This window comes from Phoca vitulina, unplaced genomic scaffold (genome assembly GCF_004348235.1).
Source record: "Phoca vitulina isolate PV1807 unplaced genomic scaffold, GSC_HSeal_1.0 scaffold19, whole genome shotgun sequence".
NCBI classification, from domain to species: domain Eukaryota; kingdom Metazoa; phylum Chordata; class Mammalia; order Carnivora; family Phocidae; genus Phoca; species Phoca vitulina.
In genome coordinates, this window is record NW_022589722.1 from 25,807,274 (window position 1) to 25,875,632 (window position 68,359).

Genomic DNA, 68,359 nt, shown 5'->3' on the forward strand with positions numbered 1-68,359 from the left:
TGGTATTGTCCTGGGGAAGGAACCCTCTGGGTATTTTCTAAGGGAAGTCTCAGAGATGGTGGGAGTGGGCACACTTTGAACTCTGCCTCTGTCCCCTGTGGGGTGGCTGGGCAGCCACCCCGTTAGATGGGGAGACCGAGGCTGGAGACAGGGAGGAGAGCCAGTGTTGGTGGCTATAGCAGGGGCTAATGTCCCCTGAGCACCCACATGCCTAACTCAGACACCTGGACTCTGGCCACACTCCCAAAGCGCAGGAAGGCACCTGCTGCAGGTGCTTGGGGTAGGTGGGGTGGGGAGTCAGGTCCAGGTCAGGCCTGAGCAGGTGGGCACATCCTTGCAGTGACTGCCCACGTGCACCTGGGCAGAAGAACCCAACCATTCAGTTGAGCCCGGATCGAAATATGGAACTGTCGGCAAATAATTTGCTGTTTTATCTATTAAATTTCAGGATGGTTTGTGTCGAAGCAATAAATATTTGATGGCAGGCTCCGTGGCCTTGGAGGGGATGCATATTCTCTCCAGTTTCAATCTCCTGTCTACAAAATTGGTCCATAGAAAGCTTTCAGAATTTAACATCCAGAGGATAACATAAAATACAGGGACATGCTCCGCAGCCTGGAAAGCCCCATCAGGTCGGGGAGACAAGGGCAGCAATCAGCGAGGCACTCGTGTGGTTGCTTTCCGGGTTGGGGCTTGAGCTGTGGGCAATTAAAACCCCCACATCCTCAAGGCCCGTCATCCTGGAGCCCACTGGAAGTCCCCACCCAGGCATCCCAAATCATGGAACGTCTACAAATCTCTGGTTACAGTTCAAAGCAGTGAAAAGCCTTGCCCGGGGCCAGCCCCCTGGTCAGCATCCTTGGCCCCTCATGTGCCCTTCTAGTGAATTCCCAGACGCTCAGTTACAGCAGGAAACTCACTCCTTTAAATTACAATAATTGTTCAAGTTTTATGTTTTAGTTTACTCTATCAAATATTTATTGCTTCAACACAAATCACCCTGAGACTTAATAGATAAAACAGCAAATTATTTGCCAACAGTTCCATATTTCGATCCGGGCTCAACTGAATGGTTGGATTCTTCTGCCCAGTTGCACGAGGGCAGTCGCTGCAAGGATGTGCCCGCCTGCTCAGGCCTGACCTGGATTACTGGTGACAAAGGAAGGGATAAGGCACAAAAGAACGAGGTGGTCAACCAGTCAATGACTGCGCACCAGACAAGGGGGACATTAACACACACAGGCCCCCCCTGGCCTCACAGACCCACTGAGGTGAGACTCTGAGAAGGACCTCACGTCACCTCTGAGGTCTCCCGCCAAAAAAAACATGACTTGAACCTAATCTCAAGGAAGCATCACACAAACTCAAGTTGAGGTACAATCTGCCCCCAAACCTGACCTCCCCTGTGCTCCTGATTTCCTGTAACCCTGTCCTTTGGCAGAAAAAGTCCAACCCCACATTGGTACCACAAACCACCTTTCAAACACCTATCCTAGGCTGCTGAAAGCTTCTAGAGACAAACCATCAACAGTGGCACCAGTCATTGCCACTGTGGCCTCGGCATGTGGTTTGGTGGTTCCCATCATCCCAGCCGACCACCACGGTGTGTGAGCCTAGCCAAGACCAGGAGAGCTTCCTGGCCGAGTTCAGCCTAAACATTAATCCAGTCTTGTGAGCTCAATTGCTTTGGCCACTGGGGTGGTTTGTTACACAGCCTAATTGTGGCCATAAGATGACTGACACAGTTTGCTTTCGGTTAATGACAGAAAAGCCAACCCAAATGAGTAAAGCAGAGAAGAAATTTATCGGCTTGCTAACAGGTTACTTTAGTCACAGCAAAGGCTTCAGGTACAGCTTGAGGTGGAGCTCACTGTCACATTGTCATCCGGCTCTCTCTGTGGCTCAGCTCAGCTCCACTTCCTATCTCGTGTTGTCCCCATTCCCAGACAGCCTTAATCCTCATGCCTGCAAGATGGCTGCAGCAGCTCCAGGCCTCACAGCATCTCATCTTGTGAACTTAGCACAGAAGAAACAGAGCTCCTCTCCCTAAAAGTCCTGGGCCTGTGTCTCAGTGACTTAGAGAAATAAAGTCATGTGATCATCCCTGGGCCAATTGGTGAGACTGGAGGGGGGGATGGGTAGAATATGCTGATCAGCTTAGATCTTCCAGAGGAAGGAGGATGCCCCAAAGAAATGTGGGTTGCAGAGGTCACCACCCGCACAACCTAAGCTGCCTCCATCAGGTCTTTCACCAGCCCTTGGCCAAGTCCTTCTCCAGCATGCTCATCTGCAAAATGAAGATCTTCATGGGACAGGCCTCCGGAGTGGTTGTGAGTGTGCTCAGAACTTGGAACAGAGCCCAGAGCATCGGGAGAGCCTCAAAAATGTGAGCCATCACCATCATGACCACAGCCTCACCCTCCATTCCCTCATGTGGTGTGTCTGACGCAGGGTCACGCTTCCCATCTCCGCACTCCCTCCCTCAGCCTCTGTGACTTCCTCCTCCTCCTTCCTGATGTTCCTTCCTGGGATCCTTTTATTCCATGTACCCCTTCAATAAGGGGGCTCCCCAGGACTTAATCCTGGACCCACTGCTCTGCCTACTCTTCTTGATTCTTGCCCAGGTGGTGCTGGATCAGTCTCTCCAGGGAGTCCTCCCTCCTGGGCATCCAGCCCGTGGATCCAACAGCTTGTTGGATTAGTCCTCAAGGTCAAGGTCGCCTCAAACACCATGCGACCAAATGAACTCAGCTTCCCCCCAACCCCTGCCCAGGGCTGTTCTCTCTGTTCTGTATTCTCCATCCCATTGATGACCCCTCATCTACCCATGCAACAGCTGGAAATCTGGGAGTCATCCTTGAATTCTTCCTAACAGTAGCTACCATTTATTTAGTGTCTACTGTGTGCTGGAGACTGTGTTAGATGACCACCCGGGGTCCAAATCCCAGGTCCCCACTGGCTAATCACCTGACCCTGGATGTGTTCCTCAGACTTAAGCCCTCATTTCAGCATTTGTAAAGTGGAGATGATGACTCCCACCTCAAAGCATCGAGGGGCTTAAAGGATGCATGAAAAGCAGCTAGCACAGAGCTGGGCATGCAGTAGGCACTCAGTAAATGCTGGCTATAGTGGACATTTGCAGTCGCTCTTCTCAGGATCTCTTCCTACCAGAACTTCTTAATCGTGCATTTGGGTGAGATTGACGCACACACACAAATGTGCACACTCACACATGCACACACCCAGCTCTTGGGGTAGCCCTGAATGGCTACACCAGTTGGTACACCCACTGCCTGGTCAGGGCGATTACTTTAGGGATGGACAATCCAGGTTAGTGATACAGAAGAAAAAATTGCTGGAAGCTCCTGGCAAAGAAGTTCTTCAAGAATGATGGGAAAAGAGCCCCCACCACCAGAAATAAGAGGGAGGAGTATATAGCTTCTAGCATCGGCTGCGGGTAGAGCCTCACCCAAAACCCGCAGTTAGGACTTCTCAATTATGTGAGCCCATAAATTCCCTTTGTGAGAGACACTTTGAGCTGGGTTTTCTGCTACTTATAACCAAAAGCCTTCTCACTCCTCTAAAGAAAACCTTCCTGAGTTCATGCACACTATTCTCTTGGCCCAGAACCTTCTGCCGCCATTTTGTACCTAAGTCTTACTCACTCTTTCAGGCTCCACTCGTGTGTCAGGTTCTCCAGGAGGCCTTGCTGGGAAGGCCCCCACCTCTGCCTCCCCACGCCCAGGGTAGGTGCTGATCCTCTGAGCTCCCGTTATGTCTCGAATGTCTCCAGTACGGCCCTTTCCACATGGTTTTAGGATGGTCTGCTTTTGTGTTTGTCTCCCACACTTGGGAGCAAACAGTTCCTGGCACAACTCAACAGCTATTTATGGAATGGATGCTGCTAGTAAGTAGAGGCACTGAGATTTGAACCCAGGACCGTCTCCTATGCTGTCCAATAACCCCCACTTCCCAGATACCCTGCTCCCTGAATGTCCCACTCTGCCTGGCTTCTATCGCATACAACCTACCTGCCCACCTGAGGACAGTAGGTATTCTATGACCCAAACTTCCTCTTCTGTAGGGCCTTGCCCACAGGATTAGCTGCCCTCCCACCCCAGCTCAGTTACTGGCCCAGCCTGGCCAAGACTTGCCACTTCTGTCGAGTATCACACTGCATCAGTGCCCATGGTATAATGAGAACCTTTGGTGTGTCCTGCTGGGCAGCCTTTCTGAAGACCCAGCATGCCTCACACCAGGCCTGTTTGGATGCTCTGCCTTCTAGAAGTTCATGTGGGACAAGGCCAGGCCCTCGTCCACGTGACTGTCCATCACATAGTCAAAAATAACTCTCCATTCCCTGTTCTGCTCTGCCAGTCGGTCCACTGCTATCCAGTAATGGGACTTGTAGACTGTTTACCATTTGGTTCTACAAATAGTGGCCAGGGTCTGGGGTGCAGGTTGGTGGTGGGAAGAACACACAACATTCTTGAGATTTGTAGGAGGCAGAGAACTTCCTGACTCAGCCAGTCCAGCCCATTGTGACGTCTTGGGGCAGGGGCTCCGAAGGGGGGCACTCAGTTCTTCTATAAAGCTCTCGAAGGGTCCCCTTGATCACCAGCATTTAAAGCAATCTGATGAGGATGCTTAGAAGCAATTTTGTTTTTGCAAATTAAATTCATCTCTCAGGAAGCCCCCAGGCTAATGCAGTTAGGCGTTTGACCCCACCCTATGAATTAGTCTTTTTTGTCTGACACCCTCAGTCCCCCCCCCCCCCCCGGCCCCGTATCCATGCCACTTCTTGTCACTACTCACTTTTCAGCTCAACCCCGCACTCACTCACTCACTGCACACCGTGATGGGCCTCAGGGAAGGTACAGAAATGAAGACACATTTTCTGCCCTCTAGGAGCTCAAAATCGATTGTGAGTAACTGATTGCGGGTTTCTCGACCTCAGCACTAGTGACAACGTGGCCAGATAATTCTGCGTTGGGGGGCTGTCCTGTGCATTGCAGGGTGTTAGCAGCATCCCTGACCCCTACTCATTAGATGAATCCCCTCCCCCAAGCGTGACAACCAAACATGTCCCCAGATATTGTTAAATGTCCCCCCGGGGGGAAAAAATCACTCTTGTGGTTAAGGACCACTACAGTAGGAGTATACAACTATTGAGCACCTACTGTATACATGCCAGGCACTTTGCATACATTACTTCATGTAATATAAATGGTATTTGGGGGGGATTCTTCCCCCTTACCAGCCTGCAAGATTGTGGGGGTGGGGAGGCTAGGATTTGGGGAGATTAAGGATATAAGTAAATTGCTCAAAGGCAGACAGCTTCCGGTGGGAGTTGGGACCAGGGCCTCCGCCACCCCTTCTCACGGTGCTGTGCTGCCTCCTAGTGGGAGAGCCAGGAACGGCCACAACCAGCAGTGCAGGCCTGCCTTCTCTTCTTCCCTCTCCTCCAACTGGACGTCAGGTGGGATTTGAGGCAGCGTGTCCAAGTACACCCCACAAAAATGGAAAGATGTATATAGCTAATTAGACTCACAGAAAATTACAAAGAAAAAAGAAAACCAAGACTAGGAAAAATGCAAAATGATGAAGGCAATGCTAGGGGAACGTGCAAGTGTTGAAGGCGTGCAGGGCAAAGGGGTACGTGTTCTTCTTCTCCCCTTTTGCAGTCGAGGAGCTCTGAAGGTTCCAGAGCTCACACAGGAGGTGGCGGAGCTTGGAGGATGAACACCTCTGGAACATCTGCTGCCTACACAGCCGGGCTGGGCATGTCTTCCTCACCTGTGTGTCCCCAGCACTCTCTGCCCAGGCCCGGCAGCTCTCACCAAATCCGCTGAACTGTCCCAACACGGTGTGCACGTAACAACTCACCCTTCCTCGGAGCTGCTGTCTCCCAGACCCCACTCGCACTAATAGATGTTGATATCCACCCCCTGGCACATCCCCAGTGGGGCCCCAAAGACCCCTGCACTCTGCCACCTTCCTTAGGGTTCATCTGTCCCCCTTCCGAGTCACTGAGCATGGAGGCCCACTGCTCTGCATCAACGCGAGGCTTTGCCAGCCGGTGTCATCAACACCCTTAGAAGTTACCAAGCACAGCCCAGGATGGTGCCGGGTTTTGCCTCAGTGATCTGGTAAGAGGGGCCTCAGGTCTGCTTGTGGCTGCCTGCCCTTCCAGCTGGGTAGATGTTTCCTCCCCTGCCCATCTGATATGAGAAGGTGGTGAGAATGGCTTTCCCATTAGGGAGCCATGTCTAGAGAGGATTCCTCCATTCTCTAGTCTGTGCCGGGCTGTGGGATTGCAGAGACGCCTGGGGGAGGAGAGGCTCTTCTGCCGATCAGTGAGCACGAGGACATCGGGGGGTCAAGTTCTAAGACTCAAAGGACCAAGAGCATGCACAAACATTACAACTCATCCTCTAAACTGCACTCAGGGTCATCCCAAGCTCTGTGCATCCTCTGGAATGTATCTTGTCTTAATTACTGTGTTGCCATACACCCCAGACTCTGACCTGGAAATGCAGACGTGCCTTGCTCTCCCTCTTCTCCCTTTCCCTGGCCAATCCATCCTTTAAGGTAGGGTCACTGCCAGCCCATGCAGGCTTCTGTGCAAATTGAGAAAGGCATCCCTTCGCCCAAGACGTTTTATTTCCACCTATTGGAAAATTGCCGTAATGTACTGATTTCATTAGAACAAGACAATTCACTGTCTTCTGCCAAAGAAATGTCATAGGAAACATACAACTCCACAAGGTCTATGATGTGAAAGGTGCCCCTTGGATGTGGTGCCCTTGTGCAGTGTGTAACATGAACCACCACACCCAGCAGCCCTGCCTGTACCTTATAGATCTGATCCAAACACCACCTGCTCCCAGCTTTAAAATAGTCTATGGTTCCCCATCACCTACAGTAGCAAGTCAAAGTTCTTGATGTAGCTCCAGGGAGTCTTGCTATCTTTTCATCTTCCTCGTCCCACCTCCTTGGACTGGGGTAGAAAACTTACTGAAATTCACCTACAGACTCAGCAGCACTATTCATGACATGGCTTGGTTTGAAGAGGTGAGCTGGGCCAATCAGAGGAAGCAGGTTGGAAAGGGGGCAAATGACACAGGTGCAGAGAGAAGCAGCCATGAGATCAGCCTCCAGTACCTGGCTCTGGTCATCCTTAGGACAAACCCAACCTGAGTTGGTTTCAGTGGAGCTCTCACCCCCCAACAACTCAAAGAAGCCCTATCAGAGCTGTGACTTGGAAGAGGTCACACTGACCCAGGAGTCAGCAAATTTGAAGTATCATGAAAATGGGGTCCTTAAATACACACAGGAATTTAGTATATGAAATAGATGACACCGGGGGAAGGAAAGATTATTTCATAAATATCTGACAGCCATTGAGAAGAAAGACTACAATCCCTACCTCACTCCTTACACCAGAGTGAATTCCAGATGAATACACCAAAGTTATAAATGTTTTAGGAAGTATGATTTGGCCAGTGTCTTCTCTCTCTGGGTGTCTGTACGGGTGTGTGTGTGTGTGTGTGTGTGTGTGTGTGTGTGTATGCGCACATGTGTGCATGCACCCTGGGACCAGCACGGAGGGGCTGAACTGGATAAACTCTCAAGTGTCTAACAGCTGTGACCCTCACGAGGCCTCAGGTCTTAGCAGACTCAGCAGACCACAGGAGCCCAATGGGTAATGTAATGTAAATGAGGGAGCACCAGTGGATGAGACAATAGGGCATGGTGGGGATTGGGGTGAACTGGGGAGCTCAAACTCTGTCCAAAGGTGGTGGCTGCTCCTTAGTGTAAGTGGGGAACCCAGTGCTGCCAGATCATTGAATATTTGAGCAAACCTGGAAAGCTGTCTTTTATAATTTTCTGGGTCTTGCAAAGCTCTTTGTGGAGTGAAGAGAACAGTTCTTGGTCCAGTCCAGCATGGAGGCCTCCAGTTTACCCCTAGAGGAGGTGGAGGCTATAATCAGCCTGAGTGGAGCTGCCTCATCTGTAAAGTGGGTCCCCTGCTATCCAGCCCTCGCAGGACCGTAGTAGGGATCAGTGGGTATAAATAAAGGACGGAAAGGGACATTGACGGACATTCACTGAGTGACTGCTCTGGGCAGGGCACTGTACTCACAGAGGGGGCACACGTGGGCAGAGGTAGAGCCCCTGCTCATCTGCCAGCCCTGAGCCCCGCTCCTGCACCTGCCAGAGGGAGGGTATTCAGTGAATGAGCTCACATTCCCTGTGCCCTGTTCGGCACCACCTGGCACAACGTGGGCAGCAAGCGTTCACAGGCTAATGGGGGAACCTCACTCCTGTCCAGGGATATCAGGTTTTAGTCTGGTGAATACAGGATCGATGACCTCAGATGACAGCATACTCCATTAGGAGGGAGGTGCTCACTCTGAGAGTGATTTCCAGGTACCTGGCCAGCTCACATCCCGGAGCTTTGCTGATCCGGTTACAGCCAACTCCTCCATTACTCCATCAGCCCAGGTAAAAGGGTCTCAATTTTATAAGGCATCCTGCTGGGCAGAGTAAAGGGCATGAGACTCGTCAGACTCTGGTCGCAGGGACTCACCTTCTCTGCCTTTTGTCGGGAAGCCTGGGGATTTCCCTCCCCCTGCCCCCTGGGTGAGCAGCATCTGTGACTTCGCTCCAGTGAAGTGACTTCGCTCACTGTCTCTGGGGCTTTTAACTCCTCTGCCTGGACTGGCTCCTCTCCTCCCCTCCTCAGGCTGGAACACGTACCAGCCCACCGCCACCCCACCCTGCCCACTTTTCCTCCCTCCAACTGGCCTCTCCTTTCACCCTTTCTCCTCCCAGCAAAGTCACTGTCTCCCTTTCCACCTTCCCATGTACTCTTTCACCCCTGGGCTCTCACTGAAGTGAGAGAGTCTGGGACCAGCCCCTAACTGGGCAAGGCTGGTCTCAGACTGGCTGGAGCACCGGCCTCTGTGGCCACACCCTCCTCTCCCCAAGCCTCCAGGACACCCTGTCTTCTGCAGTGTCTTCTGCTTCCTCGGCCTTAGACATCAGTGTCCCCAGATCTCCCCTTCTGTGTCCTCTTCTCCACCCTTGCCCCGAGTGACTTCATCTATCCCAGGGGACCCTTCAATCCCCAGAGCGGAGTTCAGATCCTAGTCCTGCCGCTTATGGCTCTTCGAGGTCCTGCCTCCTTGGATGGATGTAACAGGGGCAGTGACAGTCTTATCCCCACATGGCTGTGATGAGGGTCAGGCGACTGTATGTGCAAGTGTCAACACACAAAGAGCCATGCTCACTCCTACTGTCTGCTGATGGCTTTCAAGGGGCGCCACAGTGGCCTGGGGACCGATCTCCTGCAGGTCTCAGCCCATCAGTCTAGTCCCTGTAAAGGGACCAAGAATCTCTTTCCCAGACGAAGTCTGAGCCTAGCTCGAACTTCCCTCTTGCTGTTGGCTCAGGGTCAGAGTCCTGGCTGTGGCCTGCTAGGCCCTGCCTTCCTCCCCAGTCTCATCTCGGGCCTCTCCTTCCTGAGTTCTCCGGCTTTCATTCTTTGAACTCTGCAATGGGCAGAGACCCCATCCTCTGCTGGGACCACTCCTGCCCCCGTACCATCACCTGAACTCCCTAAGGCCTCAGCCATAGTTTTATTTCTCATTACAGATATACCCTTAATACATACACCGATATACACTGCTTCACTCTCCCTCTATCTTAGTTAGCATGAGTGGATTTCAAGGTCAGATTGCTTAGGTACTTTAATTAATCCCCATTTAAACCAAGACTCAGAGCTGTTCAGAAACTTGCTGAAGGTCCCCCAGCTGTCAGATAGCAGAGCTGGGATTCAAACCCGTGACTGACTGCAGACTAAGGGCACCAGCATAACAGCCCAGAGCACACCTTGTGGACTATCACCTCGTCCCCGGGAAACCTTGGCATGCTCGCCATCCAGCTTTGGGTCTCATCCCTTCGCCTCCCTATCCAGCTGGTGCCCACGCAACCCTGCTTCTGCACTGGCGAAGGCTCCTCTCCGAGCGACTGTCTGTGCACCTGTCTGCCCCCCTCTCGACCCTGGCTCTCTCGAGGACAGGAACTGTGTGTTTTCCTCTACATTCCCCACTCTAGTCCTGGCTCACGCTAGGTGCTCACTACATGCTGAACGACAGACTGCTTGGGAGCAACAGTGTTAATCCTCATGGCTCATTATTTTTGTTCATTTCGTTCCAGTATCCTGCCTTCACCCTCTGGGGCCCAGACCCCTGACCACTGAGGCTTTCCAGGGCCAGAAGGCCATAGCTTGAGACTTCCCCGAGTTCCTGCCCTGGAACTGGTGTCCTGCGTTTTCAAAGTCTGTTTGTGAGCCAATATTCCCATGTCCCTATCCACACACGAGAAAGAGAGAGAGAGAGAGAGACCTCATAATAACACAAGTCTCTGCTTACTGTGCGTTCACCAGGTGTCAGGCTCCCGATGACCCCTTGCATGCCCTCTCACATTTAATCCTCAACAGCCCAAGGAGGCAGTTCCTTTAACTCCATCTCCAGCTCACAGATGAGGAAACCAAGGCACGTGAAGCTTAAATCACTTGCCCCATGCCCACCACCATCCCACTGCCTCTTTCAATTCAACTGGATTTGACTGGCCTGACTCAGGGAAATGGTCCCACTCTTCCAGGCCCTGTCTTTCTGGAAAATATTCATTCATTCATTCATTCATTCATTTGTTCACTCATTCCATAATTAAATATTTACTACTGGTGTGAGTCACCGCTCTGGTGAACAAGGGCTTCCCACTCACCCTCTATCCATGACCCCGGAAGATGCCATTGCCAACGTCCAGATTATGTCAAAGCTGCAGTATCTGAGAGATCCCAGAGGGCCCCTTGTCTCATCAACCCGGCCGGGCCCTGATATTTGGGTCAGTGCTCCTTGCCAGGGGTCTCGGGCCTACAAAGGCACCATGGATACACGTGGGTCCCAGATGCCTGCCTCACTGCCCTCCCCCATTGTCATGGGAGACTGAGAGCAGGAATGAGTGCTGTGAGTCTGGAAGTAAAGAGAAGACCCAGAAGAGTCTAGGGGGAGCTGATCTGAAAGGCAGGCCCGCAGGGAGCCTCTCCCCTCCTAAAAATAATATTTTATAGAGCAGGAGGGTCAGGAGGGCTATGAAAGTTCACCTGGTCTTCCAGCTGGAAATGTTACCAATTAGATTTATTTGGGTCACAAACATTTCTTTATCAAGCAAAGTAGGGCAACCCAGAAGGGTGGAAAGAACACACGTTTTGGGGTAAGACAGACATGAGTTCTACTGGGAGCTTCTCAGTTGCCTAGTTCAGTGTCAGAGAAATGGGCAAACCTCTCTCAGTCTTGGATTTCCGATCTATAAAATGGGGATAAAGATGCCTACCAAGCAGGACCGCTGGGATTAGACATAATACAATGTTTGTAAAGCATTCAGTCCCGATGTCTGACACACAAGAAGTGCTTCATAAAGGCGGCTGTAAGTGCCCAGTGCTCCCACACTGTGAGTGTGAGGGGAGAGAATTGCTGAATCTCATCCTGGTCTCCCCATGCCAAGCTGGCCCCGGGGAATCCTAGCCTAAGAGCCCCGACTCCACACCATCATCGCTCCTAAGTCTTAAGCCTCCCTCCTTGAGGCCCCCAACTGGGCCCTCCCTTTCCCGGAAGCCCTAGGGGTTCACTGCCTCTCCAGTGCTGCCAGGCTCCCTACAACACAGGGAAGTCGCCCCTTATCTAAGCGGAGACCTGAGGCCCCTGGAAAACAGCCTTCTGCTAGCAATTTGGAACACTTGGAATATGCTCCTAACTAAGCTGGTGGAGGGAGGCAGCAGGGCAGTTGCTCAGGTGGAACCCCAAAGCCACGGTGACCCTTCTCTCTCACACCCCACACAAGCAGTGGCTTTCCCTCCAAAGACTTCCAGGATCTGACCACTCCTTCCCTCCGCTGCCGTCTCCCTGGTTTGAGCCCCTGTCCTGTCCCCCCCAGGATTCTGCCACAGCTTTCTGACCAGTCTCCCTGCTTTAGCCCTTGGTGCATTCAGTCCTCCTCCAGCCAGACTGATCCTCTGGCAATGCAACTCGGGGACCCTTTGCACGAAGATGGAGCTGAAAGTGAAGACAGCTCCTGGTTCTCCTAAAGTGGAAGCCATAGCAAAGGCTTTGAAGGTCAAGAAGGCAGCACTGAATGGTGTCCACGGCCACAAGAAAAAGGGAAGATCCACATGTCACCCACGCCATGTAGGACAGCCACCCCCTCCGCCCCACCACACTCCCCTCACCCCATCCTGTCACCCAGCGGCGGTCCTCCTAGCTGGTCTCACCTCCTGTGTCAGCCCTGGCTAGAAGACAGGACCCCATCATTCCTTGCCCCGCAATAACTGAGGCGGTGCCTGGCCCATTAGAGACCCCTGATAAGGATTTGCTGCAGGAATCAATAAAGTGGCTGGGCAATTGCTCCCTAAGTGCCCACCTGCTCCTCTAGATACTTTTTAATTCTCAGAGTCCCCGGCTGAGGTTAGGGAACTTGGCGGAGGGCAGTCCTTAAGCAGTGGAGCTGGAACTGGGAGCCCCCCGGGGCCGGACTCCAAACCTTGCTTGCCTGGCCTCCCTGGGCACCACGGAGATGCGGTGGGGAGGGGACTTAAGGATTCCGTAAGACATGGGTCCTGCCCTCGAATCTAGTGAGAGATAGAAAAGCAAATGGATAAATTAAGTAACAGTGTCCGGCAAATAACTGGTGCCAATAAATACATTTTGTCATCGCAAGGCTTAGGAGCCCCAACGGCAGCGTGCAGACATTTCTGCGCGGCCCTAAGGAGGCTCCCTTGTCGGACACCTGATGACTTCCGGAGGGAACATTTTAGGTGGACCTTCAAGGGTAGGAGTCTGTCAGGAGCCAAAGGGCCTGGGGAGCAGGAAGAGCACGGAGGGATGAAAAAAGAAAGCGAGCTGAGAAAGCGATCTGGATTTGGAGGAGCTGTGAAAGCCAAGACGGAGGATATTATTAGTGTCAGAATCCCCCAGGTACCCCCACGGCCCCAGCCCGAGCTCGGCAGTCGGTGCTGCGGTCTCGCCTGACCCCCCGACAGACCACGAGGCCGGCAGAAGGTGGAGGCCTACCCCGCACAGCGGGCTCGCGGGACTGAGCGGCCAACCCGGGCCCTCCGACCCTCCGTCCGCTCCCGCCCACCGCACCGCGGCTCTCGGGTCGAGCAGGGCCCGAACGGCCTCCGCGGGCCGGTCCTTGGTGACGTCACGCACGGAGGCGGGACGGACTCCGCCTGAGGGGGCGCGGCCCGATGAAGCTCCAGGCCCCGCCCCGAGAGAGGTCGCGGCAGGGAAGAACGGAAGTCCTCCCGCCTCCGCCCGCCCACACGCTCCCTTCAGTCCCTCCCCTCAACTCCGTGCGCAAGGTCGTGTCCCGGAAGTGAAGGGGCCATGTTGGTGGGTGACCCCGGGAGAGGTACCGGGCGAGAGGCGAATCCCGAGGAGTGGTAGCGCGCGCAGTCCGCGGGTGAGTGAGGGGAGGAGCGGGGCCAGGGGCCCGGGGCTCGCCGAGCCTCCGCTCAGGGCCGCGGCCGGCGCCCCCCAACCTGGCCACCGGGGGTCTCGCCCCAGACCGCTCTGGTTTTCCCCTGGAATGCCGCTCTGTGGCCCCGCCCCAGCCTCCGGAGGCTTCCCGGGGCCCCCGAGCCGGCCTCACCCAGCCCGGGGTCTCCCCATCCCGCCTCGGCCTCGTCCCGCAGAGTCGAGGCAGGAACTGGGAACCGACCAGGGCTCAGTCGCTCAATTGCCGAGCGACCTTGTAGTAACAGCCTTCGCGTGACAGTCGCCTCAAACCTCATAAAGCACTTTTCCTGTTGATTTCTGGATTCATCTCTCCCCACTCCGGGGGGCCCTTGGGGCCGAGAGGAGCCCCTCTGTAGTTGAGGGAAAAAGGACAGGGACGGTGGCTTGCTCAGGCTCGCGCAGGAAGTTAGGCCAGACGCTGATGGCTAACTGACTTTGGGCCCAAAGTTCAGATCTTTTTACCAAAGACCTCCCCCATTCAGTCTCATTTTTTTATATCTGAAATAGAGGTGATCATTGCTTCCACATAGGGACGTTGTTTCTTTCCTCCAGCGTATTTTGGGGGGCCCTTACATGTGCTGGGAAAGTTTGTGGAGCACCCATGCTCTACGCGGTAAGGCCCGAGCAAATGGTAACTATCCTTAGAGAGGCAGGCAGAGTCGGGGTCAGGAATGCAGCCCCCCTCCTTTCCAGCTGTGTGCCCGTGGGCAAGTTACTTCCCTCTGGGAGCTTCAATTTCCTCCGCTTAAAATGGGGATAATGACACTGGGTTTGTTGATAGAGTGAGATGGGACATTCTGTGGGATGTGCTTGGAACTTGAATGGTATATAGTATACACTCAGTCAGTGTTCATTGTCATTGTTCGGACCCCTGACCACCTCATGGGTTCCTTAATTTAAATGTGGTAATGGATGACAAAGCGTTTTATAAAGGACACTCTGTACCTGTGTAAAGGTTCATTGTTACTGAAAGGAGATGGTGGCGGCTTATGTGTAACTAAATCTAGTATTTATTGAGTACTTACAAACCAGGCTAGGCCCCACTAGAAATGGCTAACCCTGATCGAGTGCTTAGTATGTACCAAGTACTATTCTGAACACATTTACATACATTAACTTATTTAATTTTCATACCAACCATGTGGGCAGAATATAGTCTTAATCCTCATTTTACAGATGGAGAACTGAGGTAAGCACAGAGGTTAAGAAACTTGCCCAAGGTAATCATCATGAGTGGTGGTGCCAGGATTCAAGTATGGCTGAGAGTCCTTGCCTTCAACCACTCTAGACCACCCCTTGTGGTGAAGTTCTATTACAGATGCTTTACATGGGTTATCTCACGCAGTTCTCAAAATAACCGTAAGCGGTAGGTAGGTACTCTAACATAATACCATCTCCATTTTACAACTGAGGAAGCTGGTGCTCAGAAGGGTTAAGTACTTTGCCCAAAGTCATATGGCTGGTAAATGGCAGAGCCAAGATTGAAACCCTGGCCGGTCAACATAACCTGTATTTTCCCAGAAGAGGGGATTGAGAGGCTGGGGTCTACTCCTAGACCTGCCGCTAAGTCATAGTGTGACCTTGGTGGGTCTCTGAGACCCAGATTAAGAACTCCTGAATTTTAGATAGTCTCTATAGCCCCTTCCATCATTAATTCTGATTCTAGGCTTCTGTTTTTTCCCTTCTGCTTATAGCTTGACGCCCAGCCCCTGCCTGTCCCCCATGGCCCCATGGAGCCGAGAGGCGGTGCTCAGTCTCTACCGGGCCCTGCTGCGCCAGGGTCGAGAGCTTCGCTACACTGACCGAGACTTCTACCTTGCCTCCATACGCCGTGAGTTCCGGAAAAATCAGAAGCTAGAGGATCCTGAGGCCCGGGAGAGGCAGCTGGAAAAGGGCCTGGTCTTCCTCCACAGCAAATTGGGGGGAATTATTTAGGATCCCCTCCTTTCCCTTCTCATCCTAATTCCAAGGGAAAGAGAACAAAAGTGTCTTCCGTAGACACTCCTGCTCTTTCCCATCCCTACCTCACAGATGCAGTAAGAAACCTCAGGTAGGTAGACAATCCTATAGGTTTCTTTTTTTTTTGGATGTAGGGGACCAGGAGAGGGGAACCATAGTCACTAGAAATCAATGGAGGAAATACAGACGTTAACAGAAGTAGGTTTCCTTATTGAGAAAAAATAGGCCCTGAGTTTCAAGCCCCACCAGAACAGAATTATTATCACCATCTTATTTCATGGAACATTTTACATACGAAAATGTTAGAAAAGATAATGGTTAAAACTATTAGAGCTCAGTTCTAGGCTGGCTCATTCTCCAGTGGATTCAGTTACCTTGTGGGTCAGATCATATTCTCCAGACATAACTAGATTCTGTTACAGCAGTCTATAAAGCAAGCATAGTGTGTAGGCTGCAAAGGACCGTGTCTGGGTTCAAATCCCAGCACTGCTGCTAATAGCTGTGGGATTTAGGGCAAATCACTAGACTTTTCCAGGCCTCCATTTCCTCATTTGTAAAGTGGAGAGAACGGTACCTTCTTTGTCCAGTTATTTTGAAAATTAAATGAGACCGTGCACACACAGCATTTGGAATGGTGCTTAGTAGGTGGTGTGTTAGCTCTGTTTACTCCTGATAGCAGTGTTCTCAAGAAGTCCCGCTCTAACCTAATGAGTATATCTATTTCAGCAACTTTTCCAGAGGGCCTTCTATGGCCCTGGCATTCTGGCAGGCCTTGGGATAAAGGTGAATGATATGGTCCATCAGGGGAGAGAGTCTAATGTGGAGATCAACAGGAAGTAATCCCAGTGAAAGCAGCTCCGTACTAGAGGGCCGTATAAAGACCCTTGGAGATGGGGATGAGGACAGGATTCTGCCTGAAGTTGGGTGGTGGTAGGGGAATCATGGGTGGCTGTAGAAAAGGGGATGTTTGAGGACTGCCTCAAGTGAGAAAAGCTTGCCAGGCAGATGGGCAAGAATAAGCAAATACGGTGGTGGAAACTGTATTTGGTAGTCTGCTGTGGCTAGAATGGCAGACCTGTACAGCAAGGGCCGGAGTTGAGGCTAGGCCAAGTTGGCAAGGACACTGACTCCCCTATTGAAGAGATGGTGACATCTGAGAGGAGGGGGACAGGCACAGAAGAGGGATTGTGGCAGTGGCAGCATGGAGAAGTTGGTGAGAGATCTTAGAGGCAGCAGATCTGGCCAGACAACACGGAGCGATGGAGGGGGTAGGGTGGCTGCCCGTAAATACAGTGTGCGCCGCAGTGGGGCTTGGTGACCAGTTGGCTGAGGCTGGAGGAGGAGAAAGGAAAATGAAGACTAACTGAGGCTTGCCAGCTGGGTGAGGATGCTGTTTTTGATCGAGAGGGAAAGTGGGTGGGGGGAGCGGGGAGCCTTGTGTAATGGCTTTTGGTTCGCCTCAGCCACTTAGGTTGACTGGCAGACTGGCCTTCAGCGGTGGGGGCCCAAGGGAGGGCTGATGCCCATGGGAGCCTGCCTGCACAGGGAAGGGTAGTGGATCTAGAAGGGAACTAGTGAGTTACTGAGTCTTTGCGTTCTTAATCTAGTTTGACTCTGAGTTGGGTTATAAATCGCCATCACCATCTCCTCAAAAAACCAAAAATAACCCCATAGGGTTAATAGCTCATTTGTGCAATGAACACGTACTAAGTGTCAAACACTGCTGGCCCTGGGGACATGGCAGTGAGTGTGCCGGAATGCCTCCAAGAAGTGTATGGTCTCCTGGTTAATAGAGAGGAGATGTGAGCAGGTGGGGTTGCAAGCCAATTGGGACTCCTTAAACTACTTCTCCCCAGCAGCAGGAGCTCCAGGTTCCAATCTTGGAGCTTACTGACCCCATAACCTTGGGCCATTACTTCCCCTCTGCCTCCGTTTCATCATCTGTAAGTTGGAGAGAGCACTACGACTGACCTCGTGGTGGTGGTGGTGGTGGTGGTGGTGGTGGTGGTGGTGTGAGGAGATGTGTCAGGTGCCCAGCACGTGGTGCACACTCGGTCCACGTTCGCTGGCCTCACGTGTACTCAAGCCAGACAAGCTTAAGTCCTAGGACTTTCTCAAGTAAAATAAGTTGGAATTTTCATAGTTCTGTGCTGTCATCCTGGGAAGCTACTGGACCACCATGACTCATCATCCCTACTACATCAGGGTAATGAGTATTTCTATTCCCATTTTTGTATCTGGGTAGACAGGTTAAAAATTTGCCTAAAAAGTTGGTGGTGCTGAGACTCTCCATCCCCAGCCCTGCCTGCCATGTTGGTGTTCCTTCTCCTCCTACTTTGTCATCTTTTTTAAAAAAATATTTTAACCATTTTTTAGTGTGCAGTTCAGTAGTGTTAGGACTATTCATATTGTTGTGTCACAGAGCTCCAGAACTTTTTCATCTTGCAAGACTGAAACTCTGTACCCATTAAACAACAGTGCTTCTCCTTGCTTGCACTGAGGAGCCAGGCTCCCCCTCCTTGCAGGGTGGATTTCTGTCTCCTAATAGGCAAGCTAGTGCAGCAGAACCTGAGTGGACAATGTGCAGTGGATAAGCAGGTTCAACTGGAACAAATTAGTTTTAGAACAAGAACTTTTAGGGGCACCTGGGTGGCTCAGTCGGTTAAGCGTCTGCCTTGGACTCAGGTCATGATCCCAGGGTCCTGGAGTCGAGTTCTGCATCAGGCTCCTTGCTCAGTGGGGAGCCTGCTTCTCCCTCTCCCTGCCACTCCCCCTGCTTGTGCTCTCACTCTCTCTCTCTCTCTGACAAATAAATAAGTAAAGTCTTCAAAAAAAAAAAAAAAAAAGAACAAGAACTTTTATCTCCTTGTTGAAGCTCGTGGAAGCACTCTCCTCTCCCAGGTCACCAAGTCTTGACATCATCTGGTCCTTGGATGGGGGAGCACATTGCTCTAGAGGAGGAAAGGCCTTCTCTCAGGCCTACCCAACTTAATCGTTTTGGTCTCAAGCCAGAATAGCATCAATGTGCATTTTAGAGGTCATTCTTAACTCCATCTCAGAAGGAGAAATGTAACTCAGGATAGTCTGGATTGCTGACTGCCTTCTGGAAGTTGACCTTTTGTCCTGTTGATGGAAATCATAAAAGACTTAATGATAGCCAGTATTCGTGGAGTACTTTTACAGTTTATAAGGTGTTCACGTGTAGTATTTTTGTGGATGTTCTTTCCTCGCTACAACCTTATGATTCAGGCCATGCAGGCATAATTATCCCCTTTTCATAGCTGAGAGGTGAAGTAACTTGGTGGAAGTCACCCGGCTAATAAGTCAGGGCTCAAAGACAAATACTCATCCTCAGGATTTCCGGCTCAAAAACTCAGGCTCTTTTCTATTATGCCACGTCACTGCCTCGTTCTTACCAGTCATCACATGGGCCCAGGGAGGCTTCTTCTGGTTTTTGCTTGGGGGAGGATATCTCCTGGTCCTGCTGCATCACATGCAGGAAGTGCCTATATCCAGGGGTTCTCTTGTATCAGTAAAGGTTCTTTGGTGGTTTTTAAAAAATAAAACAGTGGTCATTGTTAGGTGTGGGGAGCTGTGTAAAGTTCTCCTTTGTCCTGATTGGATTGCTCTGCCTTGGCCGAGTTTGATCTTTCTCTGTGGCCACTGGAGGGAGGGCAGTAGCGTTCTCGCCTGACCTCACCTGTAACATAGTTGAACTCTTCTCCCTGGCCTTGCTTGCTCTTTGCATATTATGAAGTGGGAACTTATTTCAGTTGGCCAAGTAGTCTCCCATTATGTCCCTAAACCTAAAGCTTCTGACTGTAAGAGCCACCAAGGTTGTGAACTCTAGTTAGGGATAAATATTTTTGGACGCGACAGTGAGTCTTCCTTAATAACTCAATTGTTGGAATAAATAGAGTCAGAAATCTCTTTCTTTCTTTCTTGGGGAGGGGGAGGATAGAGGCAAGGGGATGTGAAGCCAGCAATATCCAGTTGCAGTGGTATTAGAAAGAAGGTTACTTACACTGGAAAATGCACCCAGGAATCCTATCTGTCTCTCCTCCCATTCTGGGTGTGTTGGGACCCTGGCTGGCATACAGCTGGTTTTCCCCGTGTAACTCCTGGTGAACTGGACACGGGAGGCAGGGAGGGTAGCAGTGGTGGGAGCAGTACTCAGATCTGAACCACTTTGCCATCCTTTATCTGTGTGGGGCCCAGGGTTCTAACTTGCTGGGAATTGGGCTTATTTGGGGAACTTCAGTCGGGATGACTCCATTGTTGTTGGGGAGTACATGTGCACTCCCCTTGCTTGAGCGCTGGACGAGAGGCCAGCCTCTTTGGTGTGGAGCCCATGAACTCCCTTTTAGGTGACCACATTTTTAGTTCATTTTCCAAGTGCATTTGGGCAGATGGAGTTTTTTTGTTTTTTCCCCCCGGTTAACAGCCAAGATTACAGTGTCTTTGGCATTTATTCTCTGTCACGGGGCCAGCCTTACCTGAGCTTCTTGTAGCCCCCCTGAACACCTTCCCCAAGAAGCAAAGTATCTGTCAAGTGGGAGTGTCCACAGAGAGTTATTTTTCCCTTCGGACCTTTCTCATGTATGGACCTGAGGTTATGTCTCCGTGTGCAGTGGTCTGGTCCGTGTTATCTTGTGGGGGTTGTTTTGTTTTGTCTTGTTTTTTGCAGAAAGTAGAATAGGAAAGTTTGCTGTGGGTAATTGTAATAAACATGATGTGGTAGGAAAAGCATCATACTGGGAGCTGGGAGTCCTGAGTTCTGGAGGTGGCTCTGCCATTCCTTGTCGCTGGGACCTCTGGCAAGGGAGGGAGTCACCTCCCTATGTGTGAAGCGACAGGACTGGATGAGCATCTTCTATCCTAATCTAGTAGATGAGACCTTCTCAAATCTCACCTTATAGGAAGTAGTAGCCAAAGGATCAAAACACGATCTACATTATACTGACCGGGAGGGAGAGGGAGAGGGTTGAATTGCATGGGCGGGTCCTTCACACTAATATAAGAAAGGATTGACAGTGAGCTGAGGCTTTCTAGTTCTATAATCTCAGTAGACTGGTGGAGAGGTTTTTTTCACAGTTAGCGTGAGCCACTCTTCCCCCTCGCATGCAGATACGCCATGGAGCCTGGTGTCTCTGTCTTGACCCGAGAGCCTGCACTGCTAGAGGCAGGAGGATTTGGGTCTCTGGCATTCACAGAACACCCTGTGCTTGCTGGGGGCTGGCCTCGCAGGGGAGAGGTGGGGGATGGCTCTCGAAGTCCCAGGTGGTGATGGCTGTGTTGTGCCTTTGTCCTCAGGTGAACGATGGCAGGCTCTGGTGAGCGCAAGGGCAAGAAGGATGACAATGGCATCGGCACGGCCATTGATTTTGTGCTCTCCAACGCCCGGCTGGTGCTGGGGGTGGGCGGGGCGGCCGTGCTGGGCATCGCCACACTGGCGGTTAAGCGGGTAAGTGCGTGTGGCCGGGGCGGGGGCCGGGGCAGGGCTGGGAGAGGGGCTGAGGCTGCCCCTGCACAGTGCAGCTGACCTGGAACGGGACTCTGATGCTGATGGGCTGGTCATGCATGTGGCATTATAAGATGAGCCTTGAGGAGAATTCACTAAGTCCACTTCTAGGACTCTGCCCTAAAGAAATCGTTGGAGATACAAATAGATTGCAAATAACCAAAACATTCTTCCTTAATTACCTTATTTAAAATAGCAACACTCCACCACATATACACTTCCTACTTCCGTTTCCTACTGTATTTATCTTAACATTTATCTCTGTCTGCATACTTCACATTTAACTTGTTAATTATGTATTACCTGTATCCGTCCCCTGGCCTGGAAACTCCATGAGGGCAGGGTTGGGTCTCTTTGGTTTCCTGCTTTATTCTGTGCGCCTAGAACAATGCCTGGCACACAGTGTCCACTCAGTGTCTGTGAAGTAAGTGAATCCGTGTTTAACGTTACGGTACATTCGTAAGGTGCAATGTAGTATAGTCAGAAAAGGTGCTGTAATGTTGAACGCTGGTTCATTTTTAGTCGCATGGGGAAATGATAAAAGTGATCAGTGAAAAAATCCAGTTCCAAAAGTATATATAGAGTCAGATCCTAATTATATAAATATATATTTCCAGAAAGAACTAGACCAGTATATTAAGTGGTCTCTGTGTTGTGACATTATGGTAGATTGGTTTCTTATTTGTATCATTTAGTATTTCCTGAGATTTTCCACGTGAAGCAAAGTATTCCATAATCTAAAATAAAACGAAGTTACTGCAAAATAGTAGTTGAACTCCTGAGGGCAGAGCTGCTGGGAAGAAGGGCAACGGGCAGGAAGCTACCTATGCCGGTCCTCTGCTGTTTCAGATGTACGATCGGGCCATCAGTGCCCCTACCAGCCCCACCCGCCTGAGCCATTCAGGGAAAAGGAGCTGGGAAGAACCGAACTGGATGGGCTCCCCCCGGTTGCTGAATAAGGACATGAAGACAGGCCTGAGCCGGTCCCTGCAGACCCTTCCCACAGACTCCTCAGCCTTTGACACGGGTGAGGAAAAGGCTGTCACCCCTCTGGGACTCCTCTCTGGGCTCTCAGTACTACATCTGCCTTCAGCAAATGTTTCTTGAGCACGTGTGTGCAGGCACTGTGCAAGCACTTGTCTTTTGTGCCAGGCCCTTCTTTCCGGGGCCGAGGCAGCTATGGACTAAGCAAGCATGGGAAGAGCTCACGTGCCTCTCTCTCTTGCCTTGGCAGATACATTCTGCCCGCCCCGGCCCAAGCCATTGGCCAGGAAGGGCCAGGTAGACTTGAAGAAGTCACGACTCCGCATGTCCCTGCAGGAGAAACTTCTCACTTACTACCGGAACCGGGCGGCCATCCCTGCTGGCGAGCAGGCTCGGGCCAAGCAAGCTGCGGTGGACATATGTGCCGAGCTCCGGAGCTTCCTGCGGGCCAAGTTGCCTGACATGCCACTTCGGGACATGTACCTGAGTGGCAGCCTCTATGATGACCTGCAGGTAACAAGGCGGTTCCCACGAAGGGTAGGGTTGGGTGCTGACCGGGATGCTTCTCAGGAGTGTTGTTGGTACCAAAGATCAGCGTCCCAGGCTTGCCAGAAAGACCAAGGGCTTCCTGCTTCTGGATTCTGCCCACTGGGGTAGCACTTACTGGGTCTTCTTAACCCTTTCTTGTTCTGACAGACATGGTTTTTTTTTTTTTTTTTAAGATAATTTATTCATTTAACAGAGAGATTGAGCACAAGTAGGCAGAGCACAGGCAGAGGGAGAGGGAGAAGCAGGCTCCCCACTGAGCAGAGAGCCCGATGTGGGGCTCAATCCCAGGACCCCGGGATCATGACCTGAGCCGAAGGCAGACGCTTAACCAACTGAGCCACTCAGGTGCCCCTGACAGACGTGGGTTTAAATCGTCACTCTATTTGAATTGGTAATGGTGACATGAATGAATTCCTAGTTTCCTTTATTGTTGGGGGGAAAATGAGATGGTGGGACCTGTGTTTGGGAATGCTTGTCTCTTGAGCAGATTAAGTTCCTCAAAAGCTTTTTAATTCTGCCCCAACAGGTGGTGACAGCGGACCACATCCAACTCATCGTGCCCCTCGTGCTGGAGCAGAACCTGTGGTCATGTATCCCTGGTGAGGACACCATCATGAACATCCCTGGCTTCTACCTGGTTCGTCGTGAGAATCCAGAGTATTTTCCTCGGGGTAGCAGTTACTGGGACCGCTGTGTAGTAGGGGGCTACCTCTCCCCAAAGACAGTGGCAGACACGTTTGAGAAGGTGGTGGCTGGCTCCATCAATTGGCCAGCCATAGGGTCCCTCTTGGACTATGTGATCCGACCAGCACCACCCCCAGAAGCCCTGACTTTGGAAGTGCAGTATGAGTGTGACAAGCATCTTGTCATTGACTTCCTGCCATCAGTGACCCTTGGCGACACCGTCTTGGTAGCCAGACCACACCGGCTGGCACAGTATGACAACCTATGGCGGCTGAGCCTGCGTCCCGCAGAGACGGCCCGCCTGCGGGCTTTGGACCAGGCCGACTCGGGCTGCCGATCTCTGTGCCTCAAGATCCTCAAGGCCGTATGCAAGTCCACTCCGGCTCTGGGCCACCTCACTGCCAGCCAGCTCACTAACGTCATCCTCCACTTGGCCCAGGAGGAGGCTGACTGGTCTCCAGATATGCTGGCAGACCGATTCTTACAGGCCCTGAGGGGACTCATCAGCTACTTGGAGGCCGGAGTCCTGCCCAGTGCCCTAAACCCCAAGGTGAACTTATTTGCAGAGCTCACTCCTGAGGAAATAGATGAACTGGGCTATACTCTCTATTGCTCGCTGTCTGAGCCGGAGGTGCTGCTGCACACGTAGGGCGGGTGAAGGCGGTCACACCCTGGCTGCTCCGTTAGCAACACGGGGCTGCGTAGTTGGTGCCTCACGGGGTCCCTAGGTGCCTCCTATCTTGCTGGTCATCGCCCCGGTCACTTCATGCTCATCAGAATGCCATCTCCTTGTCTCCTGTTTTCTCACCCAGCCCTTTCTGTTTATGTTACCAAACACTGTGCTCCTACTCCTCCCCTCCCCCTTGCTCCAGGCTAATTTTTCTGGAATGAATTGAGAAGGTGGAGCACTGGCCTGAGCTGGTGTTTTGCACTGTGGCCCAGGTTTTCTGTCCCTGTCTGCCCTGCCCTTTTGCCTGTTTCTTTTCAGTGTCTTCTCTGTCTTTTCCTGTTGTTCACGCCTTCTGTTTTGCTCTTTCCCCTGGAGCGTATCTGCCTAGTCAAGATGTTGCCTTTTCCTTGAATGTCACTGGAGAGTTATGATTGCACGTTTCCAAGCTGAGCTCTGCAGAGTGAGTGCTCAGACAGTATTTAGAGTTTCTGGGAGTAAAGCTGGTGGAAGAGCTGGCCTTTGACCCAGGTTCCTGGAGAAGAAGCCCATTTCCCCTGCCTCCTGACCAGCTCCAATTCCTAAGTGCTGAGAAGGTCTCATGGGAACACTGTTATTGACCCACACAGGAGGGAGGCTCAATATAAACTGGATGCCAGGTTGCTTGGAGATTGTGTTCTTTGGTGGCCACCAGAGACACTGCAGTGGGGGAGCCGGCGGTGGTGAAGAGGGCCTAGGGAAGGGTGTGTGTGCCCGATGGCTGAGCCTCACCCTTGGCTGGTCCAGATCAGCGCTGCTGTGTGAGCAGCTGGGGGAAGACGGGGAGGGAGGAGGCTGTTGTTCAGCCCCTTCCTTGCCTTATTGCCAATTAGGACGAAGCCTTCAAGGACACAGTGTTTGTGGTAGAGGTTGAAGGGAGGTTGACAGGCAGCAAACACCAGCTGAAAAATCCAGTCACCGGTTGAGGCTTGGCGACCGTGTTTCTTCCCCATGAGGCCCTGCCTTTCCAGGACGTTGCCTGAGCGCAGGAACAGGCCCACAGCCAGCCTTTCATTCCCCAGTGTCTGCCATAGGAACATGAGGGGGCATTTGCTGAACTCTCCAGGCCCTGCCAGAGGCCAGAGGGCAAGCAGACCTGCGCTGACCTCTTTCCCATCCTGTCTCACCCCGCACCTGGGGAGACTGGTGCTACCCAGGAAGAGCGCGCATGGATAAGACACATAGCAGAGGGATGCGGGGCTTCCTACCCTCCCTCTGGTTTCCTGCTGCTAAAACTGCCCTGCGTGTTGCAACGACAAAGGTATCCTGGCGGTGGGGAGGAGGGTCTCACACACGTCAGTGCAGCTGCTTGTTTTGTGCTTTCTTCCTGTTCGTGGCAAGAAGCCAATAATAATTCTGTTTCTGATCTGCCAGTATTTTGTTCTCCCATCAAGTTTTATTTTTTCTCTTACTACCTCTCCATCAGTGAGATTCTGGTGAAGCTCCCCGCAGCTGTCTCATTCCTTCCCAATGACAGCAGCATGAAATGACTCTTTAAATAGCATTGAAACCTCAGCTGTCCTTTGAATTTAGGGTAGAGATTCCTGTACCCTTTTTGTCATGGATTAGGAGGTTGTGAACTAGGGTTAACCTTGGCTATATTTGGAAAATTTTCCTGCTCCTCTCAGATCTGCAAAGGTTCCTTAAAGTGGTTCAGTTGCCATTTGTATGAAGCCATTGAGAGAGAATGAAAAATATAAAGCCCAGAACCCCGAGAGAGATCCCCATCCTGGCTGTTCATCAGAATCGAATTAGAGTTTAAAGAAATTCTCTGTGCCTGAGTGCTACCCAGGTGACTGGCAGAGAGGGTACGGGGCAGGACCTGGCATCGAACGTTCCCGTGCACCTGTCTGGTATCCATTAGAGGGAAGGAAGAGGGGAGGTTGCAAAAGCATGGGTTAGGCTTCATTGAGATAAAGGATTTGGTTTTCTTAATGTATTAGAGGACCTAGTTTTCCCAAGCTGGCATCTCTGACCAAATTCCATATTAAAACATTGGAAGGAGAGCTGAAAAAAACAAGCGGTTTTTTTTGTTTTTTTTTTTGTGAGTAAAGCGAGAAGTTTATTTAAAGTGAAGATACAGAGAAAGCTCTCAAGAGTGAAAGGGGTCCCGACAGGGTTGCCCAACAAGCGGTTTTAAAGATGAAGTCCCCAATTATCAAAGCCAGGTGTAATTGTGATTTGATTTTATGTCCTTTCTTAAAAGAGCATTTTTCTAAGGGCATCTCTGTCTCTTAACTATGTTTCACAAAACCAGAAACCGTAACTTTCCCATTTCACAAGCAAGAACCACCCGGAAGTCCTCAGAACTAGAAGCAGTGGGAGTTCTTGGCCCTGGTCCTGGTGGGTTTGCTGACTGAGGCTGGGCCAGCCTTGTAAAACATGGAAGATAGTCTAGTGCTTGGAGGTTCTTGGATGGAAGAGGGCAACGCTCTGCCCCAACCCCCACCCCCCGCTCCGCCCCCCCTCCGTCCAATTTTTTTAATCTTTGGGGAAGGATGTTTTGCCTCTCCCTGCCATTCTGCCTTTCTACTCAGTAACTCCCACCTTTGCCTGAAGTTTTTCGCACCGTCTAGGTTAGCAAACCATGAGTTAGCCTAATGCTTAAAAAATATACTCATTACCTTGAAAGCCTAATCAATTCCAAAGCGTATTTTGGTTTTTTTCCTGTTGGCCCGTCCTAAAAAATGAGTTCAGGATAACAGTATTTTATATGCTTGGTTGTGACTTTTTTTTCCCTCAAATAAATAATCAAAAACTAATGTCTGGAAAAACTGTTGAGGCCTACAGTCTTTCCTCCTTGGTCTCAGCCCCTGGTGGTCACCCTGTTCACACTCCAGATTAGCTGGTTTTGCTCCCTTGTACTCCACTCAAGTTGAGAACTCTCATTTTTTTTTTTTTTTTTAAGATTTTATTTATTTGAAAGAGAGCACAAGCAAGGGGAAGAGCAGAAGCAGAGGGAGGGGGACAAGGAGATTCCCTGCTGAGCGGGGAGCCAGATGCAGGGCTCAATCCCAGGACCCTGAGATCATGACCAAAAGCTTTTTTTTTTTTTTTTTTTTTTTTTTAAGTAGGCTCCACGCCCAGCATGGAGCTCAATGCAGGGCTTGAACTCAGGACCCTGAGATCAAGAGCCAGACGTTGAACCAACTGAGCCACCTAGGCACCCCTTGAGAACTCACATGTTTTGACAAGGAATCAGCTTCAGGATCACAAGGTCCTGGAGAGGCACCAGGAGGAGTTCTGCAAGTAGGGAACCCCGCATGTGTCTTGGTCCTCTGCCGTGGTACATCTTCCTTGACACTGTGACCCTGGCTGAAAACTGCTCACAGGGTTGGTTAGCACTCTGCCCGTCCTGTTAAAGCTCAAGGCCAAAGAGAATGGTAAAGACTCCTGGGACTAGAGCTGTCAGGCTGTGGCCCTTTTACACACTGCTCATTCTAAGTGGCCAAAACACCAGATGTGGGTTCTGAGGCTGTGTCCAGCGTGTTTACCTTTTCATTCGGATCACCTTGTAGTCTTTAAATTCTTGCTCCCTGAGGCCAAGGACACAACTTGCCTTCTAGTCACTTGCCTGCCCTTCAGTAGCAGTGGTTGCATTCAGCTGGTAGATCTGGAATCCGTCACTGGTCTTTCTGTCCCACCTTGGCTAGGTCCACATAGAAGCAGCTTAGCCCTGAGACCCAGAGAACTCTATCTTTTTTCTCCTTGAGGGAGGAAATAAAGCTGGGGAACATGAGGACCTTCCACAGCATGGAAAGAAAAAAATAAAAGTCTCCTTTCCAATAGCTTTGACTTCTGTGTGTGGTATGAAACATTTTCCTACAGGAGTGATCCTCCTCCATTTTCAGCCAGGAGAACCTTTTAAGTGCTTGATCTGGGTCTTCATGATAGAATGGATGGGACAAGCTGCCACTGGAGTCATTCATCTGTGACCTCCTGCAGTGTCAAAACTGGGGCAATATTACTTTAATTCTCAACCTCCTGCATGGTCGTCTGTAAGGAGGCACTGGCAGGTCTCCTGATACAGCAAAAGGAGGACGTGCCCCATGGGTCCTTAGTTACACCTTGGAAGACTTGTGTAATGGCTCAGAGATACTTACTGCCTTTGTACTGAAAGACCAGACAACTTCGTTACATCTTGACATTTGTGATTCTCCAAGGCAGTAGAAAAACCATTCTTGTCCCAGTATGCAATGTACTTTGCATGTACCAGTTGTTGCTGGTTTCATCTCAGTCAAGAAGAGGAGGCCTCTGAGGAAGCAGGATGATGTAAGGAAGATGTGGAGTGGGGAGTGCAGGATCAGAAGACCTGAGTTCTAATAATGGTAATAATAGGCAACCGTTTATTGAGCACTTACCAGCACTTTGCTCAGTGCTTTCCATATATGATCTTCATTCTAAGGAGAAGGATACTCATCATTAGCCTCATTTTACGGATGAGGAAACTGGCTCAGCAAGGATAAACTGCTTAACCAAAACGTCTTAGTACTAAAAAGAAGAGCCAGGATTCTTGGGTTTGCCTCAAAAATTTGTCTTCTAAGGCCTGCCCCATACCGCCTCCACTGGCAACTGTGTGACTTTGGGCCACACACCCCGCCCCATTAGTTGTTTGGCCTAAAGAAATTGTTGGGCTAGCTAGACTGAATCAAAGCAATGAATGGTTTGTAGTTATCAAAGACAGTGTTTCCCCAATTTTCTGACCTCACCGCCCTCCTACAGATACTTGAATGGCCCACTGAAATGGAGGCAGAAAAAAGGTTTCTGCCCCTACAGGCCCCGACCGACTGTGAAGGACACGGGAGGATGATGGAGACCTTTCTTGGCACTCTTCACAGCTCCCCAGTAGAGAGCAAGTTGCAGGCCTTGAGCTGGACTGCTGCTTCCAAACACGATGCTCCGCGAGAAGCCTCAAGCTTCTCCCGCCACATCAGCGCCATTAGGCGGACGTGCTGGGAAGTGGTTCGGCTGGATACACCGGGCAGTTGCAGACTTGGGAGAGAGACAGATACCAGTTTAACAAAATCTCGTCGGGGAACTGCATCTGCATAAACCAAAAGAAGTTGCCCTGTGATAGACTGAATACTCTCTAATAAAACAGCAAACATTTTAGCAGGCTGCGTATGTAAAAATACCCTAAGTTGGGCTAGAGATTATGTATCTTCCCGACTGGCCTTGAGAGTTCACGGTAAGGATGCAGAGTTGGCCCTTGATCGTAGGTGCGCGCGGAGCGTTTGAGATCCCGAGTGAGGTCCTCAGTCTCCCCTTTCAGCTATTTAAGGGCTTGCGTGACACGAAATGCCACTTCCTTTTGCCTAGTTTCGGCCTGAACTTGGTCGCTAATTCGGAGCTTGACGGAGGGCGACAGGAAGGGACCTGACGCGACCGTTTGGGACTACCCAGGTTAAAGCAGCCCGGAGAAGGAGCCAGGACAGTCACGGACGGCTACGCGTGTGCCGAGCTGAGGAGGCCAGTGCAGGACAGGGAACCGCACTGGCTGCTCCCCTCCTTCCCGCTCTGACCGGGCGTCCCTCACCGAGCAGCCCGCCCATCTCGGGGTCTGAGCCAATAGAAAATCGAGATATATATGACTCACCGTGACTAGCCAATCAGCTCGACGCTCGCTCTCCGGCAGTATCTCGCGCGATAACCAGGTGGCCTCGGACTTCACAATAAAAACCTTCCTTGGGCTGAAAGACTTCTCTCCCCGCCCACCAAGCTAACACCGGAAACGAGGTACGTCTGAAGAATCCCTCCGCGCCATCCGGCGGCGGAGGGAAGAGTGACACTTTGATCTTAGTAGCCTTGCAAAGTAGTAGTGCGCCTTTTTCCTTTCTTGAGGCCTTGAAAATAACTCCTATTCTCTTCACAGCTACGCCCTGGGCATGAAAGTCGTGGGTTGGACACGGTGGGGCATCGGATAGGAGAAAACGAGCGGGTGGGAGGCGCGGGTCACGTGACCGCGGCGGAAGGATGTGCAGTGTGATGCGTCCTCATAGAGGCAAAGTCTATAAAGGACCCTCGGGCGGCGCCCCGCCGCCATTTCTCTTCCTCCCGCCTATAAATGTAGATTCTTCCCGCAAGTGCGCGCATTCCCTCCAATCCCCGCACGGTCCGCGGCCGCCATGGCGTATTAGAGGCAGCAGTGCCTGCGGCAGCATTGGCCTTTGCAGCGGCGGCAGCAGCACCAGGCTCTGCAGCGGCACCCTCCAGCGGCTTAAGCCATGGCGTAAGTACCGGGCCGCCCCGGCCGTGCTCCCCTGAGTCGGCAAGGGCAGTCAGCTCGCTTGGGCGCGGCCTGCGGCCGGGCGGCGTCGCGGAAGGGGAAGCGGTTTTACGAGCGCCCGGGACGCGTGACCCCTGTTTGGGTGTCCTCTAGACGCCGACGCTTCTGGGTGGGGAGGCCGCGGCCCGGCGGGAGTGGGGGTAGAAGCTCTCGGCGGCCCCGGCCCCTGAACCCGGCGGCGTCCCGCGAAACGTGGCAGGGGCCAAGATGGCGGCGGGGCAAGGCGGCAGCAGCGCGGCGTGAGTCCCGGGCGGGCGTGGGCGGGGCCGGGCGGCCCGGGCCGTATTTGGACATGAGCAGGGCGCGCCTTCTTCTGGCGGCGGCGAGGGGAGGAGCGGCCCGGCCCCGAGGGCGTCCATCTTGAGCGGGCCGCGGGGAAGGTGGACGCCATGGCTCTGGGGCCGCCTGTGCCGGATCCTCTGCTCCCGAGTGGGGTTCTAGTTTGGCCATCCTCCCTCCGGGACGGAGAGATGAACTTCTCGGGTCGGCCGATGTCTGAGGGGACTTGGTTTCTGATTGCTTCTCAGGCTTCTCACGGCATCCAGCAGCAGCGTTGCTGTAACCGACAAAGACACCTTCGAATTAAGCACATTCCTCGATTCCAGTAAAGTACCGCGACATGGCCGAGATGAGTTTCCTGAGCAGCGAGGTGTTGGTGGGGGACTTGATGTCCCCCTTCGACCAGTCGGGTTTGGGGGCTGAGGAAAGCCTAGGTCTCTTAGACGACTACCTGGAGGTGGCCAAGCACTTCAAACCTCATGGGTTCTCCAGCGACAAGGCTAAGGCGGGCTCCTCCGAATGGCTGGCTGTGGATGGGTTGGTCAGTGCCTCAGACAACGGCAAGGGTGAGTGAGTCGTTTGCCCCTGGGGCCTGGTCTAGGGCTTTGCTGCGGCATGTGCGTCTGACTTCACTGGTTCTCTTTTGCAGAGGATGCCTTCTCCGGGACAGATTGGATGGTGGAGAAAATGGATCTGAAGGAGTTTGATTTTGATTCTCTGTTCAGTATAGATGACCTGGAAACCATGCCAGATGAGCTTTTGGCCACGTTGGATGACACGTGTGATCTCTTTGACCCTGTAGTCCAGGAGACTAATAAGGAGCCCCCCCAGACTGTGAACCCAATTGGCCATCTTCCAGAAAGTTTACAAAAAACAGACCAGATTGCCCCCTTTACCTTCCTCCAACCACTTCCGCTCTCCCCAGGGGCCCTGTCCTCCACTCCAGATCATTCCTTTAGTTTAGAGCTAGGCAGTGAAGTGGATATTTCTGAAGGAGATAGAAAGTCAGACTCTGCCACTTACGGTAACGTGATCCCTCAGTGCATCAAGGAGGAGGATGCCCCCTCAGATAATGATAGTGGCATCTGTATGAGTCCTGAGTCCTATCTGGGGTCCCCCCAGCATAGCCCCTCTACCTCCAGGGGCTCTCCAAATAGGAGCCTGCTGTCTCCAAGTTCCCTCTGTGGCTCTGCCCGCCCCAAACCCTATGACCCTCCTGGAGAGAAGACAGAAGCAAAAGTAAAGGTTGAGAAACTAGATAAGAAGCTGAAAAAAATGGAGCAGAACAAGACAGCAGCCACTCGGTACCGCCAGAAGAAGAGGGCTGAGCAGGAGGCCCTCACTGGCGAGTGTAAAGAGCTGGAAAAGCAGAATGAGGCTCTGAAAGAGAGGGCAGATTCTTTAGCCAAGGAGATCCAGTATTTGAAAGATTTGATAGAAGAGGTCCGAAAGGCGAGGGAGAAGAAAAGGGTCCCCTAGTCGGGGTAGTCAGGAGTGTGTGCGCTTGTACATAGGCTTGCGCTAAAGCTGTGTATTGTAATAAATTATTTTGTAGTGAAAGTACTTGAATTGCCGTGTGCCTGCTTTCTGGTTTCAATCCACCTTGGCCTGGCTGTTGCAAGGCGAGTGGGGTTGGTTCAGCCCTGTTGGGCCATAGGTAAGGACCACTGTGGATTCTGTTGGACTCCCAGGCTGGAGGGAGTTGGGCTTTGGGCCCCCATAGGTGGCTGGGTGGGGCGGGGGAGCTTTACCCTTGAGGGAGTTGGGTGATCAGGAGCCACAGGCCCCACCTGGGCACTAAGTGATTAAATTCCACTTTCTTTACTGTTCTGTAGAGCGCTCCCCCAGAACTCTAGAGAAAAGTAGGTCTTCGGTTTTTGCTGGAATAAACTACGAGTTGGGGGTTAAAGACATAGCTTGCAGAAGTTCCTGGCCAGAGCTGGGCTCAAAGGCTGGCAGATCTGTCCGCAGGTGATGTCAGGATAGCACCAGGAAGCCTTGATGTTCATCTGAATGGCAATGTGGACCCCCCAGAGTGTGGCACCAGGCAGTGTTGTAAGCACTCTACTCCGTGCATTCTCCCAGTTCCTGTGGTAACCCAGTGGGGCCTTTCCCCTGTGGGAAATAGGTGCAGGAGGAAGCATCGGGCTCTTGACCCATTTGCCTTTGGAAGAACTTGAGAACAAGGGGGGAGAGGGCCCACGTTTCCCTGACCTACTTCCCAATGCTGGGCATTGAGAGAGCCAGCCTGCTGTTGGAATACAACCAGCTGTGACCCGGATGGGAACATTTCCTCAGACATCTGCCAGAGGGAGTGGAGGTCTATCCCTGAGGTGGTAGCATTCCTCACAAGGCCATGGGCCTCCATCTTACTCAGCAGGGACCACCCATCTAGGTAGTAAAATTATCACAGACAAGATCTCTCACCTCTAAGCAGCTGAACTGTTAGCAGCTAAGTATGTGGGGATTTACTGGTTGGAAAAACAGCATCTACTCAGCTACATGCACTGATGTTGTGAAAGTTCTATTCACAATACCTTTTTTTAAAAAAAATTATTTTTTAATAATCACAAGGTGGGACTCAAAACAACTCTTAAGATCAAAGAGTCTAGCAGGTGCCCCCAAAATGCTTTTTTCATAAGGATCACCTCATCTGCATTTTACAGATGAGGGAACTAAAGCTTGGAGCAGTTGTGTAACCTGCCCAGCTGCCAGGTGGATTCAAACCCAGGCAGTCTGACTTCAGAGTGCACTTAGTGTGGCTCCAGATTTCCTTACAGGCAGGATTAGAGGGGGACCCTGGATACTCATCAAAGCTGGGGGTTCAGAGAAAGCACGTGTGGGTGCTAATGTGTGTTACAGATCAGTACAAATGTGCAGGCTTAAGATCACATCAGTTCTCCACATGACTCGTGGGGCGAGGAGCTGGAGGAGAGTGGGGAGCCTAAGGCCACTGCCAAAGGCCCACACATGAGCACGACTGCCATCTGCAATCCCTGCTCTATTCCTCACTTCTGTGTTGTGACCTTAGAGTTTTTTATCCAAGATAGGAAATAAAAATCTACAACCACAAACACTGCTTCTTTCTGTCCACCCCCGACAGTGTCTTAGGCTTTGCACAACGGGCAGCTGCCCAAGCCTGGGGCATGTGGGGTGGGGGCAGGAGGAGGACATGGAGAGTTGAGGCGAGAGAGACCGAGGCCCTGGAAGTGACCCAGCCACCTTGCCGCATCCAGTGCCAGTGGGACCCTCTGCCCTTGGAGCAGGCCCTCGGAGACAGTGGCCCACTTCTCCATTTGACAGATGGGAAACCTTTCCCTGGGGTGCCCTGAGGGGTGGTGCTGGCTGGAGGCCGAAGGCCAGGACACTGAGCTATGCCCCTTCCCAGGCCCCTGTGGCTAAGGACTCCCCAAACCCAAAAGGCAGGGATGGGATGGGTAGCAAGTTCCCTGTAGAGCTACGTGTAGGCTCAGACCACACTCAGCCTTTACCCTCCTTCACTCTTCACTGTGCTCCAGCCACTATGACCTTCCTGCAGTTCTCTGCTAAGCTCATTCCTGCCTCAGGGCCTTTGCACTTGTTCCCTCTGCCTGCAAGATTTTTCCAGGGCTCCTTTCCCCTCTCATGTAGGCCTCATGTCACCCCAAACGACTTCCAAGATGACTCTGCTAATGTCCCAGCCCCTCTGCTTTGCCGTTTTATTTTTTACATAACCTTATCTCTAGTTGAACCTATTTGCATACATGTTTATTTTCTATTTCCCATTCCCCAATGACAATGTAATTAAGCTCTTTGATGGCAGAGATCTTGCTGTCTTGTTCATTCCCATATTTCCAGGACCTACAACAGTGCCTGGCAAGTGATAATGATTCTGACTAACAATTTTTATTTAAGAGTTCTGAGGCACGGTTCTGAGTGCTTTCCGGTTATTAGCTCATAATCCGCATTAGGAGTGGTAAGGAGGATCTTACGATTGCACCTTTTTTAACGAGGCAAGCCTGCAGGTGGACGCTGGCCCAGGGCCAGCCGGTATAGACCGTGACAGAGGCCTTGCTCAGCACGTGCGGTCTCAGTGTTTGAGAGCCCCCCACAGAGGGAGTGGGAATGAGACGAAGTCCAGCTCCACTGCTGTGGGGCCCTGCTGGGCCTTGGTCAGCCCCGGGGCTGGGCTCTCCCCCTGCTGCGGTGGGGGACAGGGTGCTCCTGGTTCAGCGCCAAGCCCTCTGCGGCCTGCACCTAGAGGCTGGAGCCGCGCAGCTCTCCCCACTGCACGCCTGTTTTGACTCCTAGGATGAGGCTGTGGGTCCTGGAGATCAGAAACAGGCCTTGTTTCTCTACAACTATTCACGAGCACCCACCGCAGGCTAGACATCGTTCTGGGTGCTGAGCATTCAGTGGTGAGGAAAACAGACACAAATCTCCGCTCTCGTTCTGGCAAGGGAGGCCGCCAATAAGGCATCTAACGTGCCACGGCAGTGGGCATGCTGAGCGCTGGGGCGGGGCTGGATTTGCCCATTCAGGATGGGTGTTCAGGGAGGCCCTCTCTGGGAGGTGAGGGAGTGAGTAAGCCCGCAGTGCCTGTAGCGGGGGCCGGCACACGTGGTCCAGGGCCTTGTCACCGTGATGGGACTTGAGAGTCTCCACGTGACTTGGGGAGTCTCCGGAGTAGGAGTGATACAGCAGTTGCTATTTGAAGAGGGCTCCTCAGACAGCCTGTGAATGGCGGGGGGGGGGGGGGGCAGGGAAAGAGGACCAGGCTGGGGTCAGCACAGGTGAGCCAGGAGAGCTGGTCAGGGCCTGCATAGATCCTCAAGGTCAAGCAAGTCAGGCTCCGATGGCGGATGTGTGAGAAGGGACAGAATGGTGGCTGAGCAACTGGAAGGACGGAGTTTCCATTTCTTGAGATGGAGAAAATGAGGTGAGGAGCAGGGACTCTTCATTTCCACTCTTGGATGCTGGCCGAGGGTGTGTCTGGTCTTGGCAGATCTCTTCGGCAAGCAGGTGGGGACGGAGCGGGCAGCGGACTTAGGCCGGAGACCAGGAGAAGGTCCAGCTGGAGACACAAAGCCCCCGTAGGGGCACCTGAGTGCCGCACACCTGTGCCGGGGACCACGTGCTGAGGGGAAGGCAGCTCAGGGTCCGGTGGGAGGGCAGTAGGTAGATGCTCACACCAAGTGGAAAGTGACAGCTCCGGGAGTCAGGACTGTGAAGCTGGGTGACCCCAGTGGAAGGAGCAGGGACTCTTGGGTGGGAGGTCACAGCAGGCTGCCTGGAGGAAAGGGTGCCTGTTCTGGGCTTCAAAGGATTCGGAAGCTGTGAATGTAGAGAATGGGGAGGCATCCCCACGAAAGCTGGCCCAGAAAACTCACGAAGGGGCACGTGCTGCGAGTGCCACAGTCCCACCTACCTGTCCAAGAGGGCTCCCCACCCCAGCTCTGCGACAGGAAGTCACCTGATGGGGACCCACCCAGCTCCTGCAGGAACTCAGGCCTCTGTCCGCACAAACTCTGCGCAGGCCCGGTGGGCAGGCCTGTGGTTGTGCCCTAGCCGGGTCCCACGGGCAGGCCTGCCCCACTCTTGCCCCGCGCCCCGGCCAACCCGTCCGGTCACAAAGGACCAGGAAGTGTGGATGCCTCAAACAGCCCACCCCGCTGGGAAGTCACAGGGAGCCTTGGCTGGGCCCTCCCACCGGTCACCACGTGCGTTCCTCCAGCTTTGCTCATGGCGGTCCACATCGGCCAGCTGCCCCAAACCACAGGGGACGCAAATGCTTCCAGGCGCTCCGTGTCACTCGCGATGTCTCGACTGAGGAGGGCCTCCTCCTCCTGGGTCTTTTTAGACCCAGCATGAAGGTGGCAACTCAGTGTCCTCTTATTTGAGCCCCGTCCCTTCCTTTCCCAGCTGGTCTGTCAGTCGCCAGGTTTTGGAGCACATGGTCAGCAAGCCCCATCTTTGACTTCTGCACACACGCCTCCCCTAACGGTGGCACATCCTCCATCCTCCGGCGCCTCTCCCAGGCCCTCTGCCGCCTTCTAAGCCCTAGCACCAGAACTGTCTGGGGTGACTGTTTTTTCTTTTTTTTAAGATTTTATTTGTTAGAGAGAGAGAGAGAGAGAGAGTGAGCACAAGGTGGGGGAGAGAGAGGGAGAAGCACACTCCCCACTGAGCAGGGAGCCTGATCCTGGGACCCGGAGATCACGACCTGAGCCGAAGCCAGACCCTTAACCGCCTGAGCCACGCAGGCGCCTCTGTCCAGGGTGACCGTTACAAGCACGTCCCAGAGTCCTACAACGACCTCCTGGACCAGAATCTCAGCAGTGAGCACTAACTTTGGTCACTCAAAGGGAGCACGGACACCGTCACTGGTGCTACGTGGAACGAATGGAACGTACCCACCAGCAGAGAAGTGGCAGACCCCGCTCTCACACCTGCCAACTCCCTGCCCCGGAGCCGGGCCCGTCACTCTACGCCTGGGAAGGGACAACCGTAGGTGATTAGGGCACAGTGGGCGTGTCCTTGTCAGAAAGGGGCCTGGAGCTCGAGGGCCGGTGAGGTGAGCAAGAGGGCGCCCGCACAGCGGAGATGAAGGGAAGGAGTCTCCGGGGATATCCAAGTTTGCCTCTCTCCCCGCAGGGGTTACGAAAGCTCAGCAGGCAGGAGCGAGAATGTGAGAGATACCAGCCTTTCCCTTCTTTGGAACAAGCCCATGCGAGGAAGGTGGGTCCGTAAGGGTTTGGAGTCACAGCTCCCTCCTCTCCGGCCCCCTTGGCCTCCTGGATGGATGGTCTGCTTCCTGCTGCTGGGACGGAGGCCACCTGCAGGCAGGACGGGCTCCCCCTCTGCCTCAGCCAGGTCCGCGGTCCCCTGCTGTCCCCACTTAGGATGCAAAGCTAGTTAACCACCAGGAGCAGACCCCCCGGGGCAGCGTGGGGGGTGCGGCACCCTCTCCCCTCTGGCCAGAAGGACCCACTGTGGGGTGGGCAGACTGTGGCCCCCCAGCCGGCCCAGCCACAGGAGGGCCCCTCCGCAAGTCCTCTGCCAGACGAGGCCCTGACCTAAGGAGCCCGGGACACGGGGGAGCAGAGAGTTGGACGGAGCTGCCCAAAGGCAAGCTGGGCCCTCTGCACGGGGAAGAAGGGGCTCCTGGACTTCCAGAACTTGTCGTCTCCTCCACAGCGAAGACCCAGCCGGCCAGCACACCCGCTCACTCAGGCACTGGCTCTCCACATACCCGTCCCTGGCACGTGCCTGCTGGGAAGGGGCCACCCGCCCTCTCCTGCTGGTGCAGCCCGACCCCAGCCCCGGCTTCCTGCCCGGGCACACGCCTGAGCGTGACGCCGTTTGAGGTCACCTCCTGAGCTGCCCCCTTCCCCACAAGAGCACAAGCCTTGGGTGCCAGGGCAGCCACACCCCCGCTTCCCGAACCCCGAGTCGGCTGCCCCGGAAGCCCCCAGCCGCAGTGGATACTACTCTGCCTCAAGGGCTGCCTGGTCAGCTGTGGCCGCCACCCCCAGGGGAGGAGAGCTCCTCTCAGCCCATGAGCAGATGCTGGGTGCTCTCCGGGGCCAGCTGCACCGGGGCTGGACGGGAGGACTTCTGACCCGGAGCCCTAAGAAGCATGGGGGATGGCGAAAGGCCCTTGGTGCCAGAGGAGATGGGAGACGCCCCGGCAGCACACACTCTGCTCTTGGGTCCATGTTTATTAGAACCTGAAGCCGGCCCAGCAGCCTTCCCTCCTAGAGGTGTGGCCCCCAGGGCCTAGGAACTGGCCTCTCCGGAGCGGACAGCCCAGAGGCCCTACTTGGGCCAAAGCAAACAAAGCAGTCAGAAATGTTTTCTAGCAGGTAGACGGTTCCTCCCGAGCCTGCAGATGTCAGCTCCGGTCTGAGTGCGTTTCCTCCCCCGGGCGTCGGCTCCCCAGCTCCACGCGAGCCACCCTGCTCCGGCCACGGGGCCAGCAGAGGCTGTGAGGTCCGAGGAGGAGACTGCAGCTGAGTGCCTTTCCCACTGTGTCCTCCTGGGAGCCTAGCTGCCGAAGTATTCCTGCTGGAACTTCTGGAAGTCTTCCTCGGTGAACACGGTGCCCTCAGCCTTCTTCTTCTTCTTCGTCTTGGCTACAGGCCGGTCACAAGCCTTGCGGCCCCGGTTCTGACGCACAATCTGGGGATGGAGGAGGGGGGTGTCAGGATCCCTCGGTGGTTTCTCTCTGCACATGAGGGACCGCCCCTTGGAGCTGCGCAACCTAGCAGAGCTGACTGAGTGCCACCTTCTCACTGGGCCCTCACGCTGTTCCAGGAGGCAGGGTGTACCATTTCCACTCACAGAGGAACAAACCAAGGCCCACAAGGGTCTCAGGGGAGTAAGGCCAGGCCCAGCCTCCCAACAGCCCCGCTCTGCTCTTTGCCATCTAGAGGGGTGGCCCAACCTCTGCTCTGTGCTTAGGGCAGAGACTCCCATGGGTCCCAGAAACAGCCCTGGCTCTCCCCACCCAGGTTCTGCCCCACAGCCCACTCCTGACAAACCTGCTGGGTGACTGACTCCGCCACGGTGCTTCTTGCACTGGTCATAAACTTCAGGTTTTCTCCAAGGTAGCCTCGACACTCTCGCTTCTGGAACTCAGCTGTGGATGGCAGGCAGGGAGGCATCATTTCAGATGTACTCCCTGGAAGCCGCTGGGTCCCCTTCCGACAGCTCTTCCCCGTCCCCCCACCAGCCATGCCAAAGGCCCTGTGTCCCCTCCCTAGGTTAACTCCAGCACGCGGGGCTCTTTTCTGTCCAATCCACTTTCCATTAGATCCTACTGAAAGCATCCCCCACCCCTGCCCCCGGCTCCCTGATGCTCAAGGGGCTTATGCAACAAACAAGTCCTGAGCATTTCCTGTGCGGCAGACACTGTTGTAGAGGCAGGGCATAGAGCAGAAAACAGCAAAAACTCCCGCCCTCATGGAGCTTACATTCCAGAGCAAAGAAACACGGTAAACAAGATAAATAGTATTTTAGAGAGTGATACATTTTATGAAGAAAAACACCACAGTAAAGAGAAATGAGGAATGCCAGCGGTGGAGGGTTGCAATTCTAAATACGAAGGTCTGAGCAGGCCTCAGTGAAATGAGGTTTTAGCAAACACTCAAGGGAGAGAGTGTGGATATCGGGGGAAAGAGCATCCTAAGCCAGTGCAAAGAACCTGAAGAAGTGCGATTAATGTGTTTGGAGAACAGAAAATGGCTAGAACGGGGAGGGGAGAGCAGTAGGAGATGAAGATGGAGATGGGGCAGACCACGTGGGGCCTCGCTGGGTAGCAAGTCTGATGGAAGCCACCGGAGGGTGTGGGGCCGGGAGAGACAGGTCCCGCTTACTACTTCATAGGATCACTCTGGCTGCCTCGGTGAGAACAAGATTACCGGGTGGGGAAGTGGAGGTTAAGAGGCTTCTGAAATAATCCAAGCAAGAAATGATGCGGCTCACACCGAGGTGGCCCCAGAGTCCCCTCATCATCCGTTAGGTAGCGTGACAGGGAGGGGGGACAAGGGCTGGGATACAAGAGGTGACCCCTGGCACCCTAGGCTCCTGTTTCACACCAACATCACCGTTACTCACGCCGTTTCCTGCTTGGAATTCATAGTTCTTTCAACAAATATCTGATCACCTTTTATGTACCAGGCTCCGGGGGTTCAAAGACACACGAGGAGCTCACCAAGCCCTGCCACATGTCAAAAGACCCCACCATCCAGCCCACATCTGTCCCTCCTCAAGGCTGTCTGACCCGATACATGGCATCCTATCTCCCAGGATGCTCTACTAGAAAGTGGGCTCTGTCCTCGGTGTCTCCCTCTTCCTCCATCCTTGCGGCCAATTCACCACTGAAGCCCAGCAATGCTCCCTCTCCCACCCCCCCATATCCTTGCACCATCGCGGCTGCCCAGGCCACAGTGCCTCCCACCCGAACCGAGTAGGTGAGAGCAAATCTCTCCGCAGACACACTGCCTGGTTTCCACCTGTGCGATCTGGGCCGGTGCCCATTTCTGCATCTGACAAATGGGGGTCACGACAGTCCTGACCTCACAGGGTCGTGTGAGGAACCAAACGAGGGAATATTTATTTATACAGGCTTTAGAACCGCACCAGGCACGCAGACCATTCACGGCTTGTTAAGCGCTCCATCTCTGACTCCTGCCCGCTCCGTCACCTTGTCCAGGCATCTTTCTGGCCAATTCTCAAAGCAACGAACTTTTTCCTAACTCTGCATGAGCTATTTTCTCCAGAGCGCTCTTCCCCTGGCTCACTCTCACACTTCCTTCAGGTACGGGCTTAAATGTCGCTTCCGCAGAGCAGTCTGATTTGGCTTTTTATTCTAAAGCCCTCCAGGGCACTCCAGTCTTACCCCACAGGCCTCATCACACTGAGCAATTACTCCCTGCCTCTGAAATTCTTTGGTGCTTCTCTCCCCACTAGGGCAGTAGCCCGCGAGGACCGGGACGACGTGTTTCGTCCACCTCCGTACTCCCAGGACCCGGCTCCGCGCCTGGCGCACACCTGCTATTCCAGAAAATGCCCGGCCACCCTTTCAAGCTCAGCCTCCAGCGCCCCCTCCTCCTGGGTGCCGCCCCCTTCCCGAGCTCACCGAGCGCGGACTTGGGCACCTTTCCCTTGGCCGAGTTCCGCAGTTTCTGGGCTTGGGTCGCCTTCGCCTTCCGGGTCCGCTTCGCCGAGGCCCCGTTCGGCTTGGCCTGGCCTGGCGCGGCCCGGGGGGCTGCAGGGGAAGAGAGAGAGGGACCGACCCGGGTCAGAGGGCGCGCAGGGTTTCCATCCCACCAGGGCCAAGCCTGGCTTGGATCGTCCCGTACCCTCTGGGCTCCCGCCCGCAGACCCTGCCGTCCCTCCGCCCGCGCTGCGCGGCCCCGGCCAGGCCCGTCTCACCCTCCGGCGCCCCCAGCAGCTCCAGGCCCCGCCGCAGCAGGGCGGCCGACATGGCTACGCTTAGCTCCGCCTACACACCACGCTACTTCCGCCTTGGCTGCCCTGGTCCTCTCGGCGGAAACCCGAGCGAGAACAGAAGGTTCCGGAGTGAGCGGGCGGAAGTGCCCGCCTGCCTTAGGACGCATGCGTTTGGGGTCGCCACTTTACTACGGAGAGGAAATGGGGGCGGGAGCTGGAGGCGGGGCCAACCTGCAGAAGGACACATTTGTTGTCCAATCCTAAGAAGGCCACGCCTTCTTCCAGAGCCGTCCGTAACCAGCCCGGGCTGGTTGGTCAACTTTCCCGAGTCCCGAAGCTCCCTGGTGGGCGAGGCGGGGGCCGGAGCAGAGTGTTCGCATTATCAATTTTTTCGACAAAGGGAAGTGTACAGCCGGGTTCTTTTTCACGTACATCAACCAAAGCAACATATCGGTGGAGTATGGCATGAGAATCCAACTTGTCTTCCATTATGTCAGACCTGAAAGACATTCGCCAAAAAATGCAAAACCGTGTCAGTGTTTTCCCGCTATTTTGTTTTGCTTTGGAAAATACAACCATTTTCATTAGAAATATTTGTTCAACATAGAGCAGGCAAAAAGCATGTCTGACGTCACTGGGCCACAGGGTCCCCCACAGCCCTTTATTTATAACATGCAGTGGGGTTGCTATTGTTTTTAAAAATGAATTAATAAATAAAACGTATTAACTTACTAAATTTTAAAAATTAAAAATTTCTCAGTTTTAGTTTCTAATATGGTAAATATCAGTAGGTATTTACACATGGTAAAGCTCTTTGGGATCCTGAACTTTTTTTAAGAGTGTCAGGAATTTCTTGGACCAAAAAGTTTGAGAACTTCTGGCCTAGAAATTACTCTTTTTTTTTTTTTTTTAAAGATTTTTAAAAATGTATTTATTTGACAGAGAGATAGAAGCCCGAGTAGGCAGAGTGGCAGGCAGAGGGAGAGGGAGAAGCAGGCTCTCTGCTGAGCAGGGAGCCTGATGCTGGACTTGATCCTAGGACCCTCAGATTACAACCCAAGCCGAAGGCAGCTGTTTAACTGACTGAGCCACCCAGGTGCCCCTAGAAATTACTCTTCTTGCAGTGGGGAAGAATCCTGCCTATTCACAGCTCCATCTGCAGCTCTTAGCCCAGTATCTGGCATGCAGAAGGAACTCAATAGATGAGTGGTGAATGATGAGGAATATGATTTGAGAGCCTTTCGTATGCCCTACGCTGTTGAGGTGGGGCATGCGGATGACTCAGCTGGACATTCCTGGATGAACCTCACTGTCTAACCGCCATGAGCTAGGCCTGGGGGGAAAGAACACCTAAATAGACGTTAATAATAGCAAACACTATGTTAAGGTACTGTTAGCATTTGTTAACTCATTTACCTCCCACCACCCGTAACTCTGAGGTAGGAGCAACTGTTTCCCCCATTTTACAGATGAGGAAACAGTGGCACAGAGCCAAGGAACCTGTCCAGGTCACACACGTTGGTGTCCGTGCTGGGAATCAAGACACAGAGCTGAGTGTGTATGTGTGTGTGTGCGCGCTGCATCTTGCCCCAGCCTCCCAGGAGATTAGTGTTGTGCCTCACAAGTGCCTCACAAGCCCACAGGATCAAGAGATCTCTGGAGAAGAGGAGCTGCTCATGTGGGAGGGGAGAGTCCCAGGAAGGAGGACCCCTTAGTGAAGGCACATGCCTGGGACAGGAGTGGCCCCAGAGGGGTGACTAGGGAAGGGTGGGGTTTTTTGATTTTTTTAAAAAAATATTTTATTTATTTGAAAGAGAAAGCTAGAGAGAGAGAGCAAGAGTGGGGTGAGGGGCAGACGGAGAAGCAGACTCCCCGCTGAGCAGGGAGCTGGGGCTCATGACCTGTGTTGAAGGCAGAGCTTAACCAACTGAGCCACCCAGGCACTCCAGGGAAAGGTGTTCTAATCTGCATTCAACTCCATGAATTTGCCTAAAGGACTGTGGGGGGTCGTGGAACACAGTTACATTGTCAGACACGCTCTTTTTATCTGCTTCTAAAATAGCCAGATTATTTTCTTACCATGTTTATTTTTTATTGTCTTTCCCCCCACCCACACCCCACTGTATGCTCCATAAGGGCAGGAATCTTTGTTTTGTTCATGGTTATGTCTCTAGCTCCTGGAACATATAGTAAGCACTCCATAAATGTACGGATCAGATGGATGAAGTTTGAGTTTGGGATGCCTGTGGGAGGCTAGGTAGAGATGTGTGAGTCTGTCTCTCAAGAGGGCAAAGGACCAAGCTCTATCGTATTCCCTTCCTCCTCCCCATCTGGGGTGGTCAGCACACGGTCCCCAGGGTGGAGGAGTTCTTTGTATTCCAATGTCCCGGCGAACAGGGACGCCAGTCATGGCTGGATTCCTGCAGCGTCCTCAGCTCAACCCGTTGCTCAGCGGACTCTGGAGGGGGCCGGCTGCCCCTTCGGCCACTAGGTGGCGCCGCAGGACAGCTTTCTTGCACAGCGCGCCTCCGCGATCCTGGTTGGGGTTTCGGGGTAGGAGTGTGGGGTTGGGGCACCCTTCGGCCTCAGCTGGCTCTTTGCAGCCAGCACCGCGTGGCCCCGGCTTCCTGCCGCCTCTGCCTTGCGGCCTTCCGAGACCAGCCTAGACACCCCTCCTGGGCCTGCTGAGGTCAAGCCACCAGGCCGGGCTGGGCAGGGGCGGCGGGGGGGGGGGTGCGGAGGAGGAGGAGGCCCCCCTCTGAAAAGGGTTGTAAATGGCAGCAGGTGGGCACTCACTGTGGGGAAGTCTCCAGTGACCCTAGGCAGTCCCTTAACAGAGAGTGCCTCAGTTTCCTCATCTGTTAAATGGGGTTTGGCTTCCTAATACGGTGGGAGTGAGGAGCTGGTAAATTAATACTGGTGAAGCATCTAGAACAGGGACTGGAGGGTAAGCACCCAGCGACTGTTTGCGGTGGATTATTACAGAGGTGCACTCCCATTCTGGGCAGGAAGGAGGCGCCCAGGAGGCGCCCAGGAGGTTGCCGCCTTCCTATCCCCTGTCACCCATTTACCTCATCCCTGTCTCCTTCCTGGCCTTCCTGGAACAGCTTAACCTCACCAGGCCTCAGAGGGACCAAAGGCTCAGAGGGAGGCGAGGTGTTCTAAAGTCACACAGTATTTCAAGAGCAGAGGCAGGACTAGAACCCGGGTCTCTGAGTCCTGAGCAAGAGTGTGTGAGTACGTATGAGGTTGTATGTGTGTGTGTGCGTGTGTGTGTGCAAGTGTGAGCGTGCGTGCTGGGGGGGGGGGCACCTGGCATCCTGTGCTTTGCTTTTGCTTCTCTCCATCTTTCTTCCGTCTCTGTGTATCTCTGTCTCCTTGTCCTTGTCTCTGGCTCTTGTCCTTGTGTCTGTGCCTCCGTCCTCCCTTCTCTGTCCCTGAGTCCTCTCTCCATCTCTCCCTCCTTCACCGCACCCACCCCCAGCCCCCAAGCTCCTGGCCTCTCTCCACCTTCAAATTGAAAACCCAAATTGGAATTTCCAATTGCCTTTCCGAGTGGTGATTGCCAGTCTCCGCGTGTCCAGCCCTCCCTTGTCTGTGCCGCCCGGCCCTGAGTTACTGCCCAGTCCCCCCCTCTCGCCTCCGCCTCTGACTCCTGCCCCCTGTGGCTTTGAAGTGTGTTTACCTGAGGGCTCCAGAAGGAATCCATTTCTGCCCCCTCTGGTTCTCAGCTGATGGGTGTGTGTGGGGGGGCTCCTTTCAGGCTCTGGTCTCCCCTGTCCCTCTCGGGGTCTCTTGGGCTTGTGTCTCATGCCTCGTTCCCTCCTGACCACGCTGTCACCAGGCAGTCACTCCTCGGTTTCCCAGATCAAGGACAGAGCTGGGGGAGGGAGCGTCCCCAGGGGTCCGAGGCTGACACAGATGCTCTAGGTTCCGCAGACTGGGCTCACAAGGCTGTGTGCCCACGAGCAAGCCACCCTCCTCCTCTGGGCCTGTTGCCTCCTCTGCCAGTTGGGCTTTGAGAAGTACTGTCCAGCCTTCCTCCCAGGGCTGAGGGCGGGATGGGGCCAGAGCTTCCTCATTCCTGGGTCCTGAGGTCTGGGGGGAGCTTGGGTTCTGGAGCAGGGCTGTGCAGGTTCAAATTATGGCTTTGCCACTCGCTAGCTGTGTGACCTTGAGTAAGGCACACAACCTCTCTGTGCTTCCGTTTCCTCATCTGTGAGTTGACTATAATAATAGTCCCTACCTCCTGAGGAGGGTTGCCGTGAGGACTGAGTGCAAAGAGCTTAGAAAGGAAACCTGGGCACAGAGTAAGTGCCGTATGTTTGTAAATGAACGATGGGCATTGGTGCCAGACTGTGTTTGGGGGACCTGTGCGCACATCCGTGGGGATGACCTGCACAGGTATGTAGCCACTGGACCTCCGTGCTCTTGTGAGCAGCACATGGGGAGCTTGGGGGCTACAGAGAGTAATGCTCAGGAGCCTGGAGTCTGGCAGGTGTACGTTCACATGCAGCCTTTGCCACTTCTCAGCGTGTGGCCTGGGGAGGCTACGGTCACCTCTCTGAGCTTCGTGGGGGTTTTGGGGGACTGGTGGTGTCTCCCTCCAGGTCTGTTGGAGGGTGCGGTGAGAGGCTGCGTGGAAAGCTCAGCACTGGTCCGGACACTTGATCATCTGCTCACTCAACAAACAGTTGCTGAACATGCCCCCCAGGCAGCGGGCAGGGAGGGGGTTCCAGGTGAAGGAGGGGCTGGGTGAGGCTCATGCATTCGTGTTACACTCTAAGCAAATGCCCCTTGAGGGTCTGTGTTTATGACCCCAGGGTTTTCAGGGTTCAGGGTGGTCGCCCAGATACAGGCCCCAGGGACGGCAGCCCCACCTGGGGAGTCCAGGCAGAGGCAGAGTGGATTCTTTTTAACGATTTGAAAAGATGAAATTGTTGGCATGACCGATTTTGAGAACTTAGTGGATACACAGGAAGAAGCTGCTGAAAATCCTCCATGGAGATCTGAGGTCAGACAGGGAGTCTGGGTGGGGGTCAAAGGTCAGGTCTGTTTCATCTTAGGCTTGATCCTGACCCGCCAAACTCACAGCTCTGTCACTAAGTCGCTATGCAACCTTGGCACAGCCTTCCCCACGTGGGCCTCAGTTCCAGGTAGGAGGGTCTCCCAGCCCTACCAGGTCCCCAGGGCCACTGAGACGTCAGGAAGTTACGGCGAGAGTAAGGGTGAGCTTGGAAGACTCAGGGGAAGACTTGAGAGGTCCTCAGCAAGCCAACACCCCTTCCCCGGTCACCTTGTCCCCTGAGCACTCCCTAGCAGGGACGGAGTCAGATGGTAGGGGGTCCCCGAGACAGAGTGGATGGGGGACTCATCCCCCATCTGGGGACTTGGCCTCACTGTGAGACCTTGAGTAAGTCCCTGGGGACTTGGCCTCACTGTGAGACCTTGAGTAAGACTCTGGGGACTTGGCCTCACTGTGAGAACTTGAGTAAGTCCCTTCTCTGCTGGGAGGGGGGTGGAAACAGGCCCCAGGAGAGCGGGGATATCTGCGGTAGTTAAGTGTCAGGGCAGGGCTAGTCAGGGGATCAGTATCTGGCTCCCAAGGGGAAGGGCAGGGTTTTGTTCCGTCAAGCCTCAGCTTTTTAATTCTAATTACATCTCCATTAAAATGCAAATTTCCGAGGAATGCGGGAATGGAGGCCCCGTTGTCGTGGCAACTGGAGTCTGGGTGTGGGGATAGGGGAACCCGTCTCCATCTTCAGATCCTTCCTGCCAAGCTGGGGGCCCCCCTGCTCACCCTGTCAAACTCAGCGTCTCACCCACAGCTTGGGGGTCTCCTACCCTGAGGCTGGGTCTTCAGGGACAAGGAGCTGGGTAACTGCACAAATCATTTCCCCTTGTTGGCCTCAGTTTACCCATCTGTGAACTGGGTATAACATTATAGGTTTCTCTTGCGGGGTCATCCTGGGGATTCAGGAAGTTACTGTGTAGGAGGGGCGCCTGGGTGGCTCAGTCGTTAAGCATCTGCCTTCGGCTCAGGTCATGATCTCAGAGTCCTGGCATCGAGCCCCACATTGGGCTCCCTGCTCAGTGGGGAGTCTGCTTCTCTCTCTCCCTTTCCCTCTGCCACTCCCCCCTGCTTGTGCTCGCTCCCGTGCTCTCTCTGGCAAATAAATAAAATCTTTTTAAAAAAAGTTACTGTGTAGGGCATCAGGGAAGGGGGAGATGCAAGAGGTACTAGATGAAGGTACCAGACCCTTCCCCATGTGGCTCAAGGTGTGTCCCGCCCTGGAGTTCTAGCATCTGCTCCATCCGGGTTCAAGGAGCCTAAAGACGGCCTGGGAGTGAACTTCAAGTGCCGTGTAGGCTCCGTTCTTCAGGCTGATGCTTCCCTGACTCTAATCCTGTCACCATTTGATCTTGCGAGGGCGATATGAATACCTAAAAACTGAGGGGTGTGTGTGGATCTTCCTGCCCTGATTGACTCTGAAAATAAGAGAGGATAAAGAAGGAAAGGGAAAAGAGAGTTGGCAAAAGAAGGAGGAAGGGATGAATATATGGAGGAAGAGGTGATTTCTCTTTTTGCCTCTGCCGCTAAGAAGCTCAGACTGAAATGTAGGATTACTGTGTTATTGTGATAAATGCTATATTATTCAACTGTAATAAATGTTCGTTTTAACTTTCTAATCCATTTAGCTCCTTTCTGTTCCCTAAATTATTTCTGATCTCTTATTTTACTTTTTAAGAAATCCTCCTTAGAAATAGCTGGGAATATAAATTATATATTAACAGTGATGACAGAAAGAATGAGCATGGGTTGTTCTGTGCAAACCTTTCGGTCCCTAAACCTCTGCGTAATTGTGGCCTTGTGCTAAGTGCCAGGAGGGGAAGGGTGGGGGCTGGGGGGCGTGGCTGTGAAACGGGGCTGATGATTGATTCTGAGTTCTTCACATCAGGCTGGGGACAACCCATCCCAGCCAGAACAGGGGTGGGGCTGAAGGGGATGGTCTTGGAGGGACCTGTCAGTTCCCAGAAGAGGCCAGAGAATGTGCATTAGTTCTCTCACCGTTCAAGACAAGATAGTGCTCTGTGTTTGCACCATCTCCCCTCCCTTTACTGCAGCTTACTTTGCTATTAGGCAGGGTCAGAACCCAGTTCTGGCTGGTGGAATGTTGGTGGAGGGGATGACCTGGCTTGGCTCTTGAAAGCATCCCCTGCAATCTCCAGCTCATTTTTCTTGCTACCATGACCCGGGGACAATGTGCGGTGGATGGCAGGCCACCATCCAGTCGGACCATGGCACATATAAGCGATAAACTATTGTTCTGATAAAGCTCTGAGATTTGGCGATCTGTTTGTTATGGCAGCATGGTCTATGGTATCCTGACTAAGATACCCCCAGTTCCCCTCCTGAGAGTCCCCCAGGACCTCCCAGGAGGTTGGGCTGGGGCTCTGGGATGACCTGTGTCATCCCTTGTTGATGTAGGAAAGATGTTGGTGTTCGGAGCTGATGGAAGAAAGAATTCTTGAGATGTCTTTGGTGCAAAAAGGTGGTTTTATGAAAGCATGGGGACAGAACCTGTGGGCAGAAAAAGCTGCACCATTATATACTTTCAAATTGGAAGGGGGTTAGGGATAGTGTAAGTCTCTAAGGAATTTTGGAAGCAAGGTGTCCAGGACCTGAGGGAGCTAAGTATTGTTAGGAAAAGGTCATTTATTACTGTCTAAGAAAACCTTAGTCATGAGACCCTTCAGATGTATATCATATATCAGTGGGCCATATGCTTGGGGGATGATGGCCAAAACATATCTTGGGGGGTAGAGATAAAGGAAGTTTCCAAAGGAATTTTTATATGTTAAAGTAGACTCACAGGATCCTGGGGGTCAGGCTAAGATTGCCTTTTGCCCTTAGCAAAGTAGTAACATCGAGGCAGCTGAGTTCCTAGAGGAATGTCCCGCTGCCTGTTCCAAGGACTTGTCAGTGGGCTGTAGGGAGTCAGGAAATTTAATTTTTCTTTTGCCTTTGTTTCCCACATCATTGTGAACACCTCAGTTCCCTGAGGGTTCAGGCTTAAAGATTGCAAAGGACCATGGAGCCTGGGCCTTGGATCCTCTACTTTCCTGGCCAGGAGCTTGAGGCCTGTAGGCGTACTGAGCCTCCAGCCAGGCTCCTGGGGCTTCCTCAACCACAGAGGAGGAAACCTAAGGGTCCCAAGAGGGCTTGAGGGGGCACAGAGAGGAACAAGGGTCAGAGGCTGGGGCTTTCATTCTGCTCCTGCATGTCCTGGCTGGCAGTCTACAGTCCATCCCCTTTGGGCCTCCTTCGCCAACCCAGAGAAAGCATGGAAAGGTCTGAATGTGTTCAGCCCACACTGGTGGAGTTGAAGGTGCAGGGGACAGGGGCCGGGCAGGTGGTGGGGACTTCTCTGGACCTCAGAGGCCCTAACTGGGTATGTCTGGAGAGGCCACATGTAGGTGAAGGAGTCAGGAGGCAGCCAGAGGGGAATCAGAGGATGTCAGAGGAGGAAGCAAAGTTAGAGATTGCACTCAAGAGGGGCCAGCTCCTTCCATCCCATCCCAGCTGGTCCAACCCAGCCAATAGTCTCCGAGTCTCTGCTCTGTGCCCACCCTGTGCTGGTCTTTAGAGACAGAGAAGAATTGTTCTGTCCCTACTGTCAAGGAGTCTGTTGGGGAGATTGGCCAACAGGGCCCTTTGGTTGGCGTGATGAGGGCCGGCAGTCAGGAGGGAGAGGAGGGGAGGGAGGAGGGCATCTGTTGGTGGCCTTATTTCTCTGAGGGCAGGACTGGCTACATATTTGTAGAGCCCAGCGAGAAATAAAAACGAGGGGCCCCTTGTTCAGAAGTTATCAAGACAGTGACAGCAGAGCATTAAACCCAGCATGCAGCCTTTCGGGGTGTGTGTGTGGTGGGGGGGAACCTGTGTGACTGCACCGGTCACACCCCACTGATGCTGTCCTGCCCCAGGGCAGGGGGGACCTTGGGGTTTCAGCTGGCTGCACATCCCCCACCCCACCCCAGTTAACATGGCAGCGGCCAGCACATCCTGACTCCCTGCCTGTGCCTCAGTTTTCTCATCTGCAAAATGAAAAGGATAATAGCACCTGCCTTCAAAGGTTGTTGTGAGGATTCTGTGGTCTGATGCTCCTGTTAGGTCCTGAGTCTTGGGCCTAGGGCAGTAATCACTCCACGGGTGGTGCCTATTTAAATTATTGTGTCTCCCCCCGCACCCCCCGTGCTGCTTTTCTCCACAGTGCTTACAGAGAGAGAGAGAGAGAGAGAGAGAGAGAGAGAGCACACACACGAGTGGCGGGGCGGGGGGCTGCATGGAGGACCAGAGGGAGGGGCAGACTCCCCGCTGAGCAGGGAGCCCGATGAGGGACTCGATCCCAGGACCCTGGGGTCATGACCTGGGCCGAAGGCAGATGCCCAGACTGGACTGAGCCACCCAGGCGCCCCTTACTTCTTATTCTTATTTGTTGTCTGTCTTCTCAACCACAATATAAGGACCACAGAGCTTCTATATATCTTGTTCTCACTGTAGCTGCAGAAACTCCAATGGTTTCTGGCACATAGTAGGTGCACGACAGATGTTTGTTGAATGAGTGAATGAATGAATGTCAAGCCATTTGTTTAAGCAAACAATTATTGAGCACCTACAAGGTGCCAAGGATCTTCAGGGAATTCAGCCTGAGCGAGGTTCAAGGCACGAAGTGGGGGAGCAGGGGTGCAGTGTGCGTGAGAGGGGGTAAAGCCTGGAAGGGCGTGTCGGGGAGCTGACTCAAGGTGGCCACAGACTCCAGAACCAGGACGGGAAGAGCGGCAGAAAGGCTTGGTCGGGAGGTCGGTTGTGTGGCTGTAACCTGTAACCTGTCACAGGGAGCTCACTCTTTAGTGGGAAGCCTGTTCCCTGGCAGGACAGCCCTCAGATTTGGGAAGTTCTCCCTGAAGCTGGGCTGAGGGCCACCCCCGGTGCCCACAGTGTCTGCCAGCTTCCGTGCTCAAGTTCACGTCCCTGGAATTACCCAGAGGGAAGGCACAACCTGGTCTGAGGACAGTGCACCTTGGCAGCCTTGCTCCAAGAGGGAGCCCTAGAGTGGCCACCCCTTGCTGGGGCCCTGGCATGGTGGACACTGGCAGGAGATGTCCCAGAGGATCCCGGCAGCTGGACTCAACTCCTCTCCTGAGAAACAGGTACAAGGAGGACTGGTGAATCCACTGGCCTTTGGCTGAGCCACCCAGGCTGCAAAGCTTCCCCGTGAGCTCAGACCTCCCGAGGCTCTCCACGGCCCCCTGGGCATGTCCTCCTGTTCCTGTGTGTCCCACAGACGTCTCAGCCACAACTTGTCCCAGATGGAGCTCACTCTCCTCCCCCAAACATGCTCCTTCTCTCCTTTCCTCTGTCTCACCCCAGCCAGAAACTGGGGTACCATTCTCCCCCTTTTATTCACCCCACATGAGAGAAGTCATCTGTCCTGTAGATTTAATTAATTAATTAATTAATTAATTAAAAGATTTTATTTATTTGGCAGAGAGAGATAGCCAGAGAGGGAACACAAGCAGGGGGATTGGGAGAGGGAGAAGCAGGCTCCCCGCTGAGCAGGGAGCCAACCGCTGGGATCATAACCTGAGCTGAAGGCAGACTCCCAAAGACTGAGCCACCCAGGTGCCCCGGTCCTGTAGATTTAAACTTCTAAATCACCCTCCAGGGGCGCCTGGGTGGCTCAGTCGGTTAAGCGTCTGCCTTTGGCTCAGGTCATGATCCCAGGGTCCTAGGATGGAGCCCCGCATCAGGCTCGAGCCTGCTTCTCCCTCAACCCCTCCTCCTTGCTGGTGCACTCTCTCTCTCACTCACTTTATCTCAAATAAATAAATAAAATAAAGTCTTTTAAAAAAAAATAAATCACCCTCCAGATTCTCCCATCTCTCCATCCCAGGACCATGCTCCCAGCCCAGATTACCAGCCCTTCCCAACACAACCTCCCCTCTGCCACCGGGCTTGCCTCCTTGAGATATCTCCTTGGGGAAGGAGTTGCTGGGAGGCCCATTTGGTGAGCAGACCCAAATGGAGGGTAGCTTTTCCTGCCCAGGTGGTGGTCCACATGACCTTTGGGACCTCTGCTGCTTCATCTGCCTGCCCTTGGGTTGATAACACCCCTTCTTCCCCATACAAACCAGTAGTGCTTGGAGCCCCATGGCTTCTGTACAGATAGATTCACGGGCCCCATCAGTCCTGGGGGTGGGGAGCTAGGCTGTGACCCCACCATGGGTCTGGTCCCAGGATCACTCCTTCTGACTCTGCTCTCCCTTCTTTGCTAGATGACCTCCTCCTGCATCCTCCCAGGCCTACATGCTCCTTTGCCTCCCACCTCTTCCCTGATACTCCTTGAGGGAGGGAGCAGAACATGGTGGTTAAGGGCATGACTCTGGGGACACCTGGGTGGCTTAGTTGGTTAAGCATCTGCCTTCAGCTCAGGTCATGGTCCCAAGGCCCTGGGATTAAGTCCTGCTTTGCGCTCCTTCCTCGGCGGAGAGCCTGCTTCTCCCTCTGCCTGCCGCTCCTCCTGCTTGCGTGCTCTCTATCTCTCTGACAAATAAAGAAATAAAATCTTTAAAAAAAAAGGGAATGACTCTGGAACCAGCTGCCTGGGTTCAAATCCTGACTCCCCCATCTATGGGCTGTGTGACCTTGGACAAATTACTTAAACTCTCGAGCCTTCGTTGTGCTTAATGATAATGCCAACCCTGTAGGTTATTGTGAGGGTTAAATGAACACATTCTAAGTGCTTTATCAATGTAGCTATCATGTTTTTGGTGCCCATCCATTTACAGAGCACTTTTCCAGTTAACGTCTGGTCCACAAACTTAATCCATGACGCAGGTGTCAGACCCATTTGAGAAATGTGGAAATTGAGATTCCCACCTACTCAGGGCAGTGGAGATGCTGGGACTTGGGGGTCAGACCTGGCTGTGAGTTCAAGCCTTGTCATTTCCTATGTGTTTTAGAGGGGGGTGCCCTCCCCTTTTTGACCCTGTTTCCTGATCTTTAGGATCAGGGTTATAAGCTTTACTTTGCAGGATTTTGAGAACCCACCACTTCCTAGCTATGTGACCTTTAGCCAGGCTATTTGCCTCTCAGTGCTTCAGTCTCCCCATCTGGAAAATGGGTCTAAAGCTGTTGGGAAAGTTGAATGAGTTAATATGTGAAAGTGCTTAGAACAGCACCTAGCACATAACTAAGACTCTGTGTTTGCTACTATTATTATGATTATTATTCATTGAGGAAATTTTCACATGAGCACAAGATTTCCCAAACACTTCCAGGAGGTTCATCCCTGGAGTGCCAGCATCCTTGGATTAGACACCCCCTGGGATTCCTTGTCAGAGATGTGCACGTGTGTGTGTGTGTGTGTGTGTGTGTGTGTGTGTGTGTGTTAGAGACCCCTGTGGGAATGGGGCTTGTGGGCAGGTGCTTCAAGCCAGGAAGAGCACTATTGAGTCCTGGTCATGCCTTTTACCTACCCTGTGGCCTTGGGCAAGTCACTCTCCTTTATTTTTATTTCTTCTTTTGCAGAAAAGCAGGTGGTAAAACTGTGAGGTTAAAGTTAAGTCAGATAAAGTGTCTGACGAGAGAAGACCCACAAGAAGTGATCACAATAGTTATGATGCTCCAGTGCATGGAAATCTGCAACCAATTCCTTGGCTGTGTGGGTGAGGACTACATTTTAAAATACCAGGAGGGGCCTTTCCCCTCTGCCCCTTGTTTCCTCCCCCCACCCAGCTGCCTCCTTGACCTCTGCCCAGCATCCTGCTTGTCCCAAAGCCCAAGTCTGATGGAGGGATCCCCTGCAGGGGAAGTAGGAGGCACACACAGTCCCAAAGGAAAATGGGACCCTCGCTTCTCCTTCTTCCTTCTCCAAACAGGAAAGGAAATCCTCTCTCCCTCTTGGGAACTACTGAGCATTTCTTCAGACTCCAGCTCAAAGCTCCTCAGAGACCCATATGAATTAAAGATGTAATTAAATTAGGAATCATTCATTATTTGAAGGCTGGGAGTCTCTGGCAGGTAGAGTGGTGGAGAAGGGGAGGTGGGGCCATCTTTTTGCCAGGGCCCAAAGATTCTCTCCTGAGGGGCATGTGTGGCCAAGCTGGGGCCTGGGGGCCTGGGAGAGAGAGAGAACTGGCCTCTTCCCCACCTGTTCCCACTAAGAAGGAGCTCTTCGCAGTCTCAGGCAACTTCAGGATGTCCACGATCTCTTCAGACAACCTTACACAGATCCCTCCCCACATTGTCTCATTTTGCAGCCTCAATCTTCTCATCTGCAAAATGAGGCAAAGTGGGAAGGGAAGATGGTATTAAATTGTCTTTAAGGTTGCCTTAGGTAGTAACTTTCTATCTGAGAAATTGGAGACCTTTCTCCCTTTGAACACCTGCGACACACTCCTTGCTCACGGAGTAAGTGTGCAGGGATGGGGCAAGTGTAACTGGAGCATTGGGGGGGCAAGTGTGTGCCAGGCAATGAGGCTCCTGAGGCTGGCATGTGATGGGGAAAGAGAGGGTTAGAGCTCTTCCACATTCCCAGAGGAAAACAAAAATTTTGAAATTGTCAGAAATGTGATGTAGCTGTGAGGAGTTCATGAAACAGCTACGTACCCTGGGAAACGAGTCACGGCTGTTTGTTCTGACAGTGTGAAAACTCACAGCCTTTTCACCAAGATGGGTCATAAAAACACAGGAAAACTAGAAGTGCTTTGGTTCAACTCTGCTGAGGATGTTACTCTCAGCCTGCCCAGTTTCCGCCCTCTGGCCTGGATTTGTTTGTGCGTGTTAACACTTGCCCAGCTTTGCAGACAATTCACTCCACTTTGGTTCCTTGATTTGTCAGCCATCTTCGCTTCCAAAGTTCTTCTTGGTCACTGTGGTTATTTGAGAATGATGTCAAAAAAGAAATCGCTCTCTCTCTCTCTCCCTGAAAACCTCTGGCTGGGACCACCTCCGTCACAGTCCCTCTCCTTAGTCCCCTTCTCCCCCTTCCTATCCACCACCACCTCCCCCTCCAACCCTACTGGACTGCTGGGAGAGGTCTGGGTGGGAGCCCACACTATCCAGGCTGGGGAGAGGCGCGGGAGGTTCAGCACCACGGACAGCGACACCGGACCCGCTCAGTAGGGGGTGACTCTTCAGGCTTAGGACTAGGCTGGGTGGGTGGCCTTGAATGCTGACTCAGGAGGTAGGGTGCAGGGAGCTTGGTCGGGGGGGCTGATGTTGTCAGAGTAGCTCTCCCCAGGCCCAGAGATTATTTTTCCAGTGGAACTCTCTCCTTTGTTCCCAAGACTCTTGACTATCCCATTCTCCATCGTCCCCCAGCACACACACCCAGTTCCATTCCTTCCTTGCTCTGCAGGCTTTGGCTGTGCTCTCTCTCCCTCCCAGCCCCACCCTCCCTTCTCCAGCCCCCAGCTTGCCTGTCCCTGAGCACTCCGCCCCACCACCCCAGGCCTTCACCCCTGGCTCCTGGGGGGAGTTTCTGGCCTGGTAGTCACAGGAGGATCTGGTGTGGCTCATCTACTTGCATGCTGTGTGACCTTGGGCAAGCGTTCCCGCCCCTCCCACCTGACCTCCTGGCTTCAGAAAGGGGCGGTTTAGACCATGTCATTTCTGAACTTGGAGCCAAACCCTATGGTCAGCTCTTGGCAGCCACTACCCTGGTGCGGGGGAGCTGTAGGCAAGGGCAGGATGTGTGCTGGTTGCTGCGGGAGGACACAGACAGGGCCCAGCGGGCTGGGGAGAGGGAGAGTCAGGGGCTCCAAGGGTGTTTGTGTGTGTGCTGGGGAGGGGAGGCGAGGGCGGAGGGAGAACGCAGAGGAGCTGCTGGACTAGAACAGAAGAACCCCTTAGCCTGTATATTTAGCTCATCGAGGTATATAAACAGAAACCTGGAGCGGACTCAATGCTCCCCCCCCAAGCGTGAGTCATCAATGCTGCTGCAGCTAAAGTTAGGCTCCAATCACAGGCTCCCTCCCCTCTCCCCTCTCCCCCTTCCCCTCTCCTCTCTGCACTCCCCTCTCCCTCCCCTTCCTCACACCGACCCCTTACTGCCTCCTATCTCCTTATCTCTTCTCCCTGCCTCTCCCCTCCCACCTTTCTCCCTAAATCTCTCCTCGTGGGTGCTTTAAACTCCATCCCTCCCTGATCTGCCCTTCCCCTTGCATGCTCTCTCTCTTTTCCTTGATTTCCCCCCCCATTTTTATTCTTCTCTTTTTCTCTTTCCTCTGTCTCTCTCACACTTCAATATGTCTTTCCCTCTTCCTGAGTGCATTTGGGAACGGGTATTTTTACTCTTGCATTTGTATTTGTTTGAACCTAGTAATAATAACATGCATGTGTCTGTGTGTACTTGAGAGGGGGTGTGCATGTGTCTGTGTGAATTTGTGTCTTGGTGAGAGGCTGTATTTAACAAAAATGATATCTGTTTGGGTGTAAGTGTGAGGGTGTCTGCAGTGTTCGTGAGTCTGTGTGAATGTGTCGGTTTGTGTGTCTATGAGTGCACACATGGGAGTGTGACGATTGTGTGTCAGTGTCTCTGTGTGTTTCTTCCCTTTTGGGGGAAGGGCAGCTCTGTGCCCCAGAAGTAAATGCTCAGGGTTAAGCAGTGGAGAACCCCTTCTCCAGTTTCCTCTGGGTGTTTGTGGTGCAGGAGGATCTCTGGCCCTTACAGACTGTGAGCAAAGCAGCTGCAGGCTCTAGGCTATCTCGAGAATGGACCTAGGCTTGGCTTTTGGGCCCTGCCACTTTCTGCTGTGTGACCTTGGGCCAGTCTCTTGGCCTCTCTGGGTCTTGCTTCTGCAACTGCCAGAGGAACGTGATGACCCTGCTTCCGTCACCAGGGTGGGGGCAGGGAGCAAGGGAATTCATGGGTGCAGAGGTGCAGGAGCATGGTGGTGAGGACAGGCTGGGCACTGGGATACCCAAGGCCTCTGTGGTAGGTGTATGCTTTTCTGCCTCAGTGGGGCTCATGCTGCCTCCCCAGACGTTCAGACAGAACTGGAGGCTGGATGCCCCCACTGGAAGTGTTCCCCCATCTTAATCAGTGGATGTCACTCCCACCTTCGAGATGCATCTTGAAAGCTGCTCTCTGCAGGAAACTTCCCCAGATATCTGTGAGGTGTGCATCTGCCTCCTCCATTGCTCCTTGGGCCTCTCTAATACCTTCACCATGGTCCATGTCTCTGCCTGCAACGTGGGGATTCCTGGAAAGGGTCTATAAAAGGGAACAGTGCATGTATGCGTGAGAGCGTGTGGCCTAGGGATGGTGTAGAAGAAGGATGAGAGACGGACAGCAGGGGTGCGCTAGGGGCTGAGAGGCTGCTCACCCAGAATGGGGACATGTCTGGGCCTTCAATGGGTCGCTTTGCTCAGACTTTGCATCAGGGAGCAAGGAGTTGGCTGAGAAAGCGTCACTCCTTTGGCCCCAGGGTGAGTGGGGACTGATGAACAGCGCCCCTCCCAGGGCAATCTCTACCAGGCAACCAGGGTGATCTGTCACTTCAAATGACCCCATCATCCTCATTCCCCACCAGTCTCCCTTGCTTTATTTTTCTCTATAGGATGATCATCAACTGATGTCCTATATATTTCATGTATTTATCTTATGTATTTTCTGACTCACCTACTCCAATATAAGCTCCATGCGGGCAAGGACCTCATTTTATTCACTGCTGTGCCCCCCAGGGCCTACAACTGTGCCTGACAACACAGTTGGGGCTCAGAAGGAGCTGCTGAAGGGGTGCCTGGGTGGCTCAGTCGGTTAAGCATCTGACTCTTGATTTTGGCTCAGGTCATGATCTCAGGGTTGTGAGATGGAGCTCCCCGCACTCAGAGCAGAGTCTGCTTGAGATTCTCTCTCCCTCTTCCCCTCCCCCAGCTCACACACACATGCGGTCTCTCTAAATAAATAAATAAATAAATAAATAAATAAATAAATAAAATCTTAAAAAAAAAAAGGAGCTGCTGAAGAGACAAAGATGCCCTGCCATATCCTCCTGTGTGATAATCATTCATTCATTCATTCAGCAGACCTCTGGTACCTACACTGTGCCCCACTCCTTTCAGGGCTCCCAGCCTGGCAAGGGCAGAGCAGAGAGGCAGGCGATCAAGACTGGGAGGGGGTGAGGGGGTGGGGGGGTAGAGTGAGGGACCCCTGACTTGACCTGGTGTGATCCCAGAGGAGGAGATGTCTCAGCTGAGCTTGAGGATTCAAAGGCACTCTCTAGGTGGAGACATTTGATTATGGCTCTTTCTATCCCCCCTTCCCCCAAGACCACTGCCAAACAGAGGGCAGCTGGGGATTATTCTTTAAAACTCAGAGTTGGCATTGGCACAGAGCAGACTTCACAGCCGGGGAACTAGCTCTGTGATCCTTCCTGGGGGTCCGGGGTATGGGGGTAATTCCAGTTTTAACAAAGATCAAAATCTGAAAAGGACTGCAGCCCTGATGGTGGGATTTCCGGCACTCTGGGAGGCTGAGGGGCTGCCCACCCTGCCTCTGGGCAAAGTCAGCCTGCTCCCTAAAATGCCCATCCTGAGCCACCAGGGGTCAGAAGGTTGCAGGGCAGGGGCCCAGGCCAACCTGGGCGAGCCTCTCCAGCCTTGAGCCAGCTCGCACCGGCACAAACCCACACTCATCTCTCCTTGATGGTGACATTGAAGGTGGCTTCCTGAGGCTCGGCAGCTGGGGTGCCGGCCTTTGTCCAGCCAAAGATAAAAGGAAGGGTTGCCTGCTCTATTATTCTTTCTCCAAGCAGCGGGAGCAGCAGAGAGAGCGGGCGTGAGAGCACGCGCACGTTCATGAGAGACACACACGCAGAGAGCATGAGGACAGGGAGTGGGACAGACAGACAGGGAGCTAGACACACCGGGAGACACGGAGTCACAGAGAGGGAGAAGTGAGAGAGAGGAGGGAGATGGAGGAAGAAAGATGGAGAGAGTCAGAGAAAGGAGGAGAGAAACAGCCCAGAAGGAAGGGAGCGGCCAGGAGGAACAGAAGAAGGAGAAAGACACCCACAGAAGCAGAGGGAAGAAAGCAGCGGGCAGGGATGCCCACAACTGAGCTGACTGCTCTCCGTGCCTCCCCTCTCTTGCCCCTCGGGCTCCACCGCTCCACCGTGCCTGAGCTCGGCTCCCTTCACCTCTCCTGTCCCCTGTCCTGTCTCTCGCTTCCAGGCCTCCCTGATTCGCTGTCTCTCCCTCTCTGTGCCCGGTTCACCCCCCACCACAGCGTCTGTCTTCCCAGGCTGGGGAGTTTCTGGGAGCCAGTCTCGGGGAGACATCAGACACCACCATCCACCCCAGGAAGGATCAGAAACCAGGGCCCTCCCTCCCTCCTTAAGTTTCCAAGTCCTGTTCCTCTGCCCTCTGAAACATCCTTCAAATCAGTCTCATCCCTCCTGTCAGCAATATAGCCCAGGCTAATACAGGCCTTCATCGTGCCCTCTGCAGTCAGCTCACACATCACCCAGGCAGGGCCTCCTCAACAAGCCTGACTTCACCACTCCCCACCCACACTTCCCTCAGCCTGGCATTCAGACACTTGGCCTGGCCATGCGGCCATGCGGGACTTCCTCCTGTTCCCACAACAAGCCTTGCTCCTTCATACCCCCGATCCTTTGCTCCTGCTGTTTCCCCCTGCCTAGAATGACCTTCTTCTGATGCTTTGGCAGAAAATCTCTTACCAGCGCGCACCCTCCCCTTCCAAGACTTCAAATGGTCACGATGCTGTGTGAAGCCTTCTCTGACCCTCCCACGCCAGAAACAATGGTTTTCTCTTCTACTCCACTTGACCTGGGTTATCTAAACATGGCTGTTCCCCACTGGGCTGGGTTTTGTCATTGCTGTATATCCAACACCTTGCACATAGTACGTGGTCAATAAATGTCACTGAGCAATCATCTGGGGTGACCGATGGCATGCCGCAGCACCTCTCATGACCTCAAGTTCCTCATCAGTAAAATGGACCTGGAAATGATGGCTCAGAGCCCTGGCATTCAAGAAATGCACTCAGCAAGGGGCGCCTGGGTGGGTCAGTCGTTGAGCGTCTGCCTTCGGCTCAGGTCATGATCCCGGGGTCCTGGGATCGAGCCCCGCATCGGGCTCCCTGCTCCGCGGGAAGCCTGCTTCTCCCTCTCCCACTCCCCCTGCTTGTGTTCCCTCTCTCGCTGTGTCTCTCTCTGTCAAATAAATAAAATCTTTAAAAAAAAAAGATGCACTCAGCAAATATTGAGCACCTACTGCATGCCAGGTCGTGCATGCTGGATATTGTGAGGCACCAAGGAGATGATGTGTCACTGGTCAAACACCAGTCAAATGTGATGGGGGCTTCTGGTGTCTCCAGCTGGGGTGGGGGTTTGGGCAGTTCCCTGCTGCAGATCTTCTGTCTGACATTCATGCTGGAATAAACCCACTGCTGCTTCATCCCCACCCTTGCTGGTTGTCGACTGCTGGGGTATCAGCAGCCCTTTCTAGATGCACCCAGAGTGGGGATGCTTCAAGCCCCATCCAGAAGTTTCTAGGGCATCAGTGGCCTTCTTTGGCTGAGAGTCAGGGACCTCCCACCTGGCAGGAACCTGAGGATCCTGTGATCTGTCCCTTTTCCTTCTGTCTGTCTCTAGCCTCCTTCCTGGGCAGGTGGGAGAAGGATCTCTGTCTCTGTCTCTCTCTGTCTCTCTCTCTCTCACACACACACTCTGGCATGGAATCCTGCACCTGCCGCTCATTAGCCAAGTGACCCGGGATAATTTACTTAATTTCTCTGGATTCTGGTTCTCCCATCTATAAAATGAGCTTCATGTTACCTCTCACCCAGAACTCTTGCCAGGATTAAGTGGGCTAATGGAGTAAATAGGCACCTGTCAGCGGGCAGGGAGGCTCCCCTAGCTCCTTATCTGGATAGAATGCCACAACCTCACCCTTCCTGCCTGGGCAGGATTCCTGGGGCCACAGCCACCCTGGGGGGAGGCTAATGTCCTCCTGGGCCTCTCTGGCTTTGCCTTTGCTCCTGCCAGCTTAGTCCGGTTGGGGGATGGACTGGTTGGTCCCGGGGCTGGTCGTCCGCGTGGGCTCCGACCTTGACATCCACACACTGGACACCCACTTGCACTAGGCCTGTGTGTGTGTGTGTCTTGCTGACTTTCCAGGGGGCAGGGCAAGGGGAGCCAGCGCTCCAGCCATGGAAGCTACTCACATCGGAGTCCTCTATCCCTCTCTGCCCCCCCCCCCCGCCCCGTATGACCCCACCTCCTCCATTTTGCCATCTCTCCTCCCCCTCCCTTCACTCTCCACACTTTCCCTCTGAAACTTCCGTTCTTCTCCCTCCGCCAGTTCAGCCACCACCCCTAGACTGGGCTCTTGGGCTCCTGGAACCCATCCCTCTGCATCCAAATCCCCGTCCTGTTTCACCCACAGTCAGCATTTCCGGACCCTTCACCTCACGTCCTCCGGCCCTGGCACAGGCCCAGTACCTAGTGGCTGCTTAATAAAGCTTTCGGAGCATTGAAGTTCATTTTCTGCCATGGGTTTTCTCCTCCCAGTGGGCTGCTCCTGGGGCCTGGTCCTGCGGTGTTCAGGTTGCTGCTGGGCGCTGAGAGCAGTCCCTTCCCGTGCCCCAGGGGGAATGTGCTCTGAAGGGGCACAGGGCGGCCTACGGGAGGGTATCACTGGCCTGGTCCCTTTCTACTCTGAGAGGTGGGGCCACTCTGCCAGTTTGGAACCCTGGACCCTTTAACTCTCAGAATTTTTGAATCCTAGGATTCCTTAATTGTAGCTCGGAGCACAGACTCTGCAGCCAGATGCCCTCAATTCAAATACTGGCCCTGCCGTTTATCAGCTGTGTGATCTTGAGCAAGTTACCTGACTTCTCTGTGCCGAAGTCTCCTCATCTGTAAAACAGGAGCGACGATTTACAAGATTGTGGAAAGGATTAAAAGCGTTAATATTTGTCAAGGGCTTAAACCAGGGCCTGGCGCAAATAAATGCTTTGTGTTTGAGAAATAAATCAGTGTGGATTTTGAGGATATCGGCAACTTTGTCTCTGTGTGTTTAGGATCTCTGCTCCTGGAAGGGGGACCTCATCGTGTGTCCTGGAGCAGGAATTCTGCCCCAGTTTTTTTCTGCCCCAGCTTGCTCATCCCCCTTAATGGATTCTCCCGACACTTCTAGCCACTTCTATTGCTGGAAAGTTCTCCTGGGAACGGAAGTGAGCCTGGGCTGCTCTGGGAGTAGGGAGGGAGGCCCTGGTTGGGTCCCGGGGGGAGGGGCTGGGGAGCCTGGCCCAGCTGTCCACCCAGGTGGGTGCATGAAGGGACTCCAGGCTGGCCCCCCCCATCCTGGCAGGCCCCCCTGCTCCCAGGGCACGGCAGGGCCTAATGAGTGTATGCGGCTGCTGCAGCCTTCTGCAAATACCAGACACAATATAAATAGCAATAATGAATAAATGAAGCTCCCACCGCCAGCGAGGGCCCCTGGGGGGACGGCTGCAGCCTTGCCTCTGGCCGAGACCTGGAGTTGCAATCCCGTCCGCCAGCGGCTTGAGGGTCACCCCTCACCCCACTTCTTCTATGACCTTTGGTTTGTCTGCAGCCTCCCTGTGCACAGAGCCCACCCCTATGCTGAGGGCAGAAGAATGGAGGAATGGACAAAGAAGGCGTCAAGTAGTGTGGGTGGATATAAAGCAGAACTTTCTGCCAGTGTGGATGCTTGAGGATGCTGGGGAGGGGGTGTGGGTCCCTCGAGGACAGAGGAATGCACTATAATCATGGAGGGAAGCAAATTTCTCCTTAAATATGAAAAAGAACTTTGAACGATCGGAGATGCTCAGGGAGCAAAGCAGCTGCCCGGGGAAGTGGGGAGCCCAGTGTCACCCCAGGTAGGCAGGCAGGGGCTGGGTGGCCACTTTGGGAGGCTGGAGCTGAAAAGACCCAGTCCTGAGAATTCACCATCTGGTGGCTTGTCAAGGTCCTGTCCAGTCTTTTGAATTTTATTTTTTTTTAACAAAGATTTTATTTATTTATTTGAGACAGAGAGAGAGAGAGAGAGAGCACAAGGAAGGGCAGAGAGAGAAGCAGGCTCCCCACTGAGCAGGGAGCCCGATGCGGGGCTCGATCCCAGGACCCCGGGATCATGACCTGAGCTGAAGGCAGACGCTTCACCGAGTGAGCCACCCAGGTGCTCCTCTTTTGAACTTTATGAAAATGTTTGCCAGAGGACAATGGACAGAAAGTGAGCAACGTTTGGTCGCTTCTCCCTGCCTTGCTGTCCGATTGCTGTCCGCTGTCACTTTCCTGGGCCTGGTGCTTTCCAGCTGGGCACTCTGTGGGTCAGGGCCTGGAGTGCCTACCCCGCCACCTTATTTCTTACCTCCATGCCTTTGCTTGTGTCCTTTCTTCCTCCTGAAAACCATTTATCCACCCATCACCTCTCCTCTTATCTCAGTCCCATTTGAGCATTCCGGGCGCAGTGCGAGCCTCTTGCCTTTGGTGAGGTTGTCCCTTGAAGACTCCTGAGCTGAAGCCCGCTCTGTTCTGAAATAAATCCACCCCACAAATGGACTCGTCCTGGCCAGCTTACTCCCTATCATGAGACACCTCCTAGCCTAGGTGTGCCTACAACACCTTTCACTGTGCTCTGGTAACAAAGATTTGTCTTGTCTCCCTGGGTAGATTAAAGGGCAGGAAGGGATGAGTATTTGCTGAGCACCTACTAGGTGCCAGGGATGGTGCTAAGCCTGGATAGACTGTTCTCATTCTGCAAAGTGTGGACTTCTATCTCCATTTCACAGATGAGGAACCTGAGACTCAGAGACCTTAAAGGGGCTTCCTCTGACAGGAAGCCACAGAGCTGGGATCAAACCTGAGTGCCCCTTCCTTCACAGCTCTGCCCGTCTGCCAGGCCAAGTGGCCCCAGGGAAGGCCTCAGTATCCTCAGTATCAGCCCCCCGCCCCACTCCCACCAGCCCCAGCCCAATGCAGGAACCCCCCCCCCCCCCCCCCCCCCCGGCCCCAGTTTTCCAAAGGGATGAGGTGGGGATGGAGAGGGCTGAGCTGAGTGCCTCTTATATGCTTCAGGTTCCTGTGGCCCAGGCTGCCCTGGGGAAGTGGAGAGGCAAGGGGCATTTGAAGCTGGAGAAAGAAGCCTCTGTTCTACTTGGGAGCCCTCTTGGAAGCCTTCCTGGAGGAGGTGACCTTTCAGCCAAGCCCTGAAGGTTGGGAGGAGGCGCCGATGCAGATTAGCGGGAAGCTGCCTGGGCTGAGGAGCCCCCTTCGGAGTCCAATCGTAGCCCGCCCCACCGTTTAAGAGCTGTGGCCTCAGCGGGGCAGCGCCTTTCTTGGGCAGTGGGGGAGCCCCCCCTTCCCCAATCTCACAGTACCTCACTGAGAATCCAAAGTGTTCCGTGGCCAAGCAGGGACCTGGGACACGCGGGTGGTCAGTAATGTGGGGGGTCCCTCCCTTTTTACGCATGACGCAGCCCCCTCGGTAGGACCCTCCCCCAGACACGACCCTGAATCTTAAGGGGGGTGGCCGCGAGGCTTGGGGCTTCCTGCCCTCTGGCGAGGAGTGGGGGCTCACCAGCCGCCGCCGTGAGTCTGTCTGTCGCCTCCACGCCTCCCCCCTCCAGCGTCCCGCGCCTGCAGCTTTCCCCGAAGACATTTGGTGTCAGTATAAGGACGGCTTTGCCTCGCACGCGGCGCAGCTCGGTCTCGCCGCCGCCGCACGTCCCCGCACCGCCGGGCGCTCGGGCTCCTCCGCAGCCCCCGCCGCGCGCAGACCCCGCGCCTCGAGCCCGCGGCCGGAGGCGCGAGCCGAGCCGGGCGAGGGACGAGCCCCGACCCCGCGCCGCCGCCGCGCGGTCCTCCCCGGCCACTTCCCGGCCGCTCGGTCCCCGCAGCGCCCCCGGCCCCGGCCCCGGCCCCGGAGCGCCGCGCTCCCGCCCGCCCGCCCGCCGCGCGCTCCAACTCCGGCGCCGTCCGCCGCTCGTCCGCGCCGCCGGCTTCTCGCGGCCGCCCCAGCCTCGCCGACCCTCCCGCCGCCCGCCGTCTCCTCCCGCCATGGCCCGGGCCCCGGGGCCCGCCGCCCACCGCCCGCCGCCCTGCGCGCCCCAGGGGCTCAGCTGATCCTGAATTGGCGGGGGGCGGGGGGGGACGGCTGGCGGGGCCGGGGGTCCCCCTCGATTTCCGGCTTCGGGGGCACGCGGCGTTCCCGCATCTCTGACCCGGACGACCCCCTGCAGCCCGGCCAAGTCCATGCCAAGGTAGGTGGGGGTTGGGGGGAAGGAAGGGAGGGCTCCGCTCCGAGGCCAATTTCTTAGCGCGTCGGGTGCTTTCTTTACCGAGGCGTTTATTCGTTTATTTCTGGGGACCGGTTTCCCCCCCGACACACGCGTGCCCATCAGGTCGGCCCCCAACCCGTGCTTTCGGGCAGGTGCCTTGGGAGGAAGGACGGGAAACTTTGACCGGTCCCTTCTCCAAGGCCACGAAAGTTCTCTCGGTGCCAATGCTGAAGCCGGCTGAGCCAGCGCTGCAGAAATTTATTCAACAAGTCAGGCTGCCGGCCGGGGGGGGGGGGGGGGGGGGTGCAGTCTGTGTCTGTCTGTCCCGCTGCCCCTCGGTTGCTGCGGCTTTGCGGCCAGCTGGACCAGGGCTGGTGTCGGTGTCCAGAGGGCTGAGCTGGGAGAATTGGCAGAGACGGAGAGCAGCAGTGGGGGGATCGAATGGGGGAATCCCAGGCAGCAGCGTTAACTTTCCTGGAGGCAGAGGTGGTAGTGGGCCCCCTCCTGGGCCAGCACCCCTGGGGTACGCAAGGCTTCGCTTCGTGAAGCCAGGCCAGGGGCTGGAGCTGGGACTCTAGGGGGTAAAAGGAATCCTCAGCAGGTTGGGGCTGGTTATATAATGAGTGTTTATGATGATTGGGTTTTAATTGTCTGCTGGGTGGTGTGTGTAGGGGGGGACGTGGGGGGATAAGAGGCCTTGGCAGGGGGTGGGAAGGCCTCTTGGGGGGGAATGATGCCTGGGGGAGGGGGCTTTTGAATGGGCCCAGCCTGAGGCATCAGTCAGCCCCTCTGCTTGTGCCTTTCTCCTCCTTTCCGGGTCCTGGGGGCTCTGAGCTGGGGATGAGACTGGTGTGTGGGGAGACTCCTGAGCTATGTTCTGGCTGTGCGAGTCTGTGTTCTGGGTCCAGGTGTGTGTGTGTGTGTGTGTGTGTGTGTGTGTGTGTGAGAGAGAGAGAGAGAGAGAGAGAGAGAGAGAGAAAGAGAAAGCTTGCTTGCGTCTGTGCCCGTGTGGTGTGATGGGGTCTGACACGCCATGTGAGGAATGCCCTAGGGCTGGAGTGCTCAGGCTGGCCGAGCAGGAGGCCAGTCCGTCCTTCTGTCTCTCACTGCCCTGAGGATTCACGCAGCAGATGCTGGCAGCACCCAGGACCTGGGATGCTGTGCCCATAGGGATGTGGGTCCCTGGGCTGGGCCCGTGGGAAAGGGTCTGGCTGAGGAGTTCAGGCCTGCTTCCCGAGGCTGCGAACCTCAGGCCCTGCCCACACTGTCGGGTCACCTCTTGGATCGATATTTCCCCTCGGCCCCCAGGACTGGCTTTGGAAACTCTTGTCCACCCTTCCGGATAAACTTTTTGTTCAGACTCCAGGACCCGGGCTGGGCCGGGGACAGGGTGGGGAGTCTAGCTATGTCCCTGTCCCCTTCCCGCCTCCACCATCAAGGCTGAACCAGAGGGAGGGCATGCCGGTGGGTGACAGGGTAGGGCGACACAGAGTGGGGACCAATTCTGAGGCTGCAGTCGGGGGAGGAAGAGGAAGAGGGAGGAGCACATCCTGGGGGGTGGTGCTGAGCCAGTCTGGCACCAAATTCACTAGCCCCAGGCGCACACACCCGGGAGGGCCTGGGCACCACACCGAGTCCCTGCACTCTCTTGCTGGCTGCTCAGAGCAGCCCAGGCCTGCCCCGGGGCACCCTGAGGGGCAGCTCTGGGGAGAGGCTACGGGCTTGGCAGAAGGCCCCTCCTGGTTCCTCCCCCCACCCCCATTCCAGGTGCTTCTGAGAGGGCATCTTCTAGGCCCACCAGAGGGCACCAAGCAGCAGTTCCTGAGTCCCTGGGCCCCGACTCCCCTTGACCTTGGGTGGGGAGGTGGGTGCAGAGGTGGCTGTGAGAACTAGAACGAGAACGGCTGCTCTCTCACCCTCTGTCACCGGCTCCAGACAGACTCCTCCGGAGAGCCCACAGCCAAGCTGGGAGCAGTTTTAGGGACTGGGGTGATTGCAGCACCTCCGTGTCCCGGGCCCGGATCCACACTGAGCTCAGAGCGTCACCACCTGTGACTCTCCCAGTCCCCTTCATCATGCCCCCTCCACTGCCGGCTCGACCACCCACACCCCGCACCCCAAGTGGGACTCCCCTGGGCCTCAGCCCTCCCAGGAAAGTCTGTTTCTAGACACCACTCGGTTCTCCCCCACCCTGGAAGAGCTCCCGCCCCCAGGCAGCTTCTGAGTGCTTTCCAGGGTAACAAAGCCGGCTCTTGTGGGGCTCCTGGATTCCCGGCTGTCTTCCCCTCCGCCCCGCTTCTTCTCTGAGTTGCCCAGCCCCCAGCTCAGGGTGCTCAAACATTCCGTCTGGAAAGATGGGATGCCAGGCTGGGGGTGGTCCAGGGAGCCCCCACCAGGCTGCAGGGAGAGCAGGGTCCTCCTTCCCTCCTCTCCATCCCTTTTCCTCCTCCCAGCTTTCTTCCTCGTCCTTCCTTCCCCACTGCTCCATTCTGACCCCTTCCCTCCCTCCAGTTCTTTTCTGCAGAACGC

The 68,359-nt window shown here is 54.0% G+C and overlaps 4 protein-coding genes across 5 annotated transcripts in view; 3 read left to right on the top strand and 1 right to left on the bottom strand.

The window, feature by feature from the left end:
* The first annotated feature begins 13,343 nt into the window (after positions 1–13,343).
* On the top strand, positions 13,344–26,942 carry MIEF1 (mitochondrial elongation factor 1). 2 transcript variants are annotated; one of them, XM_032416694.1, is made up of 6 exons: positions 13,344–13,530; positions 15,281–15,636; positions 20,859–21,009; positions 21,916–22,093; positions 22,301–22,563; positions 23,126–26,942. In XM_032416694.1, the coding sequence occupies exons 3-6, from the start codon at positions 20,866–20,868 to the stop codon at positions 23,930–23,932; spliced, it is 1,392 nt and encodes a 463-aa protein (XP_032272585.1). In that variant the 5' UTR covers positions 13,344–13,530; positions 15,281–15,636; positions 20,859–20,865; the 3' UTR covers positions 23,933–26,942. The 2 variants fall into 2 exon arrangements, with proteins under 2 accessions (XP_032272585.1, XP_032272586.1); XM_032416695.1 differs by lacking the exon at positions 13,344–13,530 and having other exon boundaries at positions 15,335–15,417.
* A 2,835-nt stretch (positions 26,943–29,777) lies between these two features.
* On the top strand, positions 29,778–32,117 carry ATF4 (activating transcription factor 4). The gene is made up of 3 exons (XM_032416706.1): positions 29,778–30,218; positions 30,803–31,120; positions 31,204–32,117. The coding sequence occupies exons 2-3, from the start codon at positions 30,895–30,897 to the stop codon at positions 32,031–32,033; spliced, it is 1,056 nt and encodes a 351-aa protein (XP_032272597.1). The 5' UTR covers positions 29,778–30,218; positions 30,803–30,894; the 3' UTR covers positions 32,034–32,117.
* Positions 32,118–36,737: 4,620 nt separating this feature from the next.
* RPS19BP1 (ribosomal protein S19 binding protein 1) lies at positions 36,738–41,567 on the bottom strand. Its single transcript, XM_032416492.1, has 4 exons — positions 41,472–41,567; positions 41,176–41,304; positions 39,077–39,174; positions 36,738–38,714 (listed from the first exon to the last, which is right to left on the bottom strand). The coding sequence occupies exons 1-4, from the start codon at positions 41,521–41,523 to the stop codon at positions 38,580–38,582; spliced, it is 414 nt and encodes a 137-aa protein (XP_032272383.1). The 5' UTR covers positions 41,524–41,567; the 3' UTR covers positions 36,738–38,579.
* Positions 41,568–65,709: 24,142 nt separating this feature from the next.
* Positions 65,710–68,359, top strand: part of CACNA1I (calcium voltage-gated channel subunit alpha1 I) — a 113,016-nt gene continuing 110,366 nt past the window's right edge. Inside the window, exon 1 of the mRNA XM_032416306.1 lies at positions 65,710–65,812. The gene's annotated coding sequence lies outside the window, so the exon portion shown is untranslated. The remainder of the gene's footprint in view (positions 65,813–68,359) is intronic.

Excerpts from the sequence above, each read along its gene's own strand:
- MIEF1 (XM_032416694.1), top strand. The coding sequence starts at position 20,866 with ATGGCAGGCTCTGGTGAGCGCAAGGGCAAGAAGGATGACAATGGCATC. Across the intron at positions 22,094-22,300 it reads CTCCTCAGCCTTTGACACGG|ATACATTCTGCCCGCCCCGG; the intron begins GTGAGGAAAAGG and ends TTGCCTTGGCAG. Across the intron at positions 22,564-23,125 it reads GCCTCTATGATGACCTGCAG|GTGGTGACAGCGGACCACAT; the intron begins GTAACAAGGCGG and ends CTGCCCCAACAG.
- ATF4 (XM_032416706.1), top strand. The coding sequence starts at position 30,895 with ATGGCCGAGATGAGTTTCCTGAGCAGCGAGGTGTTGGTGGGGGACTTG. Across the intron at positions 31,121-31,203 it reads TGCCTCAGACAACGGCAAGG|AGGATGCCTTCTCCGGGACA; the intron begins GTGAGTGAGTCG and ends TCTCTTTTGCAG.
- RPS19BP1 (XM_032416492.1), bottom strand. The coding sequence starts at position 41,523 with ATGTCGGCCGCCCTGCTGCGGCGGGGCCTGGAGCTGCTGGGGGCGCCG. Across the intron at positions 39,175-41,175 it reads GGTGCCCAAGTCCGCGCTCG|CTGAGTTCCAGAAGCGAGAG; the intron begins GTGAGCTCGGGA and ends TGCCATCCACAG. Across the intron at positions 38,715-39,076 it reads CGGAGTCAGTCACCCAGCAG|ATTGTGCGTCAGAACCGGGG; the intron begins GTTTGTCAGGAG and ends CTCCATCCCCAG.